The 72,089-nt window shown below is 44.8% G+C and overlaps 1 protein-coding gene across 2 annotated transcripts; it reads right to left on the minus strand.

Moving 5' to 3' along the window:
* Positions 1–1,505: 1,505 nt before the first annotated feature.
* On the minus strand, positions 1,506–49,497 carry LOC147436659 (RNA-directed DNA methylation 4-like). 2 transcript variants are annotated; one of them, XM_086489481.1, is made up of 12 exons: positions 49,307–49,497; positions 48,913–49,014; positions 4,695–4,836; positions 4,508–4,594; positions 3,491–3,591; positions 3,342–3,398; positions 2,956–2,997; positions 2,671–2,813; positions 2,477–2,589; positions 2,308–2,386; positions 2,065–2,141; positions 1,506–1,990 (listed from the first exon to the last, which is right to left on the minus strand). In XM_086489481.1, exons 2-12 carry the CDS (start codon positions 48,961–48,963, stop codon positions 1,785–1,787), a joined length of 1,098 nt encoding a protein of 365 aa, XP_086345607.1. In that variant the 5' UTR covers positions 48,964–49,014; positions 49,307–49,497; the 3' UTR covers positions 1,506–1,784. The 2 variants fall into 2 exon arrangements, with proteins under 2 accessions (XP_086345607.1, XP_086345608.1); XM_086489482.1 differs by lacking the exon at positions 48,913–49,014 and having other exon boundaries at positions 49,307–49,495.
* Positions 49,498–72,089: the final 22,592 nt, after the last annotated feature.

Below are 72,089 nucleotides of genomic sequence, written 5' to 3' on the forward strand. Positions count from 1 at the left end.
TGTTTGTATTTGAATTTCTAGATAGCATATACAATGTGATTTTTCAATTATTGTGCCCATGTGTCAAAAAATGGAAGACCTATAGGTTCACTTTAATCCGAGCATTGCAATTTTGGACTCAAAAGGCATGTGTAACTGCAATTAATTATCCATGCTCATAGAAACTTTTTCATAGATATGGAAATATCAAACATTGTGATGTGCATTGTTCCCATTTTCGGAATAAGAGCTTACATAAGTATTTGTATTGTGTTGTTTTTTTGTTGCAATATCTTTTTTTTTTGCCATATACACAATTGTGATTGGATATGATATATTAATTCAACAAAGAATGTACAATGAACCTCACATTTCACAAAAGGGTTTGTACAAATTATCAGACTAGGCCACTAATACAACTTAATGCATGTTTCTATTCTTCAACTTGCACATTCGACTCTATTCTTGACTCTACTAGATATATAAACTCCTTGTTTTCACGCATGATGCCCATTTTGTCGCAATATCTTATTGCTTTCCTATGATTTTCACTTGTTTTTTTAATATATTTCTTCTTAAAATTGAATAGTCATACAAGCTATCAAATGTCAAACCTTTGATCTTGGATTATTCTTTTAGAATGCAATTCATTATACTTTCTTTTGTGAGGCAAGCCTCATGATTTTATCACTTGTTTTGTTAATATGTAAGTAGTTTTACACTAAGAGTGTCCAGCTTGGATTAGCTTAACCGTATGAAACATCACATTTTGATTTCTTAAATGTAAAGTTGTGTAGCAGTATGGACATCTTAAGAGTGAAGATGTTGGTCCATTAGAATGTGGAGTTAGAATTTTTTGGGAATGTGTTATATTCAGTTCAATATAATCTCTCCAGAGGAGAGGAGCGCCAATTCTAAGATTTACTCCGCATGTGGGAAGAAAATACGCAACACCAAACTTGTGTGTCACAAGCAAGCCTGCCGAACTGATCATTCACTTGACTGATTTACATTAGTATGTAAGCATTCCATGTTTTCCGACAAAATTGCTCCAAGAGTATGACCAATAAGTTCTGCTTGGGTGTGGCACCTCAATTGAGGTAGGCTCTTCTATTAGTTGAGATCCCTTTTGGCTTTTTAGAAGACAATTTGAAAGCATTCAAACAATTTTACAATGTTCAAACTTTGCTACGAACAGATAGACCAAATGTCATTATTGGCAAGACATTGGTGCTTTCAGAGCAAGATTTTTCATTGATGTTTTCTTGGACGAGAACGCTGAGGGAGGAATTTTAGGACGAGGGTAGTTATACCCTATGGGAGATGGTCCCTAGGCCAAGGTAGATAATGCCAGCTATGACTAGTGCTAAGTAAAGATGTCTCTTAAAGATAGCCGCTAGGAGCCCTATAAGAAGAGGTGGTTGGGTGGAGAAGAGCACGTTCACAATCAGTGGCATCACACATTCCCTATACGCAAGCCCAAAATGACACATGTTCATCAACTTTAGTTAAGTAGAGCAAGAATCGACTCTTGAAACACGGATTTTGTTACCTCATCTTGAAAAATAAATATAAAAAGCCCTAGATGGTCAACACAGTTGGCTCTCTTAACACGAACCTTCAGTATTTGGCTGGCTTTATAGACATCCAAAAGTGACCATTCCAAACTCAACTAATGAGCAGAGTTGTCAAGTGTATTAAATCCTAGTGTGAGATAGCCTCTTTACACACATATATACAAATGTAAGGCACAGACAACAGCTGATGCAAGGTGAATCTTTATTGAAGTCATCCATCTTCTGCCTTCATTCCCACCCCTCATCAGACTCATTACCAGCACTACCCCAATTCTCTTCCCATTCCTCTGCAGCATCGCAGCCATATTCCTCTGACGCATCCAACACCGCAGACTGCTTCCGTTCAGCTACTGCAGATCGTGACAAGGCGCTGTCTGTCTCCACGTCCGAATCATCCTCTTCCTCCGGATAATCATTCAGCGGATTGTTTTCATCTGGATTCAAATATGGAGCACATTGACTTCCAGATTCAGATTTGCAGGGGAGGGACATATCTGCAATGCCTTACCGTTCGAGTCCTCACTGTCATGCTGAGACTCAGAGGAAGCACCCCACATCAAATCTTCATCATCTACCACCTGTATCCTGTATCCATATCCAACCTTTCAACAAGCCCAAACATATTACATAATTAAGGAAAAGGCGGCCTTATTAATTACCACCTGTATCCTGTATCCATATCCAACCTTTCAACAAGCCCAAACATATTACATAATTAAGGAAAAGGCGGCCTTATTAATTACCACCATACAATGGATAGTCTGATGTGTCCGTATCACCACCTCCATTTGCTTCGTCTCCCAGTGCATAAACATCATAGACATATTCATCTGCACGAACTGCAAACGTCAGCAGCAAAGCACAAGAACAAGAGCAGCCCGATACACAGGGATTGAAAAACTAAACAGACACTGCTACACCTTCCTCTTTATTCATACAGCACATGGTAGAGGACTCTACTTCCGCAGCAACAGAGGGAAGATAATCCTTGAACAATGGAAGGAAATCCTGCAGCAGCCTATTCTCCGCTTCGCTGCAGACACATGAAGCCGCATCAGGAATTTTGGTTATGAGTAAAACCTGAAACTGTCGTGAATTATGTGAGTGTGCATGCCTCTCTTGCTTGTCGAGGATGTCTGCTTCCAAATCCACACGCACAATGTCATAAAGATGAAACAACTCAGATAAGTTGTCTTGCTTAGTGACTCCCTTGCGCTTCCTCCAAACTTGCTCAAAGCGAGCTTTCCTTGCCATTTTCTAGAAAAGCAAGCATAAAAACATAATGAGGTTAAATGTCCATGCATGCAGTAAATTGAGTGTTTGCCACAATATGTTTGAAAAGGGACATTTCCAAGAATCAACCACAAAATTTTACAGAAAACACCGTCTTTTATCTCACCTGATGCTTCTCTCTGGATGTTGATGCTGATAACTTGCCATGCTGCACCATCATCAAAGAGACAATATAAGTCCCTGCCTTCAAACTTAAAAGGCATATGCCCAGGGCTATCACTTTTCAAAACAAGTGTCATATCATGCGAGAGTTAGCTGGAGAAGATTATTGATACTAAAAAAAGTCTACTTTATGCATACATTAGAGGAGGGTGGGGTTTTTTTAAATAGGCCCATAGTATAAATATAAAATGTATATTGGGGTATTTTCAATAAACTCTTGAACCCACATGAGTGACCACCTCGGCCAAGGATTATACGAGCTTCATGACCCTTAAAAGTGGACCTACAAAGAGCAAACCGTTTTGAAATAAGTGTGAACGCAGTAACAACCTTACTTTTGGGCCAGATTCGATGCTTTTCTTTGCTTGACTCCTCATGAATCTCCCTCTGTTTCAGTTCTTAAAATAAATCAAAACACCCTTAGGCAGTAAGAGCATGTTGAACAGAAGTCCATGGTTCAGGAAGGTGATATATCATACAAGTAGGGAATTCACTTTTGTTGTCTCCTCCCTCCCGAAAGAATTGACGGTGTCCACATGATGAAAGAGTAGCCTGCTGGACTTGCTTTCAGCTTCTTCATCTGAACATAAATACATACAGGTAAGCTTCCAGAACCAGATAAAACAGATCAGTAATGGGGCTAAGCTGTAAGGTACATTATTGAATCTCAGCATAAGCACTGTTAAAATGAAAAGTCCATTATATAAGCAGAGACGACTGTAAATAAAACTGCAGATGATCCAGGAACATGAAGCGTATGTTTTGAAGCCCCATCTCGACTCTCAGCATTCACTTCCTATAACTGAAGCCAAAAAATACCAATGTTAAGGCCCCCTCACTGCCACCATCCATGCCGTGCCCCCCATCCACACATTTTTTATTAAATTCAAAAAAAAAAAGGGAAGCAGAAGCTTTTACTTTTGGATAGAGATGGGATGGATTAAAAACAAGCCAAGGGTACAGACAAACCTTTGTTGCATTTTTAGTGACCCCAATGTCATTCCGGAGGATTCTAAGTAACCAGGTAAATCCCTAGGGATTAACTTCGAGCAAAGACGAAAGAAGGGAACTCTAGAGTTTCCTAGTAAAACCAGATTTTCCTCCCGGTCTCATTCGCTGCGGTACTTCAAATCAAAATGGATATAAAAGTTACAAGCCACAACCTATCAAAATGGAGTAGAAATCTGGCATGCAATACGTGTTTGACTAAGAAGCCAACATGTTTGCAGATACAAACCCACAACCAAACACAGGTTGATCAGACCTAGGGATTGGCTTCAAGCAGAGACAAAAGAAGGGAACTCTAGAGTTTCCTAGTAAAACCAGATTTCTTCCAGTCTCATTCGCTGCGCTACTTCAAATCAAAATGGATATAAAAGTTACAAGCCACAACCTATCAAAATGGAGTAGAAATCTGGCATGCAATAAGTGTTTTGACTAAGGAGCCAATGTGTTTGCAGATTCAAACCCACAACTGTTTAGTAATGATAGCATACGTGGGCCTTGGATGTTCGAGTCATTGAGAGAAAAAGAGCAGAGTTCTGCCTCGAGGCGCTTGGTGGGTCTTTCAGAAACTTCCAACCCTGCATTTGAAAAGTAAAAAATTATACAAAGAGCCGAGAGAGAGAGAGAGAGAGAGAGAGAGAGAGAGAGAGAGAGAGAGAGAGAGAGAGAGATGCACACAAAGAGATTCAATAGGGAGCTGCAGACGCTTTCGCTTGATGCGAACCATTGGAGGCTTGGACATATCCCCTTCTTTATCACCGACTGTTGCAAGCAGGTGTGCTGATGAGAGGCTTGGCTCTATTTCCACCATCGTCAAAGTCTGGAACAAGCAACCAGAGTTCATCAAGGATACTTGCACAAGGAAGTTTTCAAAATACGTGCAACAGGCAAGAGGTTGGGATAGCAATACCTTAATGATAGTTAGGTGAGAATAACAATCCCTTCTAGCATTCAGTATAAATCATGATGATTAAAGACAATAGCATGCACACACATGCGCATACTTAGTGATAGACTTACCCAATGACCCATACACACTTGCAATGAACCAGTACACACCACCGTCACCGCGAAATGCGTTTCACCTTCCCCAAAACGTGCAATGTCTGACACACCTGCAACATTTCATGCTGCGCTGAAATGCCATGACTGAACTGCCCGAGGGGGAAATCCTTGGTAAGCAATTTCTTGTTGCAGCTTGTTTCAGAAGGTAGAACTTTACTTATCTTGTGGAACTAGAATCATTGTGACATTGGAAGTTACGCTCCCTACTGTCTCTTGTTTTTTATGTACTCCTACACTTAAAGAAACTGTGAGGAAAAATTTTGACAAAGCCGGGTAGGACCTCCTCAGGAATTGGGGCTGACTTAAAGAATCTTCCATATGTCGATGGCATATCTCCAACATTGCAATGAGATCTCGCATGCTCTGTCGAGCATAGCCTCCAAAGCAAGCCGACATGCTTCCTTTTCGGCCTTGAGAGCTAAGCACCGTTTTTCTTACTCCATCTCCTATTTCTGGCAATGCGACACTTCCTGCCATATCATCATATTCCATCATCATTTTCCTCGTGACTTCTAAGTTCTATGGAATCGGGCAGAGGTGGAGAGTCGGAGACGCCCTAATGGGACTGCTAGGTAAATCTTCTTTTCAATGCTCTCTATCTGATGAGGTTCCTTCTTCTAGAGATTTTAATTTCTCCCTCCATGTCGTTACACTGACAAAGAAAGAAAAACACGACCGAATGAGGTGGTAACAGCCTTCACTCCAAGGCACTATCTACCCCCTCGCAAACACACCACAACTCCAACACCCAATATACAGTGTTTGCTTTCACCTAAAGGTGTGTGGCCCTGCAATGGGCAAGTCCTACATTACCAAAAGTGGGAGAAGCCTTCCTTGGAAATCAGCTAAAAGCCAATATGCAAACGCAATAGAAAACAAATCTGGGTTATGGCTAGTGCAAGGTGAAAGGTATGTAGTGTACAGTACGGGTTTAGTACATACGTCCTTCTGTATTGATGGAATTTTAAGGTACCTAACAATAGATTAGCAATGAATCTACTTCATACATTACAGTGAACACTAGCACAAGACACATACACCCTTCTAGTCACACCCTACAACACTCTATACACCAAAGGTTATAGTAAACCAGAGAACGTGCAATGGGCTGAAAAAGCCCGTAAGGTTGCCAAAACCTTGCCCATGCTATCCATACACACGTGCTGTAGAAGAGTCAAAAAAAATTCTGTATGGTACTGTACAGATGTACCGTCCTGAACAGATCCATAGGTACGTATGGATGCAACCTTGGGCTAGTGCAATAATTAAGAGAAAGCTCCCAAAGAAAGAGCTCTGATACCAATGTCAACATCGCAGATGACAAGCACGACAATGAATCAACTCACTTTAATCCAAACACCCTTTCCATGCTTGAATGCGCTACTACTTAGTTCTTAGTTCTTTGATTAGGGAGAGTTCCTAACCATTAAAGACATTGTGAGAGAAATGAAATTAAATGAAATGATATATTAACGTCTTCAAAAGGCCAAAATGACCTATGAGACCAATCCATTACAAACTGGTGAATCTGATACCATGTCTGGGTACAAAAAACGAGATATGAAAATGAATCTAGAAGGGCTACTAGCTGGAACTGTGTGGGGTATGTGTGACCACTGACACAATGGGTACCCAATACAAGAGGGTGATATAATGGTGATGAATCCATCCTCATCTGTACTCTAGATGTCGAGATAGTATGGCTCGAATCCTCTTATGTTGTCTCCGCTAATGCTGTGAATCTCCTCTCCTCGGTCACGAGAGTCTCAACTCCAATGCTCTGTCAATGAAAGTACTGTAGCGTGGATAGTGTGTCGTGCTCTCTACAGTGGGTGCTCCTCAGTGCAATGTGCGAGACATCTCACTCAAACAGAATGAAAACACAGGAAACAATAGATAACAGCAAATCAACACAAAGACACAGCAACAGACCAGAACATATGGACTCAAGTGTCACAAGACGGGCACCACGTGCTAATAGAAAAGAACAAACTGAACAACTTTAAGCACGTCAAATAACAACTGAAAGAGAGAGAGACAACACCCAACACGGAGTGGCAGAATTCCACCCCAGAGAGTATTTCTTTATATTGCATCAACACAGTACAAGCCGGTACTCCAGACTCTACACCTTCTTTAGGAAGCATGCCAGAGAATGAGCCCTAGCCTCATATTTAAAGGCCCTTGGCTTGAAAAGCAATTATAGTAAAAAGCCTTTAAAACTCAAAAGCTTCTGGTCCAAAAGCAAAGCCAAAAAGTTGCCAGCGAAATTTACGAAAATCCGTACAGCCTGCCACATCATCAACCAACGCAAAACGTGGAAATCCGTACAACTTGCCACGTCATCATGTCAACGCAATTTTCGGAAATCTACCACGTCATCAGTTTTTGCGTGTGTGTGGGTCTTGCTTTATTTTAATCCCTTTATGTCACTGGGGCCCCATTGGACGGGGTCCCCATAAGTTGGTAGGACTTCTTCTTCTTCTGCTACTTGTTCTTCTTAGGGTTTAGGCCCCTCGGCCGGCATATGTAAGTTGGCTCCATTCTTTAGGCTTTGACACGTCAGCAGTTTGTTACATCTCCCCTTCTTGAAAGAGAGTAATCATCTGCGATTACAGCATACCTGCAAAACAACTCAAGTTAGCTCAAAAATTTCCAAGGGTCATAATATGAAGATGCACTAGAGGTAGCAAGGAACAAAGAGTGGAAGCTGAGGAAAATGAGCCAGTTAGGGGTGGAGTCTTTGCCAATGAGGTCTGAATTTCAGCCTATAGAGTCTTTACAAGGGCGCATGTCAGTGGTTCATCATGAACCAGTGGTTCCTGTTACTACTCAGGTTATGCCAACAGTGGTCACTACAACAGTGCAAGATGATGGGCTAAGGCAAGGCATGAGGCAAATGGTAGATTTGATGAAGAATCTCAGCCTAAACATGCTAGGTCAAGTGGGAAATAATCGAGGTCGAGGGAGGTTTGCAAATCAGCCAGGAGGTGAAGAAAGGCCTAGGAATGGTGTTGGACAAAGCAATGGTAGGTTTTGGAGGCAGACGCCCACCTGTTACAATTGTGGAGAGTTGGGTCACATCAGCCCGCAATGTGATAAGCCACCAAGGATGGGGGGAGACATGTATCCATTGCCAAGACAGGTGCTAACTAGGTCAAATGATTATGGTATCGAAATTAAGGGAGATGAAGGAACCAGTGGACTGACCCAGGAGGAAAAAGGGAAGACAAAAGTGCTAAGTGTAGTCACCTTGGAGAAGGCATCAAAGCTAGAGGATACATTAGTGATGCCTATTGGGAAGAGGACCACAGAGGAAAAGGAAGGAAGAAGTGCCCCAGGTCCTAGTAAGAAGAAAGGAAAGAGCCATGAAGGTGAGGATGTCAAGGCCAAGAGGAAAAGGAGAGCTCGTCGAAAGTTTCATGTTTCAGATTTTCCACTAGGGGATGGGCAATTAAGCTATGACTTGAGGGAGGATCTCACGAGCAGGAAGGCAGATGTTACTTTTGGGCAGCTTATAGAGATGGTGCCTAAGCTAAAGCGACAGTGGAAGAGGATGGTTAAGCCAATGAAGAAAGAGCCAGAGAGAGGTTCAGTAAAGGTGTTGGCAATGGACGAGCTACCAGACATTTGTCCAATAGTAGATGTGTGGCATAAAAGGAAAAATTTGGGACAAAGTTATGTGGATGGCGGAGCCCAAATATGCGTCATAACACACTCATGCGTTGAGAAGATGAGTCTCACAGTGGCTGGGGTGTCAGGGTTTCGGATCAGATTGGCAAACCATCAAAAAGTAAAATGCTTGGGTGTTGTAAAGAGCTTAGAAGTGGAGACATATGATGCAAAGGCAGTGGTTGATTTTCATGTGATGCCAGCAGGGTTGGGAGCATATCCTATTATACTGGGCAGACCATGGTTACGTGCAGTGGGAGCTGTTCAGGATTGGCGACATGGTACGATTAGCCTCTATGGAAAGACAGGTACCAAGAAGCTTTATAATATGGACACAAGGAAACGATTAGAGGAGCTTTATGAAGATGAGAATGAGTCTAGTGATGAAGACTCTTCCACGGTGACAGATGAGGACAGTGATAGCACTACCAGCAGTGATGAGGATGCTGATGTTGCATTTCTTTTGATGGACAAAGAAATACAGGAGTTTGGTTTAGTTGCATTTGCGAATGGGGTTGAAGATGAAAGTGAAGGGCCTTATGAAGTGATTGAAGGGCTGATGCAAACCAAGATTGAGTTGTCAAAGAAGCAGGAATTAATGACACAAATGATCAGTGGAGACCTCTCAGCTATGGAGAAGGACATATATTTGCATATGCTGGCTAGTTTTCCTGATTTGTTCATTACTTCATATGAAGAGTTCAGAGGGTTCAAGGGTGAAGAGATGCATATAGAGCTGAAAGAAGGTGCTAAGCCAGTGCGGCAAAGGCTAAGAAGGATGGGTCAAGAGCAAATGGAAGCCTTGCGAGAAGAGGTGGACAAGTTATTGAAGGCAGGGTTCATAGTCCCTGTGGAGACCACAGAATGGGTGAGTCCAGTTGTAGTCAGTCCAAAGAAGGATGGGAAGTGGAGAATTTGTGTGGATTTTAAACCCTTAAACGCAGCCACTAAGAAGAACCCATATCCTCTTCCATTCATCGATCAGATCTTGGATTCAATGGCAGGTTATGAGAGGTACAATGTGTGTGATGGTTTTTCAGGCTATTTTCAATTGAAGATTGCTCTTAAAGACCGCACAAAGACAACTTTTATTACGCCATGGGGCTGCTATTGCTACACAGTATTGCCATTTGGGTTGTCAAATGGACCTTCCTTCTATCAAGAGAGAGCGAATTGGGTGTTGGAACCATTCATTGGTAGTTGTGTTAAAGCTTTTATGGATGACTTCTGTGTTTATAGCAGTAGGGCTGAACACCATGAGAAGCTGCAGATGGTATTCGCTCGATATGATGAATGTGGAGGACAACTAAATCCAAAGAAATGTCATCTAGCACAGCCAAGGGTGAAGTTATTGGGCCATATGGTGTCAGAAAATGGCATTGAGGCTGATCCAGATAAGGTGAAGTCTATTGTTCTTCTTCCATCACCTATGAGTACGAAGCAATTGGCAACCTTTATACACAAAGTGAAGTACATGGCACGGTTTATTCCATTGTCTTCGCAGCTTCTTTATCCATTACAGCAAGTGGCAAAGCATGATCCATTGCAATGGGATGACAAGTGTGAAGAAGTGTTTCAAGAGGTGAAAGAGGTGTTAGGGGGTTTGTCAGCCATGCAGGCTCCTGATTGGGAGAAAGTTTTTTATGTAAATCCATCAGTAGGGGATGATGCCATTGGAGCCATGCTATTGCAAAAGGGGAAGGGCAGCCATTATATGAGGCCAGTGTATTGTGCAAGCCGAGTGAAGTTGGTAGCGGAGAGAAAGTTATCAGAAGTAGAGCTAGTGATGGCCAGTGTAATATTTGCTTGTCGACGATTTCGTCATTACTTGATACAACGGCCTTTTGTTTTCTTGACGAGTTATGCCTTTTTGCCACAGTTAATTAATGGTACTAACATGTCAAATGTGGTGAAGAAATGGGTAATTGAGCTGCAAGAGTTTGAGTTCTCTTTTCTAGTGGAAGATAGTACAAGGGCTACCCTAGCTGATTTGTTGACCTACAAGGAGAATCCCCTTATTGTTAAGGAAGAGGTGGTGAGAAAGGTAGTTGAAGAAGTGCCACAGATCAGCAATGCACATGTGTTGTTCTTTGATGGTTCATACAGAAAGAGCCACGATGCAGCTTCAGGGGGTATAGCACTTTATGATCCAGAGGGGAAGCTAGTATGCAAGAGAGGGTTCAAATTGGATGCGCATAGTAACAATGAGGCTGAATATGCTACATTGGAAGCCGGATTACACATTTGTTTGAAGTATGGGGTTCGAAGGTTGAGCATAAAAGGTGATGCCTTGTTAGTGGTGAAGCAAGTGCTGGGTGTGTGGAAGAGCAAGAACACCTCATTGAAGGAAATGTGCTTTAGAATTAAAGGCCTGTTAAAAAAGTTTGAAGCATGGAGCATCAAACACATTGAACGTGCTCTAAATGGAGAGGCACATGAAGCAGCTCAAGGCATGATTGGGGAGCTATTCGTGTTGAGGACCAATTTACCTCTTTATCATGGCCGGGAAAGTTTGGCTCAAGAAGAGGAGTTTTTGTTAACAGGAATCATTCCTAAGGAGATTCAGAAGTCTAAGAAGTATGGCTTTGTGCGTAGAGCATACAGGTACAAATTGATTGGTGATGTCTTATACATGAAAGGGGCTGATCTCGTGTTGAGACGTGTACCTTGGCGGGAGAAGCTTTACAGAGTGTTGGAAGAGAATCATGAAGGCGCATGTGGTGGCCATTTTGCTCTAAAGATCACCTTGCACAAGATTTTGCAAGAGGGGTATGTATGGCCTAGTTTGCACAAGGATGTTCACCATTGGTGTATGTCTTGCAATAGGTGTCAAGCATTTGGGAAGAGAGTGTTGAAGCCAAAGCTACGAAAAACCATTATGGCATTTGATGTGTTTGAAAAGTGGGGGATTGATGCAATAGGCCCGTTACCTATCACAAGCAGGGGCAAAAGCTATATCTTGACGGCAGTGGACTATCTTTCTAGATGGGCAGAGGCTATAGCAGTAAAACAGATCACTGCAAAGGATGTGGCAAAATTTGTGTATGATGAAATATGTTGCAAGTTTGGGGTGCCATTAGAGCTACTTTCAGATAAGGGGCCAGGATTTAGAGCTAAACTGCTAGACTTCCTATGCACAAAGATGAAGATTAGGCACCAGCATACCACTCCTTATTACCCACAGTGTAATGGCTTAAATGAAAGATTCAATGGTGAGTTGGTACAAATTCTTTCTAAAGTGACAGAGCACCAAGGAAAGAATTGGGATTTGGAATTGCCTAGTGCATTATGGGCTTACCGTACTTCGGTGAAGACAAGTACAGGGTTTACTCCATTTCATTTGGTGTATGGAAAGGAAGCACTATTGCCTGTGGAGGTAGAGTTGCCTGCGGTCAAGATGTTAGAGAAGTTTCTTGGGCCGCCTAGTGATGCATTCAAAGAGAGGCTCTTGCAGTTACAAGAGGTCCAGTTGGATAGGATGAGCGCATTGGAGCATTATGGGCAGATGCAGGATAAGGCTTTGGCAAAGATAAATGAACAGGTCAAAAGTAAGGGTATCAAGAAACATGACTTGGTTTTGCGCTACAACAGTAAGCTGGACAACACCTTCCAAAAGAACTTTCAAATTAAGTGGGAAGGCCCTTTCAAGGTAGTGGAGTGTTTTCCAAATGGCACATATCAGCTGGCTAACCTGGATGGTGTTCTACATAAGTCAAGGGTAAATGGATTGCATCTTAAATTGTATCATGCCAGGTTAATGATGGTCGAGCAGGATGAGCTGTATGTGGATCAAGGAGTGTTGGTGAGGGATGAGGAGACCTGTGATGCGGCGAGTCTCATATCTCTTTTTGCTGCTGCTGATCATGAATGATCTAGCAGGCTAGGGGATGGGCAAATTATGTCAGGAGTTTTTTTGAGCAAGGGATTGCGCATATGTACATATACATGCATGGTGCATCAAATAAAGGATTGCCCATTTTCCTTAGCCAGGTGGTTATGTGGGGCCCACATGTGTACAGGTAGGACAGGGTGTACATAGTGCATCGATTTTCACTATTATCAGTACTAGTGTGTTTTTTCTACAATAAAGTGCAGTTGGTAGCGCGGAAAACTTCTCGAGGAAGCTATCCGCGGGCCGACGACGTGAGGTCAGCAAGTGCGTCAGATGGCATCGAGTGGCGTCAGGAGGGCGAACGGGGTCAATATTTGCACGTGGATGAGTACAGACACGACGTGGGTGTTTGCTTGTGAGAATTATGCAGAAAGGTCATCATGAGGACCTTTTTTGGGGCCACTTCACGTGGTGGCGAGATGCATTATTGGAAAAAAGCTGAGTGCCAGGTGTGCGGATGATGCAAAAAGGTGACAACTATGCACTGCGAGGTCAGTTTTTGGCCTGTTCGGGGTCCGTTTGAGGTCATCTAAAAGGCCAAGGGTGCCCAAATAATAAAGCTAAGTGTGGGAATTGAAAAAGGGGAGAGAAGACCAGAAAAAACGTGGAGAAGTGCTCATTTTGGAGCCTGTTTTGGTCGTAAACTGCTCATCCGAGGTCGGATTTGAGCACTTTGACATTGTAGACTGGGGTTTTAGGCCGTCCGGACGCGATGGCGCTGTCCATTTTGCCAAATTCCTCACTCTTTTTCTGCTGTTTTTCTGTGTAATCTTCTCCGGTGAGTGAAGCTTCTTCTCCAATTTGTGATTGTATCTGGTATCTTTTACCCATATTGTGTGAGTTGTTTGCCCCATTGGTGTTGGCCCAAGCTCATTTGTATCTAAACATCAGAAGTTCTCCTCTTTTGAGTTGAGTTTTTGTGTGTGTGTGTGTGTGTGTGTGTGTGTGTGTGTGTGTGTCTCTGTATGGAGTGGGCAAGTGGATAGTCTCTCTCCTCTCACTCCAGAGGTGTGTTCCATGTCTCGGCCAGGTGTGTTGTGTAAGCCGAGTGGTGCCCCATAGTGTGTGTGTGTGTATCTTTCCAAGAGTGTGTGTCGGGTAGTTATAGAGGCGCTGTGTGTGTTTTCATCCCGCTCACAACGTCCTCGATTGCATACCATAAATACACGCCACTGATGATCTTGTGCTATTAACACTCTTTTATCATCGCATGTATCCGAAAGAAAGGTCGTAACATACATAGATAAAAATGACTTAATGAGACCTTCATACTTTTGCCATTTCCATCTATGGCACTGAATTCATATGTACATTTGATGTACTAGCTCTATCATTACCCCTCCTTTGCACATGTTGGGTTGGGGCATAAGTAGGCTGTAACCCAAAGGCTTCAAGTTATAGCTGCAATACATTTGGTGACTCTAACAGTTCATGCTCTTCCATCCACTTTGCATCCATAGGCGGATAGTTCTTGAACTTCACCAAATAGCGTCTTGCAACCTGTCCTTTAAGTTTTCTGTCCTTATGTGCCAGAACTTGCTCAGGTACCAGGATCTCATCAAGTTCCTCAACTTCTCGCTGATCCTCAACTGGCATATCTTCTGGCACATCACCCACGAAGGGTCTTAGAAGACTCACGTGAAACGCATTATGAATCTTCCATGCATCAGGCAATTTCAGCCTGTAAGCCACATCGCTGATCTTGTCAAGCACTTGAAAAGGCCCATAGTAACGCATGCTGAGCTTAGGAAACAGCCGTTCTTTGCCCTTCATCTTCTTTAACCTTGCCTTTTCGAACCTTAACAGAACCCAATCACCAGGTGATAGTAGCAATTCACGACGGTGACGATCAGCAACCTTTTTCTGCTTTGCCTGAGTCTTCTCCAAGGCAACTTTAATCTTCTTATACATCTCATCCATGTTCTCAACATATCGATCTGCCTCAAAGATCTTGTCCTTTGTATGCAAAATGGCAGGAACCTTTTTGCCGCCTTCAACAATCTCAAAAGGTGCTTTGCCAGTAGACGAATGCACTGTATCATTGTACGCATACTCAAGCATAGGAAAATACTGTTCCCACTTGCCCTTATTATCTGACACATAGCATTTCAGCAGATCTAGGACAGTAGAATTAGCCTCTTCTGACTGTCCATCAGTTTGTGGATGAAACGAAGACGAAAACTTGAGCGTAGTGCCCATGTTCTCAAACAATCCTCTCCAAAACAAACTGGTCATGCGAGGATCACGATCACTGATAATTGATTGTGGCATACCATGGTACTTAAACACATTGTACATGAACAAGCGTGCCATCTGATCAGATTTTATCTTCTTCCCGACAGGGATAAAATGGGCCTGCTTGCTGAACCTGCAGATAATGGTCCATATACCATCATTCCCTGTTGGCGTCCTCGAAAGATCAAAGATAAAGTCCATAGCAATGCTTTCCCATGGCTTATCCGGAATCGGCAGTGGTTGTAACAACCCTGGTGCCTTTTGCCTGTCAAACTTGACCTTTCGGCAAACTATGCAGGCTTGCACAAAGGCATCCACATCTCTCCTCAAGGTAGGCCAATAGAAGAATGTCTCTACCGCTTCAACTGTTGCATCAATGCCACGATGCTCTGCATACGGTGGGACATGACTCTCTTCCATGACCTTATGTCGCAGTGGCCTAGTGACACGAAGTCTGCCATGCATCATCATAAAACCATCTCTGAGGAGGTAGTGCTCGTGATGTTGCCCCTCTTGTAACTGTTCAAAGATCCTTGCAAAATCTTCATCAGCAATATACTGTTCCTTCATGTCATCTAACTCATGATGATAAGGAATTGACACAGCTGAAATTTGTGGCTTTCTTGATAACGCATCAGCCACAACATTCTTCTTGCCTTCCACATGCATAATCTGGAAGTGGAACATGGAAAGAATGTTTGCCCATCGCATATGCTTTTTGGATAACTTTGACTCTGTCAAGAAGTATCGCAAGGTCTGGTGATCTGTTTGGACAACAAAATCAGCACCTAAGAGGTAGTGCTTCCAGCTAGAAAGCGCGTGAATCACGGCCAAGAGCTCTTTCTCATAGACTTGCATAGTCCTCTCTAGCCCTTGCAAAATTCGGCTTTCATAAGCTACTACCCGTCCGTCTTGCATTAGCACTGCTCCGATGCTACTGCCACACGCGTCACACAGGACCACAAATGACTTCCTGAGATCTGGCAAAACAATAACTGGATCTGAAGTCAACTTTTCCTTTAAGAGACTAAAAGCTGAAATCTCTTTTTGGGTCCATCTGAAAGTGACCTCTTTCTTTTGCAAAGCGTGAAGAGGCGATGCTATCTCTGCAAAATTTCTGATAAACCTTCTATAGTAGGAACACAATCCCAAGAAGCTTCTGACATCGTGCACAGTCTTCAAGTCTGGCTATGTTTTGATAGCTTCGACCTTTGCGGGATCCATTCTAACACCATCCTTTGAGACTATGTGGCCCAAAAAGTGGATCTCTTCGAGGAAGAATTCACTTTTCTTAGGATTGACAAGTAACCTGTGACTGCGCAGCTCTTCAAACACAATGGTCAAGTGACGCCTATGCTCCTCTTCATTCTTCGAATACACTATCATGTCATCGAAGAACGTTCCAACAAATTGTTGATGCGAGAGGAAAATCCGGTCCATCATTCTATTGAACGTGACAGGAGCATTTGTTAGCCCAAACGGCATCACTAGAAACTCATAAAGACCAAATGTCGTTCTAAACGCGGTCTTGTGCACATCCTCTGGCCTTATACGAATCTGATGGTACCCACTCTTACGGTCTATCCTGCCGAAAATTGCAGCAACCTCTAAACGATCGAGAATATCATCAATTCTAGGAATGGGGAACCTATTCTTGATGGTATTCTTATTCAACGCACGGCAATCAGTACACATGCGCCATGAGCCATCCTTCTTCTGCACTAGGAGCACTGGGGAGCAAAAGGGTGAAGAACTAAGCTGAATCAGCCCCTTCTCTAATAACTCCTCAACCTGGCCCATAATCTCTTTCTGCTGCGCCGCACTAACCCTGTAGCGAGCTCTATTTGGTGGGCTCACCCTGGCACCAAATCTATCCGATGGTCCTCAGGTCTCTCTGGCGGCAATTGCGACGGTAATGAATCAGAAAAACAGTCACTAAACTTTTGCAAAAATGCTGACCTTTCTTTATCTAACACAGATAAATTTGACTGATCACTATCTGAGACATCACGCGCAAAAATCAAGTACACAGAAAGATGATTCTTTATTACAGAAGTGATAGCAGAAGCAGATACAATAGGGACTAACTCTCCTTTAAACTTTACATCCAAGATGTGAGTTTTGTCCCTATGCTGTACAGTGATCTTTTTGTTGTAGGCATCCAGACTCCATGCACTCGGAACATCCACGGGATCCCCAACAAGGCGTCACAACCTTCCAACGGCATGATGTAAAACTCTTCTGTGTCCACATACGACTGAATATGCAGATGCAGCTTTCCAATGATGGGAGTAACACACTCTGAGTGGCCAGGACATGCCAACCCTGCCTCTGCTGTGTACCCCATCTCTTCAGCTCTGATACCCAGCTTCATAGCTAACTCTGGTGAGATAAAGTTGGCTTTGGCACCTGGATCAAAGAAGATGAGTGTTGTCTGATCCCTAACTTTACCCCATGCCCTACATAACTCACTGGCATCTGTGTTGGGCCTGTCACCCACCATGTCTGGCACTAAACCTGCCTTGGGTTTTGGCTTCTTGCCTTTCTGGTCTTCTTTATCCTTTGAGTCAGCTGGCCTTTTCCTTTGTGGACAATTGATAGAAAAGTGACCAGCTGCTCGCATATAAAGCATTTATTCTCAGCCATTAGGACCTTCTTTTCCTCAAGTGACTTGCGCACAAAAGGCTTCCTTTTCTGTTTCTTTGCCTGCGCTCCAGAAGTCCCGGCTGAATCCGTCCTCTCCTTTCAACAAGGCAAGACCAGTGTTCGCAACTTCCATAAGCTGAGTAAGTAAGGGTAGCCACTCTGTTCTTTGTACAGTAATCGCGAAGCCCTTTAGGCAGCCCACAACAGTACTTCTCTATCTGCTCTGTCAATGGCACAAATCCGTAGGAGGTCACTGAGAGTAACGCTTTACAAAACCTCCTATTGTACTCCAACAAGCTCTTGCACGAAGCTGAAGTAAGCTGGTGCCAATCTGTCATGACGTCGGCTTCAAATTCATTTGACAACCAAGCAGATGCAAACATTTAATTGAAGTAAACCCAAGTGGCGGGTGCCTGTCCTTGCATTAACAATGTCGTCCACCATGTAAGCGCATTGTCCTTTAAGAAAGTGGCAGCTTTCCTGACCTTCGAGGCCTCTGTAAAATTCCCTACCGCATAAGCTATATCAAACTGCTGGAGGAAAGTGAGGGCCTTTGTCTTATCCTCAAAACCACTGAAGGTACTGAACTTTACCGCTGCACCACCTTCTTTGTAAGCCTTCGGCTTCTCTAGTGCCCCCAAGTTGTCATACGGAATGGTCTGCAACATGGGCACTGTAGTAGGCATGATCGGCACGTGTTGGCCATTCACATTTTGCGTCAGAGGTGCGATATCTGGCTGCTGTCCAGAAAAACCAGCCATGCCAAAATGACCCTGTGGCACCCCAAACTGGCCTTGGTTGCAGTGGAAACCTTGCTGCATGCCAATACTACCATACAGGGGGTTTGGCATGATGCCTTGCATACCCCCGAACACTATTCCTGGCATGTACGGCTAACTTCCAGGCGCATAACCAACCATACTTTGGAACATTGATCCACCCCCGAAATACCCAGGATGTACTGTGGGTGGTGGAAAAACTGAGTGCATAGCCTCGTATCCAGCTCCCTGTCCATTCAAAACAGCATGCTAGTTCTGAAAGGTGGCGGGCTGAACTGGCATAACCTGTGGAATAGGCGTTCTAGCCACCTATTCAAGCACGGGAGGAACCTGCTTTGGAGCCCCCGACTCCGCAACATGCGAGTGTTCCCTTTCCTCCTGCACCACATGAAGTACCTTGGCTTGAGCATCAACAAGCTCCGTACGCGGCGTAGGTTGCCTATTTTGCTGTTGCACTGGTGACACTTGCAAGAATTCCATAAACCTCGGATTCTGCACCAGCTGCGAAAAGACATTCACCGCGGCAACTAACTGAGTCTTGAACGCATCATCCTCAAGTTGCCCAGTCATAAAGCCCTGTACTACTCGAGGGACATTTACGTTGACAGGAGGTATAGACTGACGTGGCCGTGAGCTCTCGCCAATCTCAAAAACCATAGGGATCTCCTGCCTGTCCTTTGAAGAGGAACCCTCTTCCATAATGCCCTTCCCCTAGTCGGCCATAGTGCAATCCCCACGTTCCTGCACTCTGTGTCTTTACCCAAAACAATCCAGGCTCACTCTTTAAGAAAAAAGTCATTGATCTCCCAGCAATGGAACCATGAAACCGGCCCCGTAGGGCGGTAGGCGTTGGCTTTCACCCAAAATTCTTTGCTTTAGACACACACACAGAGCACTTTGCAAAGAGAACCTGCGACGGGAATTAACACTTGAATACACAGCTCGGAAGCTAGAATGCTCCAAGCAGACACCGACAACCTGTAGGCCCCAAAATTGGCGCCCCTTTCGGTATTTCTTTATTCCTTAGGAGGGTAAAGTACAAAGAAGAGTCCTGGGAATCCTTTGACTGTATCCCACTAGATACCACCTGTTTTGGCCAAATTTCGGTAACATAACAACCCCAAAACTTGCGCGAAACCAATTCCCCTACTGGAACTCGCTTCTACTGGCGTATACCCTCTGATTCCTGCCCAAAAACAGTAAATTCAGCACGCTGTATTTACTGGTTTCTGCCCTGTTTTCAGCCCCAAATAGTCCCCTAACTGTCCTCTGCCAGTGGGGCACGATTCCCAACGGTCTTGGCATCCGTATGGCTGATAAACAGTAAAATTACAGCGCATACACAGCGCTGATTTTGCACCTGTATGGTGAGGTTATGACCCTCACCAGTGCCTGCTTTGGAGCAGCACCTAGCTACCCCTATTCCTGCTCAAGGAGGCTCTTGCCTCAGCACAAAAGCATGAACCCACACAACTGTACATCAGTCAAATGAGTAGCCCTCTTGTGGGGCATCACATAACTGCACATAGGGGAAAGAGAGAGCAGTGTGTAGTGTGCAGGGCATCACTCCTAGCACCACATTGTACATGAGAGGGAAAGGAAGCACTCCATAGCTCTTAACCTGTGACAAATTGCAAATGAAGCCTCTCCCTTCTCTAAATTCAGCGCCAATTCTTCTGCAAGAGGATAGTCCATGAAAATGTGACACTTGGCGCATTTACAAGCATTTTCCCGTTTCGGGTTTGCCGCTAAAAAATATCCTGACCGGTTGCCCAGTTGACTTCGCGGCAGAGTTATAAAATGTTCCCCTAGGCATACCGGAGATAATGACGCAAACACATTTCACGGCCCAAAATAGCAATTCCCTAAATTTTAGGAGATGCTTCCGTTGGGCTCCCACTGGTCTTCTGACCATCTATCCTCATTGGGACCGCATCCAAAAGTGCAATGTGGCCCAAGTATTGGATACTTTCTGTTGGTAGTCAGGCCTTTATTGAGTTCACTTCCTAGTATCCACCAACTTGCTAAGTGCGACGGGGGGACCTATATGATCTTGCTCTGAGCCTAGACATCCTCTTACCATACGAATTCCAGTGCCGACCACTTCCCGTCTGCGGGTGAATCTACCGTTCACATTGGCCATACAATGTCCGACCTTTTGCTACTTCAAAAAGAGGGTCTCAAAACAAATAAAATAAACCCCATTGGAAAGAAACCAACAACCAAGGTTAGCAGTTGCCACATCTTTGTGACATGGTTAATAACTGCCACGTCCTCGTGACACGCAGTCTTGTTTAAAAGAAGCGTGGACCACCAAGTTCGACCATTCCCCTTAAAATAAGAGGCAACTCTCCGAATCTTGGAGTGCTCTGAGTAGCGTCCTCCCGTGAAAGCGATGTCAAACTGCTGTATAAAAGACAAAGCCTTCGAAGCATCTTTTTTTTCCGAGAAAAAGATCCTTCTATTAGTTACTGAAACTGCCCATAGGGCTACAACCACCTCTTCAAGAGAGGGCTACAACAACCATGATGGGAGACTCTCCCAATGAAAAAACCAGCATATGTACAATGGGGCTAAATCAAGAAATGGGGGGAGGGAAAAGCCACACAGGTGGTCGGTAATGCCATCAGAGTACTCCCTGGACCATGGTGTAAAAAGGCTTAGGACGCCAGAATCGAAGGAAAGCCTCTCTGCGCTCCCGCATGCGGTCCGAGCTGCCCTATAGTCCCTCATGTTGTCCTCTGAGAGTATGGATCAGCTCTAGCGAAAAATCGCGAACAGTCTCTGCTGGTGGCACAGGGCGAGCCTCAGAGATGCGGAAGCAGCGGGCCCGCCAAATGAACCACAGTGTCAGGCCACTGTTGAGCTCCCAACACTCCTCTCTCTCACTGCCCCACTCCTGTGGAGTAAGCTCTGTAGCAGGTTGGAGTGTAGGTCGCCCCTCCTGCATCACTATCATCCTGCTGGTGGAAGATAGCTCAAATTGAAGTGTCGGGCCCGTGAGGATGGACCAAGCCGCTGCTCCCCAAGTGTACTGTCGAGCCGTGGAGAGAGCAGGCATCAGCCGAAGAACTCGTAGCCACACCTGCTGGGCCGAGGGACAGTCCCACAGACAGTGACGCTGACTCTCCACAAGATGGTCACAAGCTGCACATGCGGCCGAGAGACCACTATGCACTAGCCAACTCTCAACTGCTGTAGCTCTGTGTGCGACCAGCCACTGAAACAAGGTGACTCGCCTCGGCTGTGTAGAGTCCCACAACCTCTCCCAGAAGGCTGCCAAGACCTCAGTTCTGAGACCCTCCTCCTGCCAATGAGGTGCTGCAGTGGGGGGGGCCTCTCTCTGTGCTGCTAGTATATGACGTCCTAGTCGAACAGTGTACTGAAATAAAGGGACTCCTGGGTGGTCTGCAGAAGTGAAGGGGTCCCTCCAGAGCCACTCACCAGGATCCCACTGTACTCGTGCTAGTGGACAACACTCAGAAGCCCACAACCTCCAGTGTCCAGTCTCAAGAGCTACTAAGTCAGGACCTATGACACAAGTCCTCCCACAGATGCCCACTACTCGGCTCCTCTGAAAACAGCACTCTGCTACCTACGCGGCCTCTACTGCAACTCACTGTAGACGTCCCCCCCCCCCCCCCCCCTTCTTGAAGCTCGAAGAAAAGGGAGGGAACAGTCTCTAAGTAGGCCCTAACGGAGATGAGAACCTCTAGTCGTGTGAAGGCTCCCATCCACCTGGGTGCTATTGGCTCGAGAGGCGTGAGCCACTCAGCTGGAGCTGGAGATGTGGCACATGCTCTGCACCCCTCTCATGCCCTGTAGAGCTGGAAACCCTGCACCTCCTCTGACAAGCCTGTGAACTCTAACCACTCACCTAAAGAGCGCGCTGGACCCGCTGCCATGGGACCCCAGGGAACATGAGGCCGACCACCAACTAAGTGGCCTCTCTGAGTGCTAACCATGGGGTTCCAGACAAGGGGTTGCCGTAGGCGCTCCTCCGTGCAAGTAGGTTGTCTCTGCTCCAGGCCTCGCCGCAATAGCTCCCAAGAGCAAAGCAGACTCACAGCGAAGCGGTCCTCTAATCTCCTGCTCAAACCAACTCTGCGCATCTCTGTGAAGATCCATCTGGTCAAAGGCTGCCAGGGGCTCTTGCCTGAGGCACCCTAGCACAAAGCCGCTATAGCAAGAACTCCTTCCAAGGCTCCTCACCTGGAAGAATTCCTCTGACGATGAGCTTCCCAAGAAGGGCTCTGCTCTGCTATGCTGGGTCGATGATCCCAAGCCCTCCCTGTGAACAAGGAAGAGTGATGACCTGCCAAGCCACTTTGGCTCGGGCTATCTGAGTGTCAGGACGTTCCTAATCAGCCTCTCTACCTGGCTGATACAAGAACTCGAGAATATCCAGCAAGAAGTGATGTACCACATAGTCGCCAACAACACCTGGTTGGCCACTACTACTCTGCCAACCAAAGAAAGTCATGCTGAGCTCCAATGTAACAACTTTCTCCTGATAGACAGGAAAAGGGGAGCAATCTACTGCTCGGGAGACAAATCCAAACCAACCTGACAACCCAAGTACCGAACTGCAGTCCCTGAGGGAATCCACCTAAAACCCTCTCCTGGCATCCAATCGGGTACAGAAGCACTACCAACCGAGAAAGCCACTGTCTTTCTCTAGTTGATCAGTGCGCCCAATGCACAACAAAAGGTCTCCAGAGCCTGCGCACACCTGTGAAGGTTGGCCTCCTCGCCCTCTAAGTACAAGGCTGAGTCGTCGAAACTCAACGTCCAGAAGCTCATCTCCCCGAATAGAGAGTGCTAAGCCCCGTAGACCAACCTGCTGCAACACCAAAAACCTGCTCATCGCCTCCGCATAGAACAGAAAGAGGAAGGGGGCAAGAGGACAACCCTGTTTGACCGAATGTGTGAGCATGAAGCGATCACCTCTACCTCCCGCCAAAAGCACCTGACTGTGAGCCTGTCTATACAAAGTTGACACCTCTCTGATCCAAGCATCTGTGAAGCCCATCCTACGTAGAGTGCCCTCTAGAAAGTCCCAGTCAACTCTGTCGTATGCCTTCTCAAAATCGAGAAGAAGAATCACTAGGTCCTCAGCACGGAGCCGTGCCAGAGTAGAAGTGTCACCAGCGTGTGACTACTATCTATCCTTTTTGTTGATTTCTTTCTTATTATCTATTTACTTTCACTTTTTGGAAACACCCCTCGGGAAATCTAACTGCCCTGCATTGCATAGCTAGTGTGAAACTGTCCAGAGGGAGTCCAAGCCTGAGGGCAAGAGAGCACTAAGGTTGGACAAGGACTATGGTTAGCCAAGTGGGGTCATTGACTAGCCAAAGTGGAATCCTTTGCTACAGAGGCTACATTTCAGTTCTGGATGTGGCCACAGTGTAGAAAGAGGGTCGGATGACCTAGAAAGATACAATGGCAGCATCTCCTAAAATTTAGGGAACTGCTATTTTGGGACCTGAAAATGTGTTGACGTCATTACCTCCGGAATGACAAGGGGAACATTTTCTTACTCTGCTGTGAAGTCAACTGGGCAACCGGTTGGGAGATTTTTAGGCGGCAACCCCGAAACGGGAAAATGCTTATAAATGTGCCAAGTGGCACCTTCTAGTGCACTTGCCTCATGCAACAAGAAGTGGCGCTGAATTTGAAGGAGGGAGAGCCTCATTTTCAGTTTTGTCACAGGTTAAGAGCTATGGGGAGTGCTTGCTTTCCCTCTTATGCACAGTGCGGTGCCAAGAGTGATGCCCTGCACACTACGCACTGCCCTCTCTCTCCCCTTTGGCAGTATGTTATGCCCCTCTAGTGGGCTCTTCATTTGACCAATGTACAGTTGTGTGGGTTCATGCACGATTGCCGAGGCAAGAGCCTCTTGCATAGGTACTAGTTTAGCTAGCGGCTAATCCCCCCGCAGGTACAGGTGAATTCGGAGAGGTTTCACGCCAGAAATCTCGTCCGATTCAAAGGGCAAGTAGCCCTACAGGTGCGGGAGCTCGAGGACTTGCTACGGATGCGACCGGCTCGCGAAACGGAGCCCGAAACAGTAAATTACAGCCTGCTGTGTATTTTTGCAGGTTTAGGGTTTTGGCCCTAAACGGACCTTAATACCCCCAGGAGGTTCGGGGACGCAAGGGGACCGCTGTACAGGTGATCTGGCGCATTTTCAGGGTTGAAAACAGAGAATTCAGCGTGCTGCAGATTCTCGCCAGGTTTTGCAAAGTGCCCGTATGCGTCGAGAAAGTCGGTCAATGCGTGGGAATACTGATTGTGAAGGGTTCTAGTACAGTTATGCTGCCGAAATCGGGCTGGAACAGTGGAAATTCAGCCGAGTTTGTGCGGGGCAGCTTGTAGGGAACCACAGCGTTTATTCCCTCTTTTGAACAATAAAGAAATACCGAAAGGGGCGCCTAAGTTAGGGGCCAATATGGTGTCCGTCTTATCATACAGGTGCATTCTAGCATCTGTATCCCATTCCCCTCTCTTGTGTCACTATAGCGCAGGTAAAATAGACGACTAATAATGGGTGAAAGCTAAATCAAGGTTTAAAGTAAAGTCTACCGCCCTTTTTGGATTGAACAGGGGTTCCATCGACGGGATTAAATCACTTTTTCCCATAGAAGTGAGCCTTGGTCAGTTTTGGGCTCGAAGACACAGGGGATCATAGACCAAACACAGGGAATTGCAATTATGGCTGTCAGACCAGATGATGTGACTGAAGAGGTTTCCTCTTCGTAGGGTCAACAGACACATGAAGTGGGTGAGTCCTCAAGACCACCACAGACAGATGACGATATATTCAGGACCCAGTTGGCTACTGCTGTGGCTATGTTCACACAAGTAATGTAGAACCCGAGGTTTTTAGCCTTTCTGCAACCTCCTGTTCCGTCTCAGCAAGTTGGGTCACTGGATCATATTCAAAAGCCTGTTAAGGCTCGAGCACAGGTGATTCATACCGCACAATCAATGGAAACACCTGTACATTTGACGGAGAACATGCAGTCTCCACAACCTATGCCTAAGGTGCAAGAACAGGTGGCTGAGATGCCAGTCTTTCAGGCTGTACCAGTTTAGCCCGCCACCTTTCAGCAGCCTATAGCTGGTTCTAATGGGCAAGGAAGCAACCTGCAGGCTATGCAACAGGTCTTCCCACCACCTTCAGTACAACCTGGCTATTTTGGAGGTGGATCGGTATTCCAGAGCATGGCTGGTCATGCACCTAGAAATCAGTTTTATACGCCAGGAACAATGTTCGGGGGTGCTCAAACAATGATGCCTAACCCCATGTACAGTGTCATGGGTATGCAACCAGGGTTTCAGAGCACTCAGGGCCAATTTGGGATGCCACAGGCAAATTTTGGTATGGCTGGAATTACAAATCAGCAGCCAAATATGGCATTTCCAGGTCAAGTTAATAGCGGCCAAGGAACACAGATGAACCCTAATAGTGTTCCCATGTTTCAGTCACTTCCATATGACAATTTAACGCCGCTGGAGAGGCCAACTCCGTACAAAGAAGGTGGCAAAGTGTGTCATTCACGACCTTCACGGGGTTTGATGACAGGAAGAAGGCTCTCTCATTCCTCCAGCAGTTTGACAAGGCCTATGCAGGGGGAAACTTTACAGAGGCTTCAAAGGTCCGCAAGGCAGCCACTTTCTTGACAGGGAATGCGGGACAATGGTGGACAACTTTATTGCTTCAAGGGCAAGCTCCGTCCACATGGATTTACTTTAAGCAGATTTTTGCAGTAGCATGGTTATCTGATGATTTCGAAGCAGATGTCATGACAGAATGGCACCAGCTTAATGCTGCTACTTGCAAGAATCTGGATGATTACAATCGGAAGTTTTGGAAAGCTCTACTTCCAGTAACTTCCTATAGGTTTGTGCCATTGACAGAACAGATTGAAAAATACTGTTGTGGCCTACCCAAAGGATTGAGAAAATACTACACGAAGACAAAAGTCACTACTTTGACGCAGCTCATCGAGGTAGCAAACACTGGCAATGGTTTGCTCAAGGGAGAAGATTGTGAATTTAACACTGGCGTCAAGGGAGGATCAGGCAAGAAAAATTCAGCCAAGAAGCACGTTCCCAATGAGGCTCCTAAAGGGACTCTGGAGTCAGCCAACGCAGGGAAAGGCAAAGCTACGGCTGAATCAGAAAAAGGACCAGCAAAGAAATGGAAAAGACGTTTTCCTCGCAAGTCAGAAGAGCAAAAGAAGGTCCTGAGGACAGAGAACAAATGCTTTATATGTGAGCAGCCTAGCCACATTGCTTACAATTGTCCTACAAAGAAAAGGCCAGCTAATTCTGATGACAAGGAAGACAAGAAAGGAAAGAAGCCCATGGCTGGTCTAGTGCCAGATATGGTGGGCGACAAGCCAAATTCAGATGCAAGTGAGCTTTGCAGAGCATGGGGAAAGGTCAGGGATCAAACAGTGCTTATCTTCTTTGATCCAGGTGCCAAAGCCAACTTTATTTCCCCAGAATTGGCTTCAAAGTTGGGAATCAGACCTCAAGAGATGGGGTATACAGCAGAGGCAGGTTTGGCATGTCCTGGCCATACAGAGGCTGTGACACCCATCATTGGAAAGTTGCGCCTACATATCAAGTCCTATGTAGATGCTGAAGAATTTTACATCATGCCATTGGACGGATGTGATGTGTTGTTAGGTATTCCTTGGTTGTTTCGTGTACAAGGAATCATGGATGCCTACAACAAAAAGATCACTGTACAGAGCAGGGGAAAGACTCACATACTGGATGTAAAGCTTAAAGGGGAGTCTATTCCTACTGTATCAGCTTCTGCTATTACTTCTGTAATGAAAAAGCATCTTTCTGCGTACTTGGTTTTTGCACGTGAAGTGTCAAATTGTGATGAATCAAATTTATCTGTGCTAGATAAAGAAAGGTCAATGTTTTTACAACAGTATAGTGACTGTTTTTCCGATTCATTACCGTCTCAATTACCGCCAGAGAGACCCGAGGACCATGCGATAGATTTGGTGCCAGGCAGTAGCCCACCAAAAAAGCCTCCTTACAGGGTTAGTGCGGCTCAACAGAAAGAGATAATGGGCCAAGTACAGGAGCTGTTAGAAAAGGGGCTGATTCAGCCAAGTTCATCTCCATTCTGTTCTCCAGTGTTGTTGGTGCAGAAAAAGGATAGCTCATGGCGTATGTGCATCGACTCCCGTGCACTGAACAAGAATACCATCAAGAATAGGTTCCCTATACCTAGAATTGATGATATTATGGACAAATTAGAAGGAGTAGCTATGTTTAGCAGGATAGATCTAAAGAGTGGGTACCATCAGATCCGCATTAGATCAGAGGATGTGCACAAGACTGCTTTTAGAACGACGTTTGGCCTTTACGAATTTTTAGTGATGCCCTTTGGTCTCACAAATGCTCTTGCTACATTCAATAGGATGATGGACAGAATTTTCCGTCCACACCAGCAGTTTGTTGGTACATTCTTTGATGACATGATAGTCTACTCAAAGAATGAAAAGGAGCATAGGCATCACTTGGCCATTGTGTTCAAAGAGCTACGCAGTCATAGGTTGCTCATCAATGCAAAGAAAAGTGAGTTTTTTCTGGAAGAGATTCACTTTCTGGGACACATTGTCTCAAAGGATGGTGTCAGAATGGATCCTGCAAAAGTTGAAGCGATCAAGTCATGGCCAAATTTGAAGTCGGTGCATGATGTCCGAAGCTTTTTGGGACTATGCTCCTATTACAGAAGGTTTATCCGAAATTTCGTTGAGATTGCTTCACCTTTACATGCTCTTCAAAAGAAGGCAGTCACCTTTAGATGGACACAAAAAGAGATTTCAGCTTTTAATCTCTTTAAGGAAAAGATGACTTCAGATCCAGTCATTGTGTTGCCAGATCTTAGGAAGTCATTTGTGGTCCAGTGTGACGCCTGCGGTAGTAGCATTGGTGCAGTGCTAATGCAAGATGGCAGGGTAGTAGCCTATGAGAGCAGAATTTTGCAAGGGCCAGAGATGACCATGCAGGTCTATGAGAAAGAGTTACGGACTGTGATTCATGCGCTCTTAAGTTGGAAACACTACCTGCTAGGTGCAGATTTCGTTGTCCAAACGGACCATCAGACCTTGCGATACTTCTTGACACAGACAAAGTTATCTGAGAAGCATATGCGATGGGCAAATATCTTGTCCATGTTCCACTTTCAGATTGTGCATGTGGAAGGCAAGAAGAACGTTGTGGCTGATGCCTTGTCAAGGAAGCCACAAATTTCAGCTGTGTCGATTCCCTATCATCATGAACTTGATGATATGAGAGAACAGTATGCAAATGATGAAGATTTTGCAAGGGTCTTCGAGCAACTAATGGATGGACAACGTCATGAACACTATCTTCTTAAAGACGGGTTCATGATAATGCATGGCAGATTGTGTGTCACAAAGCCATTGCGACGCAAAGTTATGGAAGAGAGTCATGTCCCACCGTATGCAGGGCATCGTGGTATTGATGCTACAGTTAAAGCGGTTGAGACATTCTTCTACTGGCCTACATTGAGAAGGGATGTGGATGCCTTTGTGCGACAATGCCTAATATGCCAAAAGGTCAAGTTTAACAGGCAAAAGGCACCAGGGCTATTGCAACCACTACCTATTCCAGATAAACCATGGGAAAGTATTGCTATGGATTTTATCTTTGATCTTCCGAGAACACAGACAGGAAACGATGGTATTTGGACCATTATTTGCAGATTCAGCAAACAGGCTCATTTTATTCCTGTCAGGAAGAAGATAAAGCCAGATCAGATGGCACGCTTGTTTATGAGCAATATTTTCAAGTATCATGGCATGCCACAATCGATTGTTAGCGACCGTGATCCACGCATGACAAGTTTGTTCTGGAGAGGCTTGTTTGAGAATATGGGCACCACGCTCAAATTCTCTTCGTCATTTCATCCTCAAACAGATGGGCAATCAAAAGAGGCAAATTCTATTGTCCTAGATCTGCTGAAGTGCTATGTGTCAAAGCATAAAGAAAAGTGGGAGCAGTATTTGCCATTGGTGGAATATGCATACAATAATACAGTGCATTCATCAACTGGCAAGGCACCCTTTGAGATAGTTGAAGGTGGCAAGAAAGTTCCTCCCATACTGCATACAAATGACAAGATATTTGAAGCAGATAAGTATGTTCAGGACATGGATGAAATGTACAAGAAGGTCAAAGTGGCCTTAGAAAGGACTCGGGCAAAGCAAAAGAAAGCAGCTGATCGTCACCGTCGTGAAGTGGTATATTCACTTGGTGATTGGGTGCTTTTACGCTTTGAAAAGGCAAGGTTAAAGAAGATGAAGGGCAAGGAAAGACTGTTTCCAAAGCTTAGCATGCGTTACTATGGGCCTTTTCGAGTGTGCGACATAATCAGTGATGTTGCATATAGGCTGAAATTGCCTGACAGTTGGAAGATTCACAATGCATTTCATGTGAGTCTTCTCAAACCCTATGTGGGTGATGTGCCAGAAGATATGCCAGCTGAAGATCAGCCAGAGGTCGAGAAACTTGACGAGATCTTGATCCCGGAACAGATTTTGGCACACAAAGAAAGGAAAGTGAAAGGCAAGGTTACTAGGCGTTACTTGGTAAAGTTCAGAAACTATCCACCAATGGATGCTAAGTGGATGGAAGAAGGTGAACTTGCAGAGTCACCAACTGTGTTATCACTATACCTGGAAGCCTTCGATTTGCAACCTACCTTGACCCCTTGAGTTTCAAAGCTAAATGGATTGTCAGTGTGACAATGGCTTCTGAAACAAATGATGTACATGGTATTTAAAGTGAGCTCAAATCAAATACCTGTTACATGAATGTTAGAGCTGTACAGATTGTCAGTTTGGCAATTGCTCTTATGGAATGTCCAAAAGTTTGGTTAGTGCTATAGAAGTGAGTATTTCTTGTCAGTTTGTCAAGGATACAGTGATTGCTTCTATTAAAGAGTACATGTGTAACTGCATTCTTAAACTGTCGGTTTGGGTATGCTCGAAAGTGTTACGGGATCCAACGTGTACTATAAGACAGTGGCAAAATGTGCAGCTACCATTTTGTCATTGGAAAGTTAGTGACTCAAAGCAATGGCAGAGTGTGAAGCTACCACTATGTCATTGAGACAGGGTTCACACTCAGGCAATACATGAGTCGACGAGGTGTTGAATACACCAGGGTTGACAATGAGCATGTATGTGTCGTATATGTGTCGACAGGTGTGGAATACATCAGTGTTGACAGTAAGCATGTACCACATAGATGCAAACGAGGACGTTTGAGATTTCAAGAGGGGGGTATGTCACCAGCGTGTGACTACTATCTATCCTTTTTGTTGATTTCTTTCTTATTATCTATTTACTTTCACTTTTTGGAAACACCCCTCGGGAAATCTAACTGCCCTGCATTGCATAGCAAGTGTGGAACTGTCCAGAGGGAGTCCAGGCCTGAGGGCAAGAGAGCACTAAGGTTGGACAAGGACTATGGTTAGCCAAGTGGGGTCATTGACTAGCCAGAGTGGAATCCTTTGCTACAGAGGCTACATTTCAGTTCTGGATGTGGCCACAGTGTACAAAGAGGGTCGGATGACCTAGAAAGATACAATGGCAGCATCTCCTAAAATTTAGGGAACTGCTATTTTGGGACTTAAAAATGTGTTGACGTCATTACCTCCGGAATGACAAGGGGAACATTTTCTTACTCTGCCGTGAAGTCAACTGGGCAACCGGTTGGGAGATTTTTAGGCGGCAACCCCGAAACGGGAAAATGCTTATAAATGTGCCAAGTGGCACCTTCTAGTGCACTTGCCTCATGCAACAAGAAGTGGCGCTGAATTTGAAGGAGGGAGAGCCTCATTTTCAGTTTTGTCACAGGTTAAGAGCTATGGAGTGCTTGCTTTCCCTCTTATGCACAGTGCGGTGCCAAGAGTGATGCCCTGCACACTACGCACTGCCCTCTCTCTCCCCTTTGGCAGTATGTTATGCCCCTCTAGTGGGCTCTTCATTTGACCAATGTACAGTTGTGTGGGTTCATGCGCGATTGCCGAGGCAAGAGCCTCTTGCATAGGTACTAGATTAGCTAGCAGCTAATCCCCCCGCAGGTACAGGTGAATTCGGAGAGGTTTCACGCCAGAAATCTCGTCCGATTCAAAGGGCAAGTAGCCCTACAGGTGCGGGAGCTCGAGGACTTGCTACGGATGCGACCGGCTCGCGAAACGGAGCCCGAAACAGTAAATTACAGCCTGCTGTGTATTTTTGCAGGTTTAGGGTTTTGGCCCTAAACGGACCCTAATACCCCCAGGAGGTTCGGGGACGCAAGGGGACCGCTGTACAGGTGATCTGGCGCATTTTCAGGGTTGAAAACAGAGAATTCAGCGTGCTGCAGATTCTCGCCAGGTTTTGCAAAGTGCCCGTATGCATCGGGAAAGTCGGTCAATGCGTGGGAATACTGACTATGAAGGGTTCTAGTACAGTGATGCTGCCGAAATCGGGCTGGAACAGTGGAAATTCAGCCGAGTTTGTGCGGGGCAGCTTGTAGGGAACCACAGCGTTTATTCCCTCTTTTGAACAATAAAGAAATACCGAAAGGGGCGCCTAAGTTAGGGGCCAATCTGGTGTCCGTCTTATCATACAGGTGCATTCTAGCATCTGTATCCCATTCCCCTCTCTTGTGTCACTCTAGCGCAGGTAAAATAGACGACTAATAATGGGTGAAAGCTAAATCAAGGTTTAAAGTAAAGTCTACCGCCCTTTTTGGATTGAACACGCCGGTTTCAAGAAGCCTCCCAAAAAGTAAAGATGTTGTCAAGGATACTGCGTTCCTTGACAAAACCTATCCGAGTCCCATGTATAAGGCTCTCTAGAAGTGGCTGAATCCTCAAACTCAGGGCCTTGGCAAGAATTTTCTAAGCTGAGTTGAGGATGGTGATGGGGCGCCACTGTCGAATCTCACCCAAGGAGCCACCCTCCTTTGGAATGAGGTAGATCAAGCCCTCACTCATGCTGTCAGGCATCACCCCTGTGTGCAAAATGTACTGAAAAGCACTACAGAGATCTGGGCCAAGCAAGCCCCAATACTCCAAGAAAAAATTGGAGGTCAACCCATCCTCACCCGGACAGCTACCACGGGGGAGGGCCCTAAGAGCTGTGTTCAGCTCCTCAAGCTAAAGTGGTAGCTCAAGCCTCTGACGCATCTCCTCAGTCACAAGACAAGGCATCTGTGCCCAAACCTGCTCCTTGCATGCATCCTGACGCTCTAACTGGGGCTCTGCAGACAGTAACTCACGGTAAAGTCAATAGCAATTGCACGCATATCCTCGGGCTCAGAAGCAACTGACCTGTCGGGCCTCCTCAACTGACCGACTTTGGCATGCGAATGCCGAGGTCCCACTGTCTCAAAGAAAGCACCCGTCACTCTGTCGCCCACCTGGATCCATTGAGCTGCCTATCGGTGGAAAGCAAACTCATGTCGCCTCTCCTCTGTGCTAACAAGCTCTTGACGAGCCTGCTGTAGCTGCTCCTCCAACCAAGGACTGTCTAGATGCTGCTCCTGCATCCTCTGTAGCGAAGCAATGCCCCATCTGAGACGCTGCTGCTCCTCTCTCGGAGCAGCCCAGCGAGCCAGAGACTCATGGAGAAAAAAACGGCTAATCTGAGCGAGGCCTGAGGCCACTCTGTCAGCAGGAGAATCCTGCCTGTCTAAGCTCTCTGTTCAAAGAGCCTCTACCCGCTCTGTAAGTGCCGAATCCAACAAGACCCTCTCTGGGATGCGAGGCATCGTGCTCCCACTCCTCTACCTGTCTGCCACTGTGAGGATCACTGGTGCATGGTCCGAGAAGGAAGTCCCTGCCAGAATGCCCACTGTCCCTCCCAAGTCACTGAAATGGTGACTAGTGTAGAAGCGATCTACCCGCGATAGATTCACTCCTCCCACTCCTCCCACTCTGCGGTCCGAATGCGATAGATTCACTCCTCCCACTCTGCGGTCCGAATGCGAGAAGGCAAGGCTATCTGGGGGCCTCACAAAACCAGAGTGCTGCCAAACATCCGAGACCCTCATAGTCATACAAAACCTCTCCCAAGCTGCCAGCTCAACTCCATGCACAGTAGCATGGCTACCACCAATCCTGTCAGAAAGGTCCTCCAACATGTTGAAGTCCCCTCCTATCCACCAGTGTTTTGCCTGCGGCAAAGACTCAACTATCTGTGACTAAAACTCTGCTCGAGCACTCGCCACATTGGGCGCATAGATGTTCAGGAAGCCAACTAGGCAACCCTGAACCTGCATAGTAATCCATTGAGCCCTGCCTGGCACAATAATCCCTCTGCCCACAATGGCCTACTGCAAAGAGTCCGCAATAGTCATACATACTCCACCCTGGATGCCTCCACATCCAAAAGCAGCTGACCAAAAAGTGTCATATCGTCCACGCAAGAGCTGACTGCAATGCCTAATGCGGCTCTCACACAGATGGTGCTCCTGAAGCATAAGGAGATCAATCTCTCCTCCGACAAGGCAGCGCTGAAGCTCCTGACGCAGTCGGCCCCACTGACGCTGAAACTGGGGCCCACCTAGTCCCTGCACGTTCCATGAGACGATCCTCATGGGGAGCGAGAGAGAACAAATGCTGCCGCAGTAGCTAGACGGGCTATCTTCGAGGCTGGCTTGGATGGGGAGTAATCTGCATCCGAACGTCCTCTAGATAGGCGTGATTGCATCGAGTGCCTGGCCCAAGCCCAAGCAGAGCAAGCCGTACGTAAAGCAACCTCCTCTGTCGAGGAGTCCTCATGAATGTATGCATAGCATGGCAAGCACTGTGTATCGGCAAAGAAGTAAAACACAATGTGTCTACATCCTGCTGAATCGGGAGGTGTCACCGCAAACTTGGCCAATGGCCAAAGAGTCTGAAGCATGTTTGTAACTCCTAGTTCTCCCATGTGGTGAGAGAACTCTAGGACCTATGTGTGTAACCATCCCAACACTAAGTCGAGAGTCCACTCTGTCTGGTCCCTGCCGCAGAGTGGAAAGGAGAAGCCAATTGCCGAGTCCAAGGCCTCTGTCCCCCTAGCTGCAAGAAACAGAACATGGACCCTGAAGCAGGCTGCCTCATGGTCTGCAGAGGGGTCGCCGAGAAAACGAGTGAAGTCGTAGTCGAAGAAATCCCATCGGCGGCGGATGTCAATGCTCGTCAGACCTCGAGGGATATCTGCAAGGGGGGACATCTGCACCTAAAGAGGGGGCCGCAAGAAAGGCTGTCCCTCTCTCGCCAAGCGACTCGTGGCAAAGGCGCTGCCAAGAGATCTCCTAGCAGCCGGAGAAGGCCTTGCCCCCTTGGACGACTGTGGAACTGGAGCGGGAGGGGAGAGAGGAGCAGGGGGGAGCGGTGGAGAAGAGGGGCGGGGGGGAGGATGAGGAAGAGGGGGGGAACTCTGGAGGGGGAGGGGCTGTCGAGGGTGAAGCTGGGGTGGGGACTGGAGCAGGGACCTCATCCTGCTCAAGAGGACCAAACCGGTTCGCCGTGGGAACCCACTGCTGTTGAGTGGGCGCCTGAGGGCCACTCTAAGTGCCAGGCTGTCACTGTGGCCCCAGGCTCAGAGGGTGGCTCTGCATGTGTGCGCTCTCTGTCTGTCTGTTGGCCAGCCCTTGCAGGCTGGGGCTGAGGCTGTGGTGTAGGTCAAGGCCTCCTCCATGGGCAAGCCTTCGCTAGATGGCCCATCTGTTGACAAATGAAGCACTGGTTCGGGAGGCCCAAATACTCCACACTCTGTCTAAACCAACCCCCACTCACCCGAGGCAGAAGAATAACCTTCGGGAGCGTGTGAGTGTCTCTGACCAAAACGCGAACTGAGGGAATGTCAGCCGCCTTGGCAGCTACTGAGGCTACTGTGCGAGGTGTCTCCAGGACAGTCCCAATGGCTCAGCCGATCCTGGACAAAAGTGGTAAGTACTGCCTCCGCAAACCCGGAAAGCAGACAGAGATGAGAATGTCTGCCTCCTCTACTAGAACATCCGAAGCAAGGTCAAAACCATGTCTCCACTGTCAAAAGTGGGCGCGTGCTGCTCGGATGGTCAATGGACTGATGGCGATGACCTTGGACGCCATCTCGGAGGTCTCAAACTCGATCTGATAGTAACCTCATCCGAGTATCTGTACGTCCAAGAGCTTGCAAGATTCTCGGCACCCAACCTAGCAGATGACGGAAGTCACCTGCAAGCGCTCTACCTCTGCGGCTAGGCTCGCTTGCTCTGTCGGCGAGAGAGCAAGTCGAATGGTGGGCTCAGCGGGGTCGGGCGAGGGGGCTTCGGATGAGTCCCTTTGTGGCGGAGTTGGAGCCTCCATTTGTGTCTACTGTTGTGGCGAAGAAGCGGACGGTGAAGAGACTCTGCAACCGAGCACGCCAGCACTCTCCGAAGAAACAATGCTGCAGAGCCAAGTGCAAGAACCTTCGGGAACGACGAAGACGCGGGGGGGCAAGAACGGATAAGGCAATGAGCGAGATTTCAAGAGGCAGCGGGCCGGGGGGGGGATGGCAGCGCGAGAAGGTGGCAACGAACGGGCTGGGGGGCAGCGCGAGGTGAAGGCAGCGGGTTGAGGCACGCAAGGGGGGCGGGCAGGCTGGGCTGGGCGGGCTGGCTGGGCTGATGCGCGCGGACGGGCGGGCTGGGCTTGGCTGGGCTGAAGCGCGCAAGGGCAGGCGGGGCCGGGAGACAGCGCGAAGGGGGGGGGGCAGCGATGGCGCAGCAGGGGGGGAGAGGCGTGCAGCAGTAGCGAGCTCGTCACCAACTTCCTTTCAATGTTGTTCATTCTTCGAAGCATCTTTGTATCCTGAAAAATATTTGATAGACTGTCCACCTTTCTTAAACTCTCGGACTTTCTTGCTTTTATCTTCTAGAAAGTCATACTAGTTGGCTTTATAAAAATTCTTCTTGTTCGCATAAAATTTTCCGTCATCGGAGTCTGAACTATCTGTAGACGAGTCCTCTATAGAACTGTCACTCACTGGGTGAGATTTAGACTTCTTTGCCTTTTTCTTGCCCTTTCCGAAGCGTTGTTTCTTGCTTCGCTTTTTGCCTTTTCTGTCTTCTTCGCTCGAATCTAAAGAGCTAGAAGAATTGTCAGAAGAAGAAGAAGAAGAACTCGGTACTTCTTCAAATCGAACACGCTTCATTTGTTTCTTTGCTTTATCAAATGTCGACTGACGACCCAAATAACCCGGGAAGTCAGTGCCTTTCTTCTGCTTTTTGCCGTGCTTTTTGGCTTTCTTCTGCACGGCAAAAAGCTGAGCAATACGTGCATCAACCACCTCTTCTAATTCCTTCTCTGAATATTGCTTGTGATCAGAAGGTTTCTTGAGAGCGGGTTTCAGGGGTGGTGTTGTGGTTGCTCCGCCTGAGTAGGCCGAGGCGGGCCATACTCTCTGCCGGAATCTTCGTTGTGATCCCTGCCCGCATCTCCAGATGCAGAGGGAGTCGACTGATCCTTGCGTGAAGCCATAGGTGCCGTGGAAAAAAAATTGGGGATCAGATTTCCCGTAGAAGAGAAATCGGCCGTGCTCTGATACCACTATAACAGACTTGGACACTCCAAGTCCAGAATCAATCACAACAGCACCAAATAACCACTTCAAAACACTTCACAGTTCACAATAGATTTGCACTGGCCCGGCGGAGTTCCGTGCCTAGAGATATTGGCCCCAAAGACTGGTGCCCCTTTCGGTATTTCTTTATGTATTAATCAGTTCAAAGTACAAGAGAGCGGTTAGGGTTTCACTCTCAAACTCTGCGTCCAGATGCCCTGCAGAGTGGGAGCCCTCACCGCTTATTTATTGTTTACAAGGGTTGCCAAAAGCAAAGCCCCAAAAGTTTCAAAATAAAGCAGAACTCTTTCTCTCACAAGCTCTCTCTGTAGGGCTTTTAATAAAATAAAAGCAAAGTCTCTCTCTCTCTCACACACACAAATTGCGTAAAGAAAATAAAGCAAAAGCTGCAAATTCAACGCCACAAAATCCGGGTCTAGCCGTACAATGCCACGTCATCAAGTCAACGCTTTTCACGAAAATCACAACCTACTGCTAGGGTTAGGGTTAGGGTTAGGGTTTATGACAGTTTTTAGGGTTAGAATTAGGATTAGGGTTAGGGTTAGGGTTTATGACAGTTTTAAGGGTTAGGTTAGGATTAGGGTTAGGGTTAGGGTTTTTGGCAGATTTTAGGGTTTGCAAGTTTTAAATTTAGGGTTTGCATAATTAGGGTTTTGAGCAGCTCGGCTCCCGGGCAGATACGTCATCACTTTGTGACACACATGCTGCATTACCTCATGGTTTTTGGACAGAAGCTGTGCAAACAGCTATTCACTTGAATTAATCGCTCACCGAGTAAGACTTTGGGTGGAAAGGTGCCTGAGGAGGTGTGGTCCGGCAAGCCACCCTCATATGCACATTTGCGACTATTTGGTTGCGAGGCCTATGTTCAGTGAACTGCGCACCAAACTTGAACCAAAGTCTAGTAAATGTATTTTCCTAAGATATAGTGAGGATGGTGAAATGGGGTATAGATTATGAGATCCCACATTGCGGAAAATCATACGCAGCAATGATGTCATCTTCAATGAAAATTGCATGCATAAACAGCCCATAAGAGTCAAGGAAGTGCGGCGGGTTGTTTTTCGTGAAGATGTGACTTATGGACAGCCAAGAAGGCCAATGTTCAGCAGCAAATGCATGTTGTAAATGGTGCTGAAAATCAGCCCCAAGAAGTTGCCATTGATGCACCACAGGTTGGGGAAGAGGTTGATGGCTATAGGCAGCCCATTGATGTGATGCAACCGGTTGAACAGCCTGCTGTTTTTGATGACTTACAAGCTGAAAATCCACATGTTATGGATCATTGGGTGCGTAGGTCTACTCGGGTGACAAGGCCTCCCGATAGATATGAACCGTCTTTGGACTACGTCATGCTTATTGATTGTGGTTAGCCGTCTTGTTATAAAGAGGCTATGCAACGTGATGACAGTAAGAAATGATTCAAAGCAATGGTTTCGGAAATGCAATCTTTGGAGAAGAACCATACATGGGATTTGGTTGATTTGCCTAAAGGGCATAAGGCTCTGCCATGTAAATGGGTTTACAAGACAAAGGTCACATCTGATGCATCTTCTAAGTACAAGGCACGTTTGGTTGCTAAAGGGTACAAGTAAAAGCATGGTGTTGACTTTGATGAGATTCTCTCTCCTCTCGTGAAGCTTGCCACATTACGCCTTGCTTTGGGTCTAGTTGCTTCTCAAGATATAGAATTAAAGCAAATGGATGTAAAACAACGTTTTTGCATGGTGATTTGCTTGAGATAATCTATCTGATGCAGCCAGAAGGTTTTGTGTCGAAGGGACAAGAGAAAAAAGTTTGTAGACTCTTGAAGAGCCTGTATGGTTTGAAACGGTCTCCACATGCATGGTATCAAAAGTTTGGTACATTCATGAGGTCTCAGGGGTACAGAAGATGTAATTCCAATCACTGTTTGTATACCAAAAAAGCCAGTGATGGCAGTCTTCTACTGCTGATTTTGTATGTTGATGACATGCTTATTGCGGGCAGAAATGTCACTGAGTTGAATGCATTACAGCAAAGCTTACGGAAACGCTTTGACATGAAGGATCTTGGTAATGCTAATCATATTTTGGGCATGCGTATCTCTCGAGATAGACTATACGGTGCAGCGGAATGAATGTTTGAACTTTGCTCAAGATGAGTGCTCCGAACTGTGCTCAAGGTTCCTTTTTGTTCTTATGGAAGGGAGAGCCTTTCGTTCTTAATGAGAGTGAAATGATCACAAACAAGTGAATGGACACTGTGCGTGCAAGTGTATGAGACTGAGAGATAGAGAGAGAAGAGAATAAGACCCCAGAGACGTTGTAAAACCCTCCTCCGAAGGCCCCACTCTCTATGGCGAGAGCGGTCTACTTATGATTGCACAAATCTCTACAATGCTTGGACTTGCCGACGATGTCGACGACGATGAGGACGACGACAAGACGGGCTGATATCTGAAACTACTAAGGGCTGAAATCTGCAAATCTTTATCTGCTGAATTCTGACTCTATGTCGATGACAATGTCGATGGCGACGATGCAATGACGACGCGTCGGGCCGAAACTGCAACTTTGCGGGATCTGAACGTGCGGCGAGGATCTGCTGTGGGAAGGTGAGATATGCAAGGTTCGGGACTTCTGCTGCGGGTCTAACTCTACTGAAAACTGAAAACGCTGATGTTCCTTGATGTTCCGTCGTGGTAAATCTGCAAAACGCCGGGGCTGATCTGCAAACCAAAAACGCTAGGGCTGAAAACTGATCTGCTGTCATCGGATGTCCTGCAAATGCAAAACGCTAGGCTGATCTATGGTTCTGTTGTCGCCGGGAATCTGCAAATGCAAAAACGCTGGCTGATCTGGGGTCTTGATGCAAAACGCTAGCCTCTGCTGTGTAGCAAAAACGCTAGGCCTTGCTGGGGGTTCCTACTGAGAAGGTGCCTGTTGAGCGGTGCTCCTGCAGCTTCTTCTGCCAATTAGTGCTAGTCTAGGTTTGCTTATATACAAACTTACTCAATTTTCCCTACCTACTTTCCAACAAAAGTCACTTAAAAATAATAAGTGAAAAATGTCAAAAATAGGGAAAATAGGCTAAATGCACTGGAAAATTCCCCTAAAGGATTCCGATGGATTCTGATGGGAATGCTTATGATCATGCTATGTGCAACCAGAGGATATGCATCTACACTAAGTCCCTGGGCATGCACGGTCTGCGAACATAAAGTACCAGAACACTTCTAATCTAGACTAACTGGACTGACGGAACCCTTGTTATGAAGTAGCTTGTCCACGGACACATAGGGTTGGATGTGTCACGTGACATCCCCTCCTTTTCAAAGTGAGGTACTAGTACCGAACTGTATGGCGTCAAGGGAGATCGCCAATAGCATCCGGAATCCTGGAAGGGATTCTTCGCCGGCCCACTCTGATGTGTGGGTCGTACAGTACTTGAACTTCATAAAGGTCTGCAACGCTTGCTTCTTTGGGCCGCGCCGAAAGCGACGAGTCTTTTGTGGCTCCTTCAATGCTTCAACTTCGTCGAGAGTCGTGCTTCTTTCTTCTTCAAGAATCTCCATGGCTGAAAATTCCTGAAACCATTTCCAACACAAAACCATGAATATACCTATTCCATGTAAAGTGAGTGGAAAAAATATTGTCTTTCTAAAAGACTGTGCATGCAATGTAGATGAACAAAGAGACGGAGTGCCAAACCGTTCACCACAGACAAGCAAACAATGAGATCGAATCTTTCTCTTCTAATCTAAATCAATCAACTGTGGCAAAACAGAACAGAAATGCCCACGCTTGGTGCTCATACTTTCATGTGCTCTTTCTACAACTGTGTCGTGCCAAGGAAGAGACATGGAATGTGACTTCAATGAATGCATACTTTTCAGCTTTTCATGAACAATCCGTATACATTCGTGCTCATTCATGAGTGAAACGTGCTCAACGTACAATATGTCATGCCTAGGAAAAGGGATCACATAAAGACACTGACTAAAATACAGGAAACGATCACGAATGAAACACTCGAACAATGCGTGCGTATGAATCATGCGAACACATAATACTTCCTGTGAGGGTTCTTTGGACCGAGGCTCGAGAGCCAAGATCGGTTCTTCCTGAAAGGGTTCTTTGGACCTCGACTCGAAAGCCAAGATCGGTTCTTCGTGACTGATCAAATCTGCAATGAGGTTAGCTTCACTAGAGAAAGTATCAACTAACACATCCTCCTTATGAACAATCACATCATCTTCATGCAACTCATCATGCTTGTGAGAAATCACATTTGATCATGCAAATCATCATGCTTGTGAGAAATCACATCTTGATCATGCAAATCATCGTGCTCATCATTAACATCCAAATCATCGTGCAAATCATGTGTCATGCTTTGGAGAAGAAGAGATTGAGAGAGTCTCCATCTCCTGAATCTCTTGCATCTGTGTCTACACTTGAGAAAAGAGTCGAAGAACTCTTGCATGTGTCGATCGCTCTGTTCTTGTCTTGCTTTGGCTGCCTTTCTTTCTGCTTTTCTTTTTGCGTGTCTGCGATCCATTTCTGCTTTTCTTTCTGCGTGTCTTGCTTCACGTTCTAACTTTCTTTCCATAAACATATGGTCCAAAGCCTCCATAGGAGTTAGTGCAATCCTTGACGTAGATGGGAAAGGGGGAGGGTCGGAAAAACCTCCTGGTGACGAAAATTCTTCTTCGCCTCTCTCATGCTCATCACCTCCAAGCGAAGTATCCATTCCGCTTCGAGTGATGACCATGCACTATAATCTTTGGTTCTTAAGTTCACGAGGAACTTGGGTTCTTGAGGGTATTGGGTTCCTGGATTCTTGAGGGTCTTCAGGTTCTTGAGGGTCTTGAGGATTTTCTTTCGCTTGCAATCTGTGTTTGAAAAGGATCTTCTCTTCACCCAAGTTCTACTCTTTTCCGCGGGCGCACCCCTTGGTTTGGTTCTTAAGTTCACGAGGAACTTGGGTTCTTGAGGGTCTTGAGGTTCTTGAGGTTCTTGAGGATTTTCTTTCGCTTGCAATCTGTGTTTGAGAAAGATCTTCTCTTCACTCGAGTTCTACTCTTTTCCGCGGACGCACCCCTTAAGTTCACGAGGAACTTGGGTCCTTGAGGGTCTTGGGTTCTTGGGTTCTTGAGGGTCTTGAGGGTCTTGAGGATTTTCTTTCGCTTACAATCTGTGTTTGAGAAGGATCTTCTCTTCACCCGAGTTCTACTCTTTTCCGCGGGCACACCCTTTAGCGGCCTTGCGCTCACGCCAAGGTTGCTTTTTCCCATCTCACATCGATTGGCCAGCCGCTAAGTGCATGGTCCGCTCTCAATGAGTGAAAAGAGGCACAAGGGGAGGCTGGACAAGCCCTTCTTTCCTGGGATTCCTGTCACTCTTCAAAAACACAATTACGAATCGACACGCCCAAGCGAACTTCGGTTCGTGCGACCCTCAACAAGCAAAAAAAATTCTTGTGATTCTTGTGGTTCTTTCCTTGAGTGATACAAAACACTGCCAAAGCTCTGATATCAATGTTAGGTGCAGCGGAATGAATGTTTGAACTTTGCTCAAGATGAGTGCTCCAAACTGTGCTCAAGGTTCCTTTTTGTTCTTATGGAAGGGAGAGCCTTCCGTTCTTAATGAGAGAGTGCAATGATCACAAACAAGTGAATGGACACTGTGCGTGCAAGTGTATGAGACTGAGAGATAGAGAGAGAAGAGAATACGACACCAGAGACGTTGTAAAACCCTCCTCCGAAGGCCCCACTCTCTATGGCGAGAGCAGTCTACTTATGATTGCACAAATCTCTACAATGCTTGGACTTGCCGACGATGTCGGCGACAATGAGGACAACGAAGAGATGGGCTGAAACCTGAACCTGCTAAGGGCTGAAATCTGCAAATCTTTATCTGCTGAATTCTGACTCTATGTCGATGACGATGTCAATGGCAACGATGCGATGACGACCCGCTGAAAACGCAGATGCTGAAATCTGTGTTTTCCGGGCTGAAACTGAGAACTTTGCGGGATCTGAACGTGCGGCGAGGATCTGCTGTGGGAAGGTGAGATCTGCAAGGTTCGGGACTTCTGCTGCGGGTCTAACTCTACTGAAAACTGAAAACGCTGATGTTCCTTGATGTTCCGTCGTGGTAAATCTGCAAAACGCCGGGGCTGATCTGCAAACCAAAAACGCTAGGGCTGAAAACTGATCTGCTATCGCCGGATGTCCTGCAAATGCAAAACGCTAGGCTGATCTGTGGTTCTGTTGTCGCCGGGAATCTGCCAATGCAAAAACGCTGGCTGATATGGGGTCTTGATGCAAAACGCTAGCCTCTCTGCTGTGTAGCAAAAACGCTAGGCCTTGCTGGGGGTTCCTACTGAGAAGGTGCCTGTTGAGCAGTGCTCCTACTGCCTCTTCTGCCAATTAGTGCTAGTCTAGGTTTGCTTATATACAAACTTACTCAATTTGCCCTACCTACTTTCCAACAAAAGTCACTTAAAAATAATAAGTGAAAAATGTCAAAAATAGGAAAAATAGGCTAAATGCACTGGAAAATTCCCCTGAAGGATTCTGATGGATTCTGATGGGAATTCTTATGATCATGCTGTGTGCAACCAAAGGATATGCATCTACACTAAGTGCCTGGGCATGCACGGTCTGTCAACAGACTCACAAAAGTGTCAGAACACTTCTAACCTAGACTGACTGGACTGACAGAACCCTTGTTATGAAGTAGCTTGTCCACGAACACACAGGGTTGGATGTGTCACATGACATAGACCCAACAGGCGTCTGTATCTATCTAAGCGAGATTACATTGATAAGGTGTTGCATCGTTTTCATTTGGAAGGGGGTAAGGCAATTGATACTCCGTTGCCTCTATATGTAAAACTTACGGGACAGGATTGCCCAAAGACAAATGATATGCGGGCTGAAATGGCCAAGATTTCTTATGCATCAACCGTCGGCAGTTTGATGTACGCTATGGTTGCTACACGTCCCGACAATGCATTTGCGGTGAGAGTGGTGAGCAGGTACATGAGTAACCCTGGCAAAAAACATTGGGAAGCAGTAAAATGTATCTTGAGATACTTGAAAGGTACTAAAGACTTATGCATTGGTTTTGGAAAGAGTGAGACATCTGTGCATGTCTTTACAGATGCAGACTTTGCTGGACATCCAGATTGCTGAAAGTCTACCTTTGGATATGTGTTTACTTTCACAGGAGGTGCAGTTTCTTGGATTTCTAGACTGCAAAAATGTGTTGCTTTGTCTACCACTGAGGCTGAATATGTGGCTCTCACTGAGGCAAGCAAAGAAGCTTTATGGCTATGCGTTTGGTAGAAGAGCTTGGCATCAAGTCACGGGTTCCTGTGCTACATTGTGATAGTCAGAGTGCTATTATGCTTGTAGGAATCCTGTTTTTCATGCCAAGACAAAGCACATAGAGGTGAAGTATCACTTTATCAGGAGTGTGCTTGAAGACAAAGCTATCACCCTTGTCAAAGTGCATACAGATGACAATCCTACAGATCTTCTGACCAAGAATCTCCCAGCAAAGAGGTTTGCATATTGTCACCAGATGATGGGGGTTGGATGAGTAAGTGTATAGTCAACTGATGTACCCCAGTTAGCTGATTCTTTCATCTCCCAAGGCACATTGCCTTTAGGTGGGAGGTTGTTAGGGAATAATGTTTACAAAGGCATTTAAAGCCTTGAGTCCAAGGGCCCAAATGTGAATGGCCCTTGGACCCTTAGGTCACTTACTTATAATAAAGAGAAAGCCCCAAACTCAACACACGGGCTCCTCTTTCAAAATCGAACGCCTCTCTCTCTCTCTCTCTCTCTCTCTCTCTCTCTCTCTCTCTCTCTCTCTCTCGCCTGCTCTTGCTTCACTCTCCACCCTTCTTCTCCATCGCCATCACAAGAGGCACCAACTAGGCTTCTTCTTCACCTCCCCCACAAGATGAACACTATGAATGAAGGTGCTGAGACTGAGAGATAGAGAGAGAAGAATACAACACCAGAATGTTGTCAAACCCTCCTCCGAAGGCCCCACTCTCTATGGCGAGAGCTGTCTACTTATGATTGCACAAATCTCTACAATGCTTGAAATTGCCGACGATGTCGACGACGATGAGGACGACGGCGAGATGGGCTGAAATCTGAAAACGCTAAGGGCTGAAATCTGCAAATCTTTATCTGCTGAATTCTGACTCTACGTCGGTGATGACAGCGATGACGACGATGCAGCGATGACGCGCTGAAAACACACATGCTGAAATCTGTATTTTCCGGGCTGAAACTATAAACTTCGATGGATCCCACCGTGCGGCGAGGAACTGCTGCGGGAAGGTGAGATCTACGAGGTTCGGGACTCCTACTATGGGTTCTGACTACTGAAAACTAACAACACTGAGTCTAGGGCTGAATATGTCGCGATGGAATTGCAAAACGCTGAATGTCCTGCTGCTCCAAAAATGCTAGGCTGAATTCTGTTGTCGCTGTGGAATCTGCTAACGCTAGCGCTGATCTGCTATCTGCGGGGGAATTTGCTAATGCTAGGGCTGATCTAAGGTCATACTGTCGCCAAGCTGCAGCAATGCAAAAACGCTGGCTGATCTGGGTGCAAAACGCTAGGTCAATGGTGATGCAGAAACGCTAGGCCTGCTGTCTGTGGGGTCGTGCAAAACGCTAGGTCAATGGTGATGCAGAAACGCTAGGCTTGCTGTCTGTGGGGTCTTGCTGAGAAGGTGCCTGTTGAGCAAGTGCTCCTACTGCCTATTCTGCCAAAAAGTGCTAGCTCTAGGTGGCTGATCTAGGTGCAAAACGCTAGGTCAATGGTGATGCAGAAACGCTAGGCTTGCTGTCTGTGGGGTCTTGCTGAGAAGGTGCCTGTTGAGCAAGTGCTCCTACTGCCTCTTCTGCCAAAAAGTGCTAGCTCTAGGTTTTCTTATATATTCACTTAGTCAAATTGCCCTACCCAGTTCCCAACAAAAGTCACTTAAAAATAATAAGTGAAAAATGTCAAAAATAGGGAAAATAGGTCTATGCACTGTCTTGATGGGTTCTGATGGAAATTTGATGATCATGCTATGTGCAACCAGAGGATATGCATCTACTCTAAGTGTCTGGACATGCACGGTCTGCGAACAGACTCACAAAAGTGTCAGATCACTTCCTAATCTAGGCTGACTTGAATGAACTGAACCCTGGTCATGCTGTAGCTTGTCCACGGACACGTAGGGTTGGATGTGTCACATGGCACTGTCACAAGCTTGGACACCTCAAGTTGAGAATCTGACTTCACAACTTTAAAACTCGAGTCGACACGGTCCGGCGTAGATCCGTGCCCAGAGGTATTGGCCCCAAAAGCTGGCGCTCCTTTTGGTATTTATCTTTATATTGATGCTTGAAGCTGGTACAACACCCGAGGGGTCCTCTGCTCTCAGACTCTGCGTCTAGTGCTCTGCAAAGTGAGGCCCCAAAGGGTCTATTTATTCTTACAAGGGATGCCCCAAAAGCATATTCCACTTCTATGTTTGAGTCATGTTCCCGTGTGATGTTTCTTCTGTTGGAGTGAGGTTCAATGCATACTGCATTGAGGAGCACCCACTCTAGAGAGCACGACACCTTTTTCTCGCTACAGATGCTCTCATTTTTGACACGCCCGGTGGGACCTCATATGAAATCTCACTCCGTGGGAAGTCCAGTCGAGGAGCTATCGGGTTTCACCTCTCTGTTTTGATCTGTTGGTTTCGACTAGGTTAGGTTGCTTCAGCTTGGTCCAGTTTAGTTTCACCTTGTCCTGCTTAGTCTAGACCTGCTGGTCTAGTCTCTCATCCTGATCTAGTAGTCTCTCAACCTGGTCTAGTCCTCTCTCGTCCAGGTCTAGCCAAGTGGTCCAGTCACTTGCCTTGGTCTAGTGGTGTTTGGGCCAATGTCCAGTAAGTTACAGGTCTTCGTGCCCAAGGCTTGGGTGGGCTTCTGGTTACTGTATGACACATACAAGTCCTACCATAGGAAGCGTCAACCCTTCGTGCCAAGCAAAAGTCCACCAGCCCCATTACCCCTACTTTTCATCTCAACCAGTTCTACACCTCCCCAACCACCCCCATCAATAAACTTCTCATCCCCTGTGTTACAACAAGCTCCAGTGCAACAAGCTCCTGCACAGACAACCATGGAAAAGCTCACAAGTGTTCTAGCTAAGGTGAATATTAAGTTTCCGACTTTCAAGGGTCTCTCCACAGAGGATGTTGACGACCATACATGGAGGTTTGTTTCTCCCTGCAGAGGTCGTGGCCTCAACCGAGAAGACGCCTACTTAGTACTCTTTCCATCCACCTTGGATGGCTTAGCCGACAAATAGTACAGTCAGTTTGCAGAGAACCACTTTACAACTTGGGCCACGTTAAGACAATAGTTCTGTGAAGCTTTCAAGCCTGGGGACTTCTGAGAGAAGGTTCTGGATGAATTGGCTAATCTGATGCTCCAGCCAAATGAGACTTTTGCAGAACTCATGACCAGAACCAAGTCTCTAGTCGCTTAGCTTCCTCCGCAAGGTGAATTTATGGTTAAGAAGTGGGTGAAGAAAGCTCTTTCCAAAACCTCTCAGCAAAAACTCTGAGAGAGTCTCCGACTTGACGCCACTCTAGAGGAATTTGTCGCAACGGCTACTCGGATAGAAGGAGCTAGGAAGTTGTTCACCAACTCTCCTCAAGTAGAGACCACCTCAATCTTTTTAGAAAGTCCCTCTGATCCTTTAACCTCTTTACGCAATTTGAACCACTTAACTATGAATGGAGCTCCGAGTATTTGTTGAAAGTTGGCCAACTCCAAAGGAGACAACTTCAAAATCCATGATGAAGAGAAATATACCTTCATAAGTTCACAATAGTCGTAACTCACGAATTATAAGAGGGGATAAAACACTCACAAAACTACAAAAGCAAGGGATACAAGAAAAAAAGAAAAAAAGAAACCTAACACACTTTATTTTCTACTAAACAAAACTAGATAGAACAAACCATTATTCACTTAAAAATGTTTTAGAAAAGGCATAAGCAAAATAAGTTGAAGGAGCTTACTTGACCAAAACTTAAAACAAGTAAACTTTAAACTAACAAGGATAAGACATCTCAAAGACTTAATCCTAGAAATCAATCTCCACACAACAACTTCTAAAGAAACAAATTCTTAAGTCCTAATGTGAGCTTAATACTAGAGATGAATATTATTACAACCTACAAAGAAGACACTGAAAATAACCAAAGAAGTACAAAGATCCAAACTTGACAATATGTGACCTCAACTTCGATGCTTGTTTAAACACGAAGAATAAGATTATCACCTTTATCATGCATAACTTGGACATCAGCTATGACATCCCTACTCACGTCGTCAATACCCAAGAGTAGGTGTAGGTTTGTATAGAGGTTATTCATGCTTTGAACGTACTCTATAAAACCAACGAACTGAGTTTCTATCACCCTTTGGAGGTGATGGGCATACTTAGCCATGATAAAGGCTAGCAGTAATCCAGCAAGAGCAAAAATACTAGAAGCACTAAAGATCTAAACATCAAAATAGTGTGTTAACAATAAGTGGGCTTTTAAGCTCCCTACTTTTATTGAATATAATATTGATTATCTTATACATTTCAAAGGAAGCTACTTACTACGATGCATAAATGAACGAACCTTTTTCATGATTCTTTTGAATGAGTATCCTTTCTTAAGGAGTAAAGAAATAAGATGGCACGAATGAACAACAAAGAAGATTTACTAGAAGAATCCAAAAAGTTAGCTAATAGAGAATCGTTCGAAGAAATGTAAGACATACTGACAATATTTAGATTGGCATATTCCGGTTCAAGGCGTTTATCATAGATATCTATTTCCAATCCCAAGGGAGGAGTTAGCTTGTCCACGTGCACATAGGGTTGGATGAAGAGAAATCTCACCTCTGCTAAGAAGTAATGTGACACCAAGTGCGACCCGAGCGTATTGATCATGATGACCCAATGCGATTCCTCACCAATAGAGCTGCTTACCAGAGTCTCAACCTAAAAAGCTCATTACCCACCAACACCTTGTAACACCCACGTTATACCACCAGACCTCTCTCTCTCTCTCTCTCTCTCTCTCTCTCGAGCGGCTTACTAGAGTCTAGAACCTAAAAGACCCATAACACACCAGCACCGAGTAACACACCACAACAAGAGGAGTTTCCTTTCTTTTCAAAAGTAGATAATATGCCCCTCTCTCTCTCTCTCTCTCTCTCTCTCTCTCTCTCTCTATCGCATACTCTGACGTCTACTTCATAAGTACAAGAGCGTTGCTGACGATTATTGTTACCTCCAAGTCGGTAGCAGAATAACTCCTTGGATTTCTTCAGCTGACCATTCTTGAAAGACTCGTTAATTTCGGATCAAATTGTTACTCTTCCTTCTTCCGTAGTTCCATAGTTCCACACATCAGTTTGTCAGAGTACGAAATACATCGTGTTGTGGTCACGCAAGGGCTAAAGCATAGTTATGTGTTATATTCTTGGAACTATGCCTTTTACACGGTCATGTCCACATGGTATGTGGATTTTCACATAGTTCATTGTAATTTACATTTGATCTCTACCATGCTATTTGGTGTAGGGAATGGTCACTAGGTGACCATTCCCATTAATCAAGGGCGACCGGCCGGGAACTTTGATTACGAGAATGGTCAGTAGGTGACCATTCCCGTCCGTCCAATCCAGGGGAGTGGGGGCCATACAGCTTGCGCAGACAACACAACTGCTCAGACCGCTAAGTTGCAATGATTGGTTGCATGGAGTCAAGTTTTCGTGTCCTGACATGGTGAACGCTCGTGAATATTCTGGATGTTGACGTGCGATCAAATCATTTGCGAAACCTGGCAATCATTCTCCATGCTGATGTGGCGTCCATCCAAGGACTGCAACAACTGAGGATTTCGGCGTGGAAATTGCAGTAAACGAAGGGCTGAGATCTCCCATCCCCGACCCTGCAATTGACGGTCAGATAACGACCTCCATACGCCAATGCCGCGTAAAGCTACACCCTCACGTGATCACACTTGAGAATTTTCTACACACTCCTATTTATGAAAAGCATGGTTAAGCATAGTAATGCTCCATGTGACCACCATCGTCACGGTCAGGGGTCAGGGGAAACGCGAAAAATCATACTGCAGATGATGGATGACGAACACATCAGCAAAGCAGCCGTACTGGAAGTCAAGCTCCTCCAATGACAGTGTGACAACTTAGCAGTTGGAACTGCTATCACCTCAGCGCACGAAATGTTCTACTGTTGTCGGCACTGTCAATGCTCTATCGTCTTGCCACCTTAGCAGCTGACCATTCCCTACACCTTAAGAGAGAAAAATTCATCTTCAACCTAGCTAATGAAAGAGTCAAATCCCAGTTCTAGCTTACATGTGTTACCCATTATTGAATGTGTGTATGACATGTATGACCCACTATTGAATGCCCCCCATTTATAGAAATAGGGAAACCAATGCAACTATCTCTCAAAGTGGCGTACATGTACAAAAGACAACACTTAGTTAATGCCTCTCACAAAAGAACAGGAAGAAAAGAAGGTGAAAAATCTCAATGGCCTGTATAGGAGGATGAGAAAAAGTATGTGTGACCCACCACTCATGTCCCTCTTTATAGAAATATGGAAACAAATGTGAAGTATCTCTCACATTGGTCAACATGTACATAAGAAGCTGCTTAGTCAATGCAACTCTTACAAGAAAAAGGAAGAAAAAGGTTTGCCATCATTAACTTGCCATGTGGCACTAATTGAGAAGTTTTATTTTTATTTTTGGGGTGGTGGTGGAGTGGGGTGGTAGTGGTCAAGACTAGGGTAGCTAGTCCTTGTTTATAAGTGACATGCCGAAAGTAGTGGGATCTACGGTGAGGGTTTAACCCACCATTGATCCCATCTACACAGATTAAAAAAAGCACTCCCCATCGTCGCCGCTCGGGTCTCGAATCCCAGACCTGCCCCTACACGCTCCCACGCCTTATTTAGCTCGCCTAGCGCGATCAATAGAAATGAATGCGACTCTTGCGCTATATAAATCTTGCCCCCCACCCCCCCCTTCCTGCGTCGATCCAATGGCCCCAATCGCTCGTGCCGCGGAAAAAGCTTCACTACCTCGATCCCTCTACTTGGACCCCGTGTCACTTATAAACGAGGGTAGCTAGTGCTTGGTAGCCATCATAGCCAACACCTTAGGCATCACGACTTTTTAGTGGCGAGGGTTGTCTTGATAGAGAGGTTGGCTGGGGTGTTGTGGATTAGAGGGCTGCCAGGGCTTGAGAAAGAGAGTTGGTCCCATGGGGTGGTGGCGGAGACATCGATTGGATTGAATGAAGGAGTACGAGCGGAAGTGCGACGCGAGAGAGAGTGCGAGAAGAAGAGCATGACGATATGGTGAACTCACTCTACTGTAATGTGTAGAGCATAGTGAGTTCTTATTAGGTTTTTACAAAAGAATATATGTACATACCTGGCGGCCCGCCCACTTACCTGGGCGACCACATTGGGCTTTATACCCCAACAACCTCCCACTTAAAGTCCAATGTGGTACTTTAAGTGTGAGAGAAGCTACTATACAAGCTACGAGACTGATTCCTCTTTCCACCTTTGTACTTTTCATTGGTCCTTCCCCTGACAACTAAGGCTGTTCCTTTGCCTTTGTCCATTGTCTTTCTATTGGTTTCTTCAGTAAGCAGACTTCCTTCTACACTTGCTATGTTCAAACCATCTAGAGGTGCAGAATTACTCAAAGCTGTGCGAAAAGTGTCCCAACTTTCCGACAATGTGATCAACAGGAACATAGATCTAAGAGGTTCATCAAACTTGACACCTTGAGCTGACAACTGACTGTAGATTGTGTTGAATTCATTCAGATGATTGGACATAGGTGTCCCTTCTTTCATCTTCAAGTCAACAAGCTTCTTAAGCCAGTATACCTGTGAAGCTGCACTCTGCTTCTCATAAAGATCACTCAGCTTTAACCATGCTTGATAAGCCGACATCTCGTCTGCTACATTGAAGTAAACGCTTTCTGCCAAAGTCAGCATAATGGTAGAAAGTGCCAATTCATCCATTTCACTCCATTCATCTTCCTCCATATCTTCTGGTTTTATCCCCTTGAGCTTTATAGGTTTTATCTGCTTCTTTTGTACCAACACGTGCCAAATCTGCTTCTTCCACAATGGGAAATTGGTTCCATCCAGCTTCTTGATATTGTAAAGAGCCGTGTCCTGTGATCCAGCCATAGCTACGCTTCACAGTGGTTTACTTTCCTGGGAAAAATTCGGCAAAGTTTCCCCTGTAAACTGACCTCTGAACCAATATCAACCTGTCAAATGAACCAAGAAAGCTTCAGATTCTGCATAAATTTCGGCAGAGTCTCCTTTGTAAAATGGCTCTGGTGTACTCAAAAACAGACCAAAAACAACTCAAAAAACACTGTCTCTCTGACACTGTAAGCTGCGGGTAAACCTGTCCTGCACATGTACTGTCTCTCACTGTCCTGTCACTGTCCTATAAGCATAGACTGTGACAATGCCTCAACGGCAGTAAAGCAAAGATGCAATCCCAACTGTCTAATTCACAGTCAATACATCCTAGCTGCCTATCTAAGGGTGCTCGAGGGATCGCTCCAAGACCTGTATCACCGAAAGGATCTCAACATTTGAGAATCCCCCAGCTCAATAAAACCTCACTCGACCCTCAACAAAGGCTGCAGTAAATTTGACAGTACATAGACTTCCCACAAAGTCATACATCCACAAATTTCCCACTGTATGTTGTAACCGCTGCGGCGGTTGTTTGCTGCGTGACTCACAGCCAGCAAACCCTCAACAGACATACATCATCTCTGACAATACATCCCATGTGGAAGTACCTGCAATGTCAGGATGAAATCTGGAATATCAAGCAGCAAACACAAGCTACCTGATGAACTAGTGGATGTTGCCTGCAGTCTGTGTGTAGATGCGCCCGTGTTGTATGTGACACGCCTCCAAGAACTGTGAGCCGTCCTTCGATGTGTAGACAGCCACAAATCAACACTCTGGGAGTGTCGATATCCTCAACACCTACAGTCGTAGGCCGAAAAACCCCAAATTTGCAGAGTCGGATCTGCACTCGCCGAGACCACGTAGTCGAAAATGGCCTGCACAGACCTTTGTCGAAGCCGAACGGTGACCGAGATGACCTCAGAATGAAATTCTGAGCACACCATGCCCTTCGGGCTTTCCCACGAGATTTGGGGCCGTGTCTTCGCCTATCGAATTTCACTCCAATCTGAGCTGGTGACTCTAGCCTCCTGCAGTGCTGCCCCGAGCGTGAGCTCTGATACCAGTTGAAGGAGTACGAGCGGAAGTGAGACGCGAGAGAGAGAGTGCCAAAAGAAGACCACGACGATATGGTGAACTCCCTCTACTGTAATGTGTAGAGCATAGTGAGTTCTTATTAGGTTTTTACAAAAGAATATGTGTACATACCTGGCGGCCCACCCACTTACCTGGGCGACCACATTGGGCTTTATACCCCAACATTGAACATGGTTGTATGCAAAAAAAAGCTAGATTTCTCGCAAGCTTCATGCCACCACCTAAATTGCATCATTAACATAACTATCAGTACCTCTGTCGTAAGCACTAGATTTTGCATCTTTTGGAGGGATCGCACCTTGAGAGCCTTCAAGTTGCATGTTTTGACTAGAGATATTAGTTTCTAATGGATGGTTGTTGTGCCCCCTGCACACGGAAAGTGATTATTGGAGGTCTGAATTCAATGAGTCTTTAGAGTTGTTTTTGGATCTACTCAAAGCACGGGACTCACGGAAGTTCAGAAGCAGACGCTCAATGCAGAAAACAAATCTATTGCTCTTGAAAGTGAGATCGTTGTCAAAGGCATCAAATAGATCTTTTACAATTGTTTGTGACGAGCTTGAGTATACCATCTTTATGGCAAGAAGAGATAATTGCTTACCGAAGCAGCTTACAACACACACACACACACACACTGAGAGAGAGAAAGAGAGAGAAGGTAATATTGATCAGAGGACATAGAACATAAAGTTACATCTGCGTGTTTTGTGTATGGCAGGGAGGACATATATTGACAACACTACACGTTCCAATTGCACAAGCGCGACTCCAGCTCGACAACATTGCAAGTTTTGTTATCTGGATCCAATTTCCCATGCGCACGCGTTTACTTGGCGCAACACATAAACGCTACAGGGTAGGCCACGGCTCCCATTTCTTATATTTTTTGGAGAGACCACAGTGCCAACTCTCCACCATACTTTTGTATGGCACCTCTGTATGACGTGCACTATATTCATTGCACTTTTAATCTGTGATGTTTTATTGCAAGACGATATGTTTAACTATTTACATTGCCAAGACTCAAATATCGGCATGTAGATTGGACAATTGAAAGTCACCAGTACAACATTGCAGGTCAGTAAAGAACCTCGTTTATTGTTGCAGCTCATTCATGCTTTATCTATTTGCTTGTTTTAGAAAAAATTTCATTACTTCCTTTGCTTCAATTTATTTGGATCTCCTTTTCAAGACTATACACTTGATGTTGATCAACATCTGCACATGTTAGTTATACACGCAGCTCTTCACATGTGGTTGCTAGCCAATGCATGTGATGTATTACAGTACTGAATGCATGTGGTGTATCACAGTAGTGTTTTCACGCTCTAAATTATTGATACCATACTAGGTGTCAAAATAATTGATGTCATACCATATATGTTGTAATGGAATTTGCCTTAATATGTGAGAGTAGCGGAATTTAATGAGAGTACTTTCAAGAAATGATTTTGTGAGCATAGCGGGTTGACATAATTGAAGATAGCAACATAATCATAGCAATTAGTTAACTTGGCATAGACAATACTTTTGCAAGAGAGAGATTTTAGAGAACATGACAACAGTTGAGGACCGGATTTATGTGGAGCCGGTCCCCCCTCCAATAGGCATTTGTATTATGATTTCTCCCATAAAGAGAGACTTGTTACAATACAGTCTTTGTGTTCCTTGTGACCTAGGTGATGCCATGAAGATGGAAGGCTTCATGCATCACAAACATAACATAAACTTGAAGAAAGCTTTAACTATCCCAAGCCTTAGTCCCAAGACCTCAAACACCTTCGAAGGTGGAGAGAGCTAGCAAGGAATGAGGGTAGGGAAGAGGAAGAAGAAACATTTCGTAGGAGAAAGAATTAGTTCCTCACTTATCATACTCTTGTTGCTAGCATACATAATAGCATAGTAATAAAGAAGAAGGAGATGGCAAGCTTAAGCATTGAAGCATGGCTCTTGGTTGGATTTGCACTCCATAGCCAAGAGTGTTGGTGTAGGCTCTCAACCTCTACTTGCTTGGAGAAGGAGAGGGAGCTCTTACACTTTGCATAGTACACAATGAGAGTGCTTGTGAGTGTGTGTGGGTGAGTATACCCCCTAAGCACCCCCCTAGCTTGCTTGGGTCGACCCCCCCTTGTAGCTCATGCTTGAAGCTCATTGGACCCCTCCAGGCCTAGCCAATCACAAGCAGGAGCCATTACAAGCAACATGGGTAGCCTTGGGACAAGTGTCCCCCTTTCCCCTTTGAGAGAGAGGACTTGATAAATGCAAAATCAATTAGATAATTCAAGTAATTTATCATTGGACCCCTTTGAAGCCTAGCCAATAGGCTTCAAGCAACACATGAAGGTAACATGGGTAGGGACCTGACATGTGTCCTTGCTGCCTCTTCAAGCTGGGGCTTCCCTTGTGAGTGTGAGTGTGTGTTCTCTCTCTCTAATCCCTAGGAAAAGGGCTCCCCCCCCCTCTTGTAGGGATGCTTTTGACTTTAGGAGCTCAAGCACCTTAGTCATCAAGCATGACAAAGCACTTGAAGTAGGGGGTGTTCCCACAAGCATCTCAGGCAAGCTTCTCAAGGCACCTCAAGCACCTTAATCATGCACCAAGTCAAGCACCTCAAGCATGGAGCCAGTCAAGCACCTCAAGCATCTTAATCAAGCACCTCAAGCATGACAAGCACCTCAAGCAGGATAAGCACCTCAAGCACGACAAGCACCTTGAGCTTGGGCCGGGTTCCCACCTCAAGCTCAGCCCTAGCTTACCTAAGGTCAAAGGACTTTTACACACATTATTGGAGGTCTTCAATGAAGCTAACCCTAAGGTCTTATGCTCCATTGGTTAGCCTTGCTCTTGATAGACCATCTCCCATTTGGGCCCCTTTACTATTGGCCCCGTGTTGAGATAGATCTATAAGCACATATCTATATCTTAACACTTGTTCCCGTTTATTCTCCCACATTAAGTGATCAATTTAATATGAGAAAATCATTTGGGTTGGTTAGATATTAGATTTTATGACATTACCTCTCTCTTGAAATCATAGTCGTCCTCGACTATGAGGTAGAAGAGATAAAGCCTTAGTTATTAGTCAATCGTACTTAGCGGGTAGAGGATCCCTTTTTTTACCCTACGACATCTTTCCAAGATGGATGACTAATCCATTTGGTGCTTGGGAGACATAGCTGCCGCAAGCATGTCTGCTCTTTAGTCCATTTCATTCTCCCAAAGTAGAGTGACAAATTCTACTTGGTGTTTGAGAGACGTCGTCATCACAAACATGATTCTAAGCATGCATACTAGTTAAATTTGTGCACAATTAAAAAGAGGACTAGTCATATAAGACAAAAACATGAGTCATTCAAAAGAAATTTGTACATTTGCTTACTCTAATGTAGCATTGTAAGCATTGACAAGGTTCATACTATCCTTAAGTTGTACTCCTTGCATCCATCTAGCATCTTCAAAAGGATAATTTTTGAACTTAATAAGATATCGTCGGATTATCTTACCATGTCGCAGTACCTTGTCTTCATGCCGAAGGACAGCTTCGGGTTGTAGCACCTCTTCTTGGTCTTCAACTTCGGGAGGGTCTTCAATAATTGGTTCAGTTGGTGGCTCTCCTTTGTAGGGCTTAAGTAGGCTTACATAAAAGGCATTGTGTATAAGCCAATGGTTGGGCAACTTGAGTTGATAAGCCGTCTCATTAATGGGCTTCAAGATTTGGAAAGGACCATAGTATCTTTTTGCTAGTTTAGCATAATACTTTTGATGGCCCGTAGGATTTTTGCCCGTCGTTTGCCTTAATCGAGCCTTAGGAAACTTGAGTAAGACCCAATCATTTTCTTTGAACATTAAGGCTCTTCTGTGCTTATCAGCAGCAGCTTTTTGCCTTTGTTGAGAGATGGCTATAGCCTCCCTAATCTTTTGAAAAGATTCTTGTAGGTCACGGCTATACTCATCGGCGACGAAGATCTTCCCATGTACTTTGAGTAGCAAGGGACTTTTAAGTCTTCCCTCTATGATCTCGAAAGGTGCTTTCCCCGTAGAAGTATGTACAGTATTATTGTAGGCATACTCTACTAGAGGTAAATACTTTTCCCATTGTGAGCGTTGATCTACTTCGGTAACATAAGTCTTGAGTAGATCGAGTATCGTAAGATTGGATATCTCACTTTGGCCATCCGTTTGTGGGTGATAGGCCGAAGAGAAATTCAATCCATTTCCTAGATTTTCAAAGAGACCTTTCCAGAAATTACTGGTCATTCTAAGATCTCTATCTGACACGATGGATGTGGGTAATCCATGGTGTTTGAAAATCTGAGATATGAAGAGAGTTGCCATTTGATGTGCCTTAATAGTCTTTTTGACAGGAATAAAATGTGCTTGCTTGGTAAACCTGTCGACTATTGTCCATATTCCTGTATTCCCATGGATAGACTTGGGTAATCCAAAGATGAAATCCATGGATATACTCTCCCATGGTGAATTTGGAATAGGCAATGGCTGGAGTAATCCAGGTTGCTTCCCTCTATCATACTTGGTCTTTTGGCATACTACACATTTTGAAACATACTCTTGTATGTCCACTTTCATGGTAGGCCAATAGAAATACGTCTCTACTCCTCGGAGAGTAGGTTGAATACCTCTATGCCCTGCATATGGAGGAGCATGGGATTCATACATAACCTTCTCACGAAGGGAATGGGTAACACATAGCCTATTGCCGTGGAGAAGATAACCATCCTGCAAGGTGAATGGTTCCTCTTTCTTCCCCAAATTAAGGGCTGACATTATGTCTCTAAAGTCAGGGTCAGTAGCATACTCATCTATCATAGAAGATAGATCATTGTGAGTAGCTATAGACACCGCATTAACTTTTGGTCGTCGTGAAAGTGCATCGGCAACTTGATTGTGCTTACCAGCTATGTGAGCAATATGGAAATTAAATTGCGAAAGAAAATTTGCCCACCTCATTTGTTTGTCGGAAAGTTTGGTTTGCGTCATGAAATACTTGAGACTTTGGTGGTCGGTTTGTAGGATAAATGGAGTCCCCAATAGGTAGTGATTCCATGTATCTAGGGCATGTAGAACAGCTAAAAGCTCTTTCTCATAAATGCCCAAGACTCGTTCATCACTGTTGAGCCTTCGGCTCTCATATGCTATGGCATGCCCTTCTTGAAGCAAAACCGCTCCAAGGCAATCACCACACGCATCACATTGGACCTCAAATGGCTTTGAGAGATATGGAAGCACGAGGACTGGTTGGGAAGTAAGCTTCTCTTTGAGTTTTTCAAAAGCATTTTGCTCCTTAGCAGTCCATACAAACTTAACGTTCTTCTTTGTTAAGTCGTGAAGTGGTCCTGCTACTTGAGAGAATTTTTCTATGAAGCGTCTATAGTATGCACACATACCAATAAAGCTTCTTAGCTCATGTAGATTCCTTGGGTTAGGCCATGATTTTATTACCTCTAACTTTGATGGATCCTTACGAATACCATCGTGAGAGATAATATGACCTAGATATTGAATCTCTTGAAGGAAGAATTCACTTTTCTTTTGGTTGAGAAAAAGTTTGTTTTCCCTCAAGGCTTGAAAAATCACTTGGAGATGTTGCTTATGTTCCTCCAAAGATTTGGAGTAGATGATGATATCATCAAAGAACACTCCAGTGAATTTACGATATGGTCTAAAAATTTTCTCCATGAGACGATTGAAAGTAGCTGGTGCATTAGTCAAGCCAAAAGGCATGACTAGATATTCATAAAGACCAAATGTTGTAAGAAACGCGGTCTTTAGGATATCTTCATCCACTATCCTTATTTGATGATAGCCACTCTTAAGGTCAATCCTACTGAAGTAGGTAGAGCCTTGTAGCTTATCAAACAGATCTTCTACCCGAGGCACGGGAAATTTGTTTTTGATAGTGATATGGTTTAGTGCTCGATAGTCCACACACATACGGTACGTACCATCTTTCTTTTGCACTAAAAGGACTGGAGAACAAAAGGGAGAGGAACTAGGCCTCACCATCCCTTTGTCTACCAATTCCTGTACTTGCCTCATAATCTCCTCTTGTTGAGCTTGTGAGACTCGATAAGGAGGTTTGTTAGGCGGTGAGCTTCCTGGAAGGAGCTCAATACGATGGTCATCATCCCCTCGTTTTGGAGGTAGGTCCATAGGGATATCATCGATGAACACATCTTGGAATCCTTTTAGAAAAGTAGACAAGTCTAAATCTTCTTGATTCCTATCATTTTCATTTGATGAAACATTATTAGCTTTTAGAGACTCTTTGACCTAAATCATGTACGCAGAAACTGAGCTCTTCATTGATTTATCAAAAGAAAGAGGATTTACAAGTGGAATAGTGCGACCACGCTCACTAGCATCTATATACATGTTCTTTCCCCTGTAGGTGAAGTAAATTCTCCTTTCAGGGAACTTCATGTTGGCAGCCATGCGATCAAACCATGGTGCCGCTAGGATAACATCCTGATGTTGGAGAGGAGAGACGAAGATTTGATACCAATGTAATGGAATTTGCCTTAATATGTGAGAGTAGCGGAATTTAATGAGAGTACTTTCAAGAAATGATTTTGTGAGCATAGCGGGTTGACATAATTGAAGATAGCAACATAATCATAGCAATTAGTTAACTTGGCATAGACAATACTTTTGCAAGAGAGAGATTTTAGAGAACATGACAACAGTTGAGGACCGGATTTATGTGGAGCCGGTCCCCCCTCCAATAGGCATTTGTATTATGATTTCTCCCATAAAGAGAGACTTGTTACAATACAGTCTTTGTGTTCCTTGTGACCTAGGTGATGCCATGAAGATGGAAGGCTTCATGCATCACAAACATAACATAAACTTGAAGAAAGCTTTAACTATCCCAAGCCTTAGTCCCAAGACCTCAAACACCTTCGAAGGTGGAGAGAGCTAGCAAGGAATGAGGGTAGGGAAGAGGAAGAAGAAACATTTCGTAGGAGAAAGAATTAGTTCCTCACTTATCATACTCTTGTTGCTAGCATACATAATAGCATAGTAATAAAGAAGAAGGAGATGGCAAGCTTAAGCATTGAAGCATGGCTCTTGGTTGGATTTGCACTCCATAGCCAAGAGTGTTGGTGTAGGCTCTCAACCTCTACTTGCTTGGAGAAGGAGAGGGAGCTCTTACACTTTGCATAGTACACAATGAGAGTGCTTGTGAGTGTGTGTGGGTGAGTATACCCCCTAAGCACCCCCCTAGCTTGCTTGGGTCGACCCCCCCTTGTAGCTCATGCTTGAAGCTCATTGGACCCCTCCAGGCCTAGCCAATCACAAGCAGGAGCCATTACAAGCAACATGGGTAGCCTTGGGACAAGTGTCCCCCTTTCCCCTTTGAGAGAGAGGACTTGATAAATGCAAAATCAATTAGATAATTCAAGTAATTTATCATTGGACCCCTTTGAAGCCTAGCCAATAGGCTTCAAGCAACACATGAAGGTAACATGGGTAGGGACCTGACATGTGTCCTTGCTGCCTCTTCAAGCTGGGGCTTCCCTTGTGAGTGTGAGTGTGTGTTCTCTCTCTCTAATCCCTAGGAAAAGGGCTCCCCCCCCCTCTTGTAGGGATGCTTTTGACTTTAGGAGCTCAAGCACCTTAGTCATCAAGCATGACAAAGCACTTGAAGTAGGGGGTGTTCCCACAAGCATCTCAGGCAAGCTTCTCAAGGCACCTCAAGCACCTTAATCATGCACCAAGTCAAGCACCTCAAGCATGGAGCCAGTCAAGCACCTCAAGCATCTTAATCAAGCACCTCAAGCATGACAAGCACCTCAAGCAGGATAAGCACCTCAAGCACGACAAGCACCTTGAGCTTGGGCCGGGTTCCCACCTCAAGCTCAGCCCTAGCTTACCTAAGGTCAAAGGACTTTTACACACATTATTGGAGGTCTTCAATGAAGCTAACCCTAAGGTCTTATGCTCCATTGGTTAGCCTTGCTCTTGATAGACCATCTCCCATTTGGGCCCCTTTACTATTGGCCCCGTGTTGAGATAGATCTATAAGCACATATCTATATCTTAACACTTGTTCCCGTTTATTCTCCCACATTAAGTGATCAATTTAATATGAGAAAATCATTTGGGTTGGTTAGATATTAGATTTTATGACATTACCTCTCTCTTGAAATCATAGTCGTCCTCGACTATGAGGTAGAAGAGATAAAGCCTTAGTTATTAGTCAATCGTACTTAGCGGGTAGAGGATCCCTTTTTTTACCCTACGACATCTTTCCAAGATGGATGACTAATCCATTTGGTGCTTGGGAGACATAGCTGCCGCAAGCATGTCTGCTCTTTAGTCCATTTCATTCTCCCAAAGTAGAGTGACAAATTCTACTTGGTGTTTGAGAGACGTCGTCATCACAAACATGATTCTAAGCATGCATACTAGTTAAATTTGTGCACAATTAAAAAGAGGACTAGTCATATAAGACAAAAACATGAGTCATTCAAAAGAAATTTGTACATTTGCTTACTCTAATGTAGCATTGTAAGCATTGACAAGGTTCATACTATCCTTAAGTTGTACTCCTTGCATCCATCTAGCATCTTCAAAAGGATAATTTTTGAACTTAATAAGATATCGTCGGATTATCTTACCATGTCGCAGTACCTTGTCTTCATGCCGAAGGACAGCTTCGGGTTGTAGCACCTCTTCTTGGTCTTCAACTTCGGGAGGGTCTTCAATAATTGGTTCAGTTGGTGGCTCTCCTTTGTAGGGCTTAAGTAGGCTTACATAAAAGGCATTGTGTATAAGCCAATGGTTGGGCAACTTGAGTTGATAAGCCGTCTCATTAATGGGCTTCAAGATTTGGAAAGGACCATAGTATCTTTTTGCTAGTTTAGCATAATACTTTTGATGGCCCGTAGGATTTTTGCCCGTCGTTTGCCTTAATCGAGCCTTAGGAAACTTGAGTAAGACCCAATCATTTTCTTTGAACATTAAGGCTCTTCTGTGCTTATCAGCAGCAGCTTTTTGCCTTTGTTGAGAGATGGCTATAGCCTCCCTAATCTTTTGAAAAGATTCTTGTAGGTCACGGCTATACTCATCGGCGACGAAGATCTTCCCATGTACTTTGAGTAGCAAGGGACTTTTAAGTCTTCCCTCTATGATCTCGAAAGGTGCTTTCCCCGTAGAAGTATGTACAGTATTATTGTAGGCATACTCTACTAGAGGTAAATACTTTTCCCATTGTGAGCGTTGATCTACTTCGGTAACATAAGTCTTGAGTAGATCGAGTATCGTAAGATTGGATATCTCACTTTGGCCATCCGTTTGTGGGTGATAGGCCGAAGAGAAATTCAATCCATTTCCTAGATTTTCAAAGAGACCTTTCCAGAAATTACTGGTCATTCTAAGATCTCTATCTGACACGATGGATGTGGGTAATCCATGGTGTTTGAAAATCTGAGATATGAAGAGAGTTGCCATTTGATGTGCCTTAATAGTCTTTTTGACAGGAATAAAATGTGCTTGCTTGGTAAACCTGTCGACTATTGTCCATATTCCTGTATTCCCATGGATAGACTTGGGTAATCCAAAGATGAAATCCATGGATATACTCTCCCATGGTGAATTTGGAATAGGCAATGGCTGGAGTAATCCAGGTTGCTTCCCTCTATCATACTTGGTCTTTTGGCATACTACACATTTTGAAACATACTCTTGTATGTCCACTTTCATGGTAGGCCAATAGAAATACGTCTCTACTCCTCGGAGAGTAGGTTGAATACCTCTATGCCCTGCATATGGAGGAGCATGGGATTCATACATAACCTTCTCACGAAGGGAATGGGTAACACATAGCCTATTGCCGTGGAGAAGATAACCATCCTGCAAGGTGAATGGTTCCTCTTTCTTCCCCAAATTAAGGGCTGACATTATGTCTCTAAAGTCAGGGTCAGTAGCATACTCATCTATCATAGAAGATAGATCATTGTGAGTAGCTATAGACACCGCATTAACTTTTGGTCGTCGTGAAAGTGCATCGGCAACTTGATTGTGCTTACCAGCTATGTGAGCAATATGGAAATTAAATTGCGAAAGAAAATTTGCCCACCTCATTTGTTTGTCGGAAAGTTTGGTTTGCGTCATGAAATACTTGAGACTTTGGTGGTCGGTTTGTAGGATAAATGGAGTCCCCAATAGGTAGTGATTCCATGTATCTAGGGCATGTAGAACAGCTAAAAGCTCTTTCTCATAAATGCCCAAGACTCGTTCATCACTGTTGAGCCTTCGGCTCTCATATGCTATGGCATGCCCTTCTTGAAGCAAAACCGCTCCAAGGCAATCACCACACGCATCACATTGGACCTCAAATGGCTTTGAGAGATATGGAAGCACGAGGACTGGTTGGGAAGTAAGCTTCTCTTTGAGTTTTTCAAAAGCATTTTGCTCCTTAGCAGTCCATACAAACTTAACGTTCTTCTTTGTTAAGTCGTGAAGTGGTCCTGCTACTTGAGAGAATTTTTCTATGAAGCGTCTATAGTATGCACACATACCAATAAAGCTTCTTAGCTCATGTAGATTCCTTGGGTTAGGCCATGATTTTATTACCTCTAACTTTGATGGATCCTTACGAATACCATCGTGAGAGATAATATGACCTAGATATTGAATCTCTTGAAGGAAGAATTCACTTTTCTTTTGGTTGAGAAAAAGTTTGTTTTCCCTCAAGGCTTGAAAAATCACTTGGAGATGTTGCTTATGTTCCTCCAAAGATTTGGAGTAGATGATGATATCATCAAAGAACACTCCAGTGAATTTACGATATGGTCTAAAAATTTTCTCCATGAGACGATTGAAAGTAGCTGGTGCATTAGTCAAGCCAAAAGGCATGACTAGATATTCATAAAGACCAAATGTTGTAAGAAACGCGGTCTTTAGGATATCTTCATCCACTATCCTTATTTGATGATAGCCACTCTTAAGGTCAATCCTACTGAAGTAGGTAGAGCCTTGTAGCTTATCAAACAGATCTTCTACCCGAGGCACGGGAAATTTGTTTTTGATAGTGATATGGTTTAGTGCTCGATAGTCCACACACATACGGTACGTACCATCTTTCTTTTGCACTAAAAGGACTGGAGAACAAAAGGGAGAGGAACTAGGCCTCACCATCCCTTTGTCTACCAATTCCTGTACTTGCCTCATAATCTCCTCTTGTTGAGCTTGTGAGACTCGATAAGGAGGTTTGTTAGGCGGTGAGCTTCCTGGAAGGAGCTCAATACGATGGTCATCATCCCCTCGTTTTGGAGGTAGGTCCATAGGGATATCATCGATGAACACATCTTGGAATCCTTTTAGAAAAGTAGACAAGTCTAAATCTTCTTGATTCCTATCATTTTCATTTGATGAAACATTATTAGCTTTTAGAGACTCTTTGACCTAAATCATGTACGCAGAAACTGAGCTCTTCATTGATTTATCAAAAGAAAGAGGATTTACAAGTGGAATAGTGCGACCACGCTCACTAGCATCTATATACATGTTCTTTCCCCTGTAGGTGAAGTAAATTCTCCTTTCAGGGAACTTCATGTTGGCAGCCATGCGATCAAACCATGGTGCCGCTAGGATAACATCCTGATGTTGGAGAGGAGAGACGAAGATTTGATACCAATGTAATGGAATTTGCCTTAATATGTGAGAGTAGCGGAATTTAATGAGAGTACTTTCAAGAAATGATTTTGTGAGCATAGCGGGTTGACATAATTGAAGATAGCAACATAATCATAGCAATTAGTTAACTTGGCATAGACAATACTTTTGCAAGAGAGAGATTTTAGAGAACATGACAACAGTTGAGGACCGGATTTATGTGGAGCCGGTCCCCCCTCCAATAGGCATTTGTATTATGATTTCTCCCATAAAGAGAGACTTGTTACAATACAGTCTTTGTGTTCCTTGTGACCTAGGTGATGCCATGAAGATGGAAGGCTTCATGCATCACAAACATAACATAAACTTGAAGAAAGCTTTAACTATCCCAAGCCTTAGTCCCAAGACCTCAAACACCTTCGAAGGTGGAGAGAGCTAGCAAGGAATGAGGGTAGGGAAGAGGAAGAAGAAACATTTCGTAGGAGAAAGAATTAGTTCCTCACTTATCATACTCTTGTTGCTAGCATACATAATAGCATAGTAATAAAGAAGAAGGAGATGGCAAGCTTAAGCATTGAAGCATGGCTCTTGGTTGGATTTGCACTCCATAGCCAAGAGTGTTGGTGTAGGCTCTCAACCTCTACTTGCTTGGAGAAGGAGAGGGAGCTCTTACACTTTGCATAGTACACAATGAGAGTGCTTGTGAGTGTGTGTGGGTGAGTATACCCCCTAAGCACCCCCCTAGCTTGCTTGGGTCGACCCCCCCTTGTAGCTCATGCTTGAAGCTCATTGGACCCCTCCAGGCCTAGCCAATCACAAGCAGGAGCCATTACAAGCAACATGGGTAGCCTTGGGACAAGTGTCCCCCTTTCCCCTTTGAGAGAGAGGACTTGATAAATGCAAAATCAATTAGATAATTCAAGTAATTTATCATTGGACCCCTTTGAAGCCTAGCCAATAGGCTTCAAGCAACACATGAAGGTAACATGGGTAGGGACCTGACATGTGTCCTTGCTGCCTCTTCAAGCTGGGGCTTCCCTTGTGAGTGTGAGTGTGTGTTCTCTCTCTCTAATCCCTAGGAAAAGGGCTCCCCCCCCCTCTTGTAGGGATGCTTTTGACTTTAGGAGCTCAAGCACCTTAGTCATCAAGCATGACAAAGCACTTGAAGTAGGCAGTGCTCCCACAAGCATCTCAGGCAAGCTTCTCAAGGCACCTCAAGCACCTTAATCATGCACCAAGTCAAGCACCTCAAGCATGGAGCCAGTCAAGCACCTCAAGCATCTTAATCAAGCACCTCAAGCATGACAAGCACCTCAAGCAGGATAAGCACCTCAAGCACGACAAGCACCTTGAGCTTGGGCCGGGTTCCCACCTCAAGCTCAGCCCTAGCTTACCTAAGGTCAAAGGACTTTTACACACATTATTGGAGGTCTTCAATGAAGCTAACCCTAAGGTCTTATGCTCCATTGGTTAGCCTTGCTCTTGATAGACCATCTCCCATTTGGGCCCCTTTACTATTGGCCCCGTGTTGAGATAGATCTATAAGCACATATCTATATCTTAACACTTGTTCCTGTTTATTCTCCCACATTAAGTGATCAATTTAATATGAGAAAATCATTTGGGTTGGTTAGATATTAGATTTTATGACATATGTTCTCGTTTATCTTGTACTAGATGTCACTATGAATTTCTCAAGACCTAGAAGATTACAGTCCAAGCATCAATAAGCTAGGGAGCACTAGGTCATGGTTTAAAATTACTGCATTGTATAAGATTGGAGCATGTAATGTGACATCTTTGCTCACAATCTATAAATATGTCCCTCCTGCATGACGGCATACCTCACATATATGCAATAAACGAGGTCAACAGACAAATGAAATAGACACTGCTGCTGCCCTCACTTCTGTATTATTGTTGGGTGCTTTGCCATCGAAGCGAGCACAACAAGACTTAGCATCATTGCATCTAAAATCCATTACCATTTCAAGATACCAACCACGAATCAATAGTAACCCCTCTCTATTCGTGAGACCAATGAGTGATATTTGGACATAAATGAGGCAAATATTATAATTATAGAGGAGCTATCCATGTTAACTCAAACAAATTTTTACCTTATTGTAAGACAAAATGTCAACGTAACAAGCAATACATTGGTAGATCCCTTCAACAACAAATTTGTTCTCTTGCTTGGTGATCTTGCCCAACTACCCCCAATTTGTAGTCACGCACGGGAGCTTTGTAACACATGCCATATCACAAGCTTGATCCACTGTCTACATGCAACTTTCTACAGGATATCATGCTCTGTAAGAGATGCAACAGACCCTGAATTACTTCAGTTCTTGACCATTATTCATGAAAGAAAACCAGTTGTAGATGAAATCAATTGTACCTTGGGTGCATGTATTATAGATGAAGCACATATGCATGACTACATCAACAACCCTACTCCAATAATTTGTACTCGCATATCAGACGTCCAATACTATAAGAACTTGGACTTGAATAAGTTGTACAATCAAACTGACATTACAAAAGTTGAAATGAAGATGCATGGGAGTAACATAAGTGTTCTTCAATAGTGGCTCCTAGACCCTAAGTTCAACGAGCTAGATTTGATCACAATTGATGTGTGTTGCATGATCACTGAAAACACCAACTTGACAATCGATGTGGAAAACGGTGCAACATGTATTGTCGATTCCATAACACAAAACACAGAAGGTATGGTTACATGTATCACTATCCTCATTCATTGTACTGATAATACGTACAAAAGAAGAAAGGGAAAAACACAAATAACTACAAAAGCAGAAAGGCAAAACACACTCGACATCCACCTTAAAAAATGCGAGCCGACGTCCTGTGTTGCCAACCATTCGATCAAAATTTTCTCTTTGAAACGTATATAAGAAAAAACATTGATTAATAGACAACCTTGCTTGGATATAATCTCAACTGTAACCATCCCTATAATCTTGGAGAATCGATGCACTTAACTTTGTTTTCTCCCATAAACCTTTATCATTTTTCAAATGTATATCCCTTTCACGCAATGCCGCCCTTGCCAAATTAGTCAAGCTCTTGTTCCCTTCAGTGCTAGATAAAGGAGTACGAGCGGAAGTGCGACGCGAGAGAGAGTGCGAGAAGAAGAGCACGATGATATGGTGAACTCACTCTATTGTAATGTGTAGAGCATAGTGAGTTCTTATTAGGTTTTTACAAAAGAATATGTGTACATACCTGGCGGCCCGCCCACTTACCTGGGCGACCACATTGGGCTTTATACCCCAACAACCTCCCACTTAAAGTCCAATGTGGTACTTTAAGTGTGAGAGAAGCTACTATACAAGCTAATATACAAGAGATGTAGAGAAGTGATGTACTACCCTACACCTAACTGCTTGCGAAAATGCGCAAAGCTCTCTGAGGGAAGTCCTTTTGTAAGTAGATCAGCAGGATTTTCTGTGGTGTGAACTTTGACAAGCTGAAGTTGCTTATCCTCGAGCATTTCCTTGATGAAATGATACTTCACATCCACATGCTTTGTCTTTGAGTGATAAACTGGATTGCGAGCCAATTGTATAGCACTTTGACTATCACAATATAACACAGGCATCTCTTCTTTGATTCCCAAATCTGTTACTAGTCGATTAAGCCAAATTGATTCTTTGCATGCCTCTGATGCTGCAACATATTCAGCCTCTGTAGTAGACTGAGTAACACAATCTTGTAATCTAGAACGCCATGATACTGCTCCACCAGCCAATGTAAAGACATTCCCTGACGTAGACTTTCGGTTGTCTAAGTCACCTGCATAATCTGAGTCTGTAAAACCCTTTACACTTAGCTCCTGACTCCCATAGCATATACGCATACTCTTTGTAGCTTTCAGGTATCTCAATATTCCTTTCACTGCCTCCCAATGTTTCTTGCTTGGGTTTGACATGTATCGACTTACTACTCCCACTGCAAATGCAATGTCTGGGCGAGTAGCAATCATTGCATACATCAAACTACCCACTGCAGACACATATGGAATCTTATCCATTTCAGCCTGCTCTTCCTCAGACACAGGACAATCTTGTTTGCTAAGTTTCACATATGGTGGCAATGGAACACTCAATGCCTTTCCCTTCTCCATATTGAAACGTTGCAAAACCTTGTCAATATACTCTGTTTGAGATAACCAAATCAACTTCTTTGATCTGTCTCTCTCAATGCGCATACCAAGTATATGACTTGCCTCACCCATGTCTTTCATGTCAAACGATTTTGCCATCTTTGACTTCAAAGCTGAAATTTCTTCCAAGTGCTTGCCAGCAATCAACATGTCATCCACATACAAAATAAGGATCACCCAACTGCCATCCTTAGCCTTCTTTGTATATAGACAACGATCGAATTCACTACGTTTGTAGCCTTGAGAAAGCATAAACTTGTGGAATTTATGGTACCATGCCCTCGGTGATTGTTTTAAGCCATAAAGACTCTTTAACAACTGGTATACCCAATCTTCCTTGCCTTTCTCAACAAACCCTTCTGGTTGCTGCATGTAAATTTCCACATCTAAATCACCATGCAAGAACGATGTCTTGACATCCATTTGGTGCAACACCAAATCTAATATGGCAACCAATGGAAGAAAGCATCTCAATGTAGTCATCTTGACCACCAGAGAGAAGACTTCATCAAAGTCAATGCCTTGTTCTTGCTTAAAGCCCTTGGCAACAAGCCTTGCTTTGTACTTTGGCTGACTATCATGAGCGGTGATCTTATACCTGTAAACCCATTTACAGGGTAGAGCCTTTTTGCCCCGTAGTAATTTAACTAGCTTCCATGTCTGGTTTTTATGCAGACCTGTCATCTCTGACTGCATGGCCAATTGTCAATTCCCGGAGTCCTTCATTTGCACCGCTTCCTTGTAACATGAAGGCTCATTGCAATCAGTCAACATGACATAATTCATAGATGGAACAAACCTATCAGGAGGTCGCATGACACGTCCAGATCTACGCACAATAGGTGGCTCAGGCTCAGCCACAACCTGTGGTTCCACTCTATCCTGTCCTTGCTCCTCTTGAGCTCTGACATTTTGTCTTGCACGTGTAGGTCCATCTTCTTGGAAGACAACTCTTCTAATCTCCTCAACCCTCTCTGGTTTAGAATGATATTTGGATTCATTAAAGTGAACATCATTGCTGCGGACAACCTTTCTAGATTCGGGATCCCAAAGTTTGTACCCCATCTCACCAGAATTACCATAGCCTAGAAAGATGCACTTTCTACTCTTTGGCTCAAGTTTGTTCCTAAATTCCTTTGGAACGTGAGTATATGCCTCACAGCGAAAGACTCTGAGATGCTTGTATGAGGGCATTTTGCCTGACCATACCATCTTTGGCACTGAATCCTTCTGCAAAACCTTGCTAGGAGATCTATTTACAAGATGAACAACTGTTGATACAGCTTCAGCCCAAAACCCATTTGGCAGTTGTGCATTAGACAACATACTTCTAACCTTCTCTTGTATGGTCCTATTCATCCTCTCAGCAACACCATTTTGAGGAGGACTGTAAGGAGCAGTAAGTTCATGTTTTATACCTTTTGACTCACAAAAGTCCTGAAAGGCCTTTGAAACATACTCTCCACCATTGTCAGTGCGTAAGCATTTAAGCTTCTTGCCACTCTGATTCTCCACAAGTGTCACAATTGTTTTGAAAACACTAAATGCTTCATCTTTGTGCTTGAGAAAGTAAACCCATACTTTCCTCGAGTAATCATCTATAAATGTCATAAAGTAAGAAGCTCCCCCTAGAGATAGGTTAGGCATAGGTCCACACAAATCACCATGAACAAGTGCTAACTGTGTATCTCTTCTACTGCTTCTATGCTTATGTGGCTACTGTGTTTGCTTACCATACAAACAATGTTCACAGAATTCAAAATCATTAAATGAAAAGCCAGGCAAATAACCAGAACGAGACAAGATTTCCATTCCCTTCTTGGACATATGTCCTAACCGGCTATGCCACAAAGAAACGTTCGGCTGCTCGGTTACATTGATTACATTTTTAGAGACATTTGATACATAAATCATGTAAAGTCCTCCTGACTTTACTTCATGTGCTACTGTCATAGAACCCTTGGATATCTTCCACATGTTCTATCCAAAAATGATGACGTAGCCAGCATCATCAAGTAAACCTGTGCTGATCAAACTCTTTGTAATTGCGGGAACATGTCTCACATTCTTTAGCGTGAAAGAAGAGCCATTCTGAAACTTCAATTGAACATCTCCAACACCTAAGATCTCACATGTCTGCCCATTGCCTAGCCTAACATGATCTTTAGTGGTTACATAAGAAGTAAACCACTCCTTGTTTGGAGACACATGAAGTGATGCCCCTGAGTCTATAATCCAGTCACTCAGTGCATTTCCATCAGATGTTGTAAGAAGAGCTGAGTCCATTGTATTCTTCAAGAGGTAGATGTCTCCTAACACTAGACTGTCATCCTCTGCAACAGTGTTTGTCACATGTATTTCTTGAATCTTCACTAAGGACTTGTTCTTCTCACCATGGTCTTTAGCGTTTTCTTTGCCTTTTTCTGCTTTCCATTCTCTGCACTCTCTTTTCATGTGACCCTTCTTGCCACAATGGTAGCATTCTATGTCACTCTTGCCTTTAGCACTGCGGGACTTGCTACGAGACTGATTCCTCTTTCCACCTTTGTACTTTTCTTTGGTCCTTCCCCTGACAACTAAGGCTGTTCCTTTGCCTTTGTCCATTGTATTTCTATTGGTTTCTTCAGTAAGCAGACTTCCTTCTACACCTGCTATGTTCAAACCATCTGGAGGTGCAGAATTACTCAAAGCTGTGCGAAAAGTGTCCCAACTTTCCGGCAATGTGATCAACAGGAACATAGCTCTAACAGGTTCATCAAACTTGACACCTTGAGCTAACAACTGACTGTAGATTGTGTTGAATTCATTCAGATGATTGGACATAGGTGTCCCTTCTTTCATCTTCAAGTCAACAAGCTTCTTAAGCCAGT

The sequence above is a fragment of the Adiantum capillus-veneris genome, chromosome 18 (genome assembly GCF_014529385.1).
Source record: "Adiantum capillus-veneris isolate H3 chromosome 18, ASM1452938v2, whole genome shotgun sequence".
NCBI classification, from domain to species: Eukaryota; Viridiplantae; Streptophyta; class Polypodiopsida; order Polypodiales; family Pteridaceae; genus Adiantum; species Adiantum capillus-veneris.

Coding starts and splice junctions, on each gene's coding strand:
- LOC147436659 (XM_086489481.1), bottom strand. CDS start 48,963: ATGATCAATACGCTCGGGTCGCACTTGGTGTCACATTACTTCTTAGCA. Junction 2,387..2,476: donor CTGTATGAATAAAGAGGAAG/GTGTAGCAGTGT, acceptor CAGTTCGTGCAG/ATGAATATGTCTATGATGTT. Junction 1,991..2,064: donor TGACAGTGAGGACTCGAACG/GTAAGGCATTGC, acceptor ATTTGAATCCAG/ATGAAAACAATCCGCTGAAT.